Genomic DNA, 60,948 nt, shown 5'->3' with positions numbered 1-60,948 from the left:
GGGGGCTGGGGGTGCAGCCAGAGCCTCTCCCCCCATCCGTCACGGCCGCAGCCCCCAGCTGATCAGATCGCGTCTTCCAGCAGGAATAAGCCTGCTTCTGCCCTGCCTCGGGGGCGCGGGGAAGGTGGCCCAAGCCTGTTTGTTTGGCTGATTAGCAGAAAGCAAAGCCTCCCCCACCGCAGGCGTGGGTGCAAGGAAGCCAGACAGCCTGCGGCCAGGCGTCAGCAGAGCCACCGAAGCAGCTCGGGGCTGGAGACGAGCACAGACAGGGCAGTGCCACGCAGGCACGGGGAGACAGAGCTGCTCGGGGCCGTGCAGAGGGGAGATGCTCCCGGCAGCGCCTCGGCCCCTGGGGCAGGCTCGGGGTCTGCAAAGGGAACGAGCACCGGGGGCTCCAGGCTCGGGGTCTGCAAAGGGAACGAGCACCGGGGGCTCCAGGCTCAGGGTCTGCAAAGGGAACGAGCACCGGGGGCTCCTCGGGCAGACGCTGTGCTCTGGGGGCGAGGGCAGCGAGGCTGCACGGCACCACCGCGCGCCCTACAAACGCTCTCGGTTTCGGGTGCGCGAGCAGGGTCCTTCCCACCACAGCACGGGACGTGCCAGCTGGGCACCCCCGGGGAGGAGAAGGACAAGGTTTTCATCCCCCGGGGACCCGTCCCCCAGGGCAAAGAGGGTTTGGCGGGATGACCCGGCATTTTTGCCATCCATTAACAAGAAAAACAGGAGAGACCCACAGGAGGGCTCCGGGCGGGGGCACGCCAACTGCTGGCACCGCGGCTGCCTCCCATCCCAGCGGCCCGGCACAGCCTCTGCCCCCCTGCCCCGTGCCCCGGGGGGGGGTCCCGCTGCCCTCCCTGCGGATCGGGGCGAGAGGTCACTTCGCCCTCTCCCTCCGTTGGCAACCGAAGCCCCGGCGCCTTTCCACGCTCGTTTCCAGGACAGGGGTCGGGAGCGCTGGTTTTTTTTATGGGAGCCTCGCGGAACAGCTGGGAACGGATGGCAGGAGGCTCGGGGGGGCTTTAAAAGCCGCTTTGCGGTCGCGTAATCCCCGTGGCCCTCTCCCATGGCATTCGGGGTGGTGCGGGAAGGGGCTGTGTGTCCCTCCCAAACCCACCCCTGCCAGTAAATGGCTTTTCAGCAGAGTGGAGGCTTCCCAAACTGAAGGACAAAGAGGAGTTTATCTGCCAGCACCGAACCAGCTGCTGGGGTAAGGCAGCATCTCTCCAAACCGGGGACCACCCAGAGGTACAGATCAGACCCTACGCGAGGCTAAAACTCGGTGCTAAATCTAGGCAGATTCAAAAAAAAAAAAAAATACCTTCAGCAGACCCGAGCACAGCTTCCTGATTCAGTTAGCTGCTGCCGCACTCCTCGCTAGACAGATACCAGCTCCGAGCAGCTCCTCGGTGCAGACTGGCCCTTCACTTCATTAGTTGGTGGGGTTTGTTTTTTTTTTTGTTTTGCCTTTTTTTTTTTTTTCTTAATGATCGGGTCTGGTTTTAGCCGAGTGGGCTGGCTGGCTTAATTCACACAGCTGCCCGGCTCCTGCCTCCAGCACCAGAGCAGAGGGGCTGGGCAGCAGAGAGGAGCCGTGGAGACATGGGGCAGGGGTGCTGAGGCCGTGGTGCTCGGAGGGACCCCCAGGACAGCCACGCTCGGGGGCAGCCCCGGAATTTCCCCCCTCGCTCAGCCCCAGCCTCCCAGCCCTCCCACCTGCCGGGCAGGAGGGATCAGGAGCATCAGGAGGCTGACGCTCGGTGATGCTCAGCACCACGACGGGACGGCACGAGGTGAGGGCAGTGGGGACAACCCTCCTGGAGCGCCCTGCCTTTCAAACACCAGACCTGGAGCTGGGAGGAGGTGGGGAGAAATGGGGGGGGGGGGGAAGCGCTCGGGGCTCTGGGAGAAACGCTGCGAGGCCAGGCGTGAGCGTGCGGGGCGGTGGGGCTGCGGCACGACCCGCCGCCGGCAAGGATCTGCTGAGGGACCCCGGGGACAGACGTGGCAACATCACCCGTGCGGGGGAGAAATTCAAGGAGGCAGCGCTGGAAAAACAGGCGCAGTGGAGGCCGCGGTGTACGGAAACCCTGCAGCTCTGCCGGGGAAGGGCACGGACAGGACATCCCTCCCGGGCACGCAAACCGGCGGGGAGAAAACAACTGTGAAAAGGTCACGAGGCATCAAAGCCCGCTCCTGTGCCACGCCGGGGCTCTGCACTCCCTGCTCCCGGGTGCCGGGGAACATCTCTGCTCTGCCTCCACCTCTCCCGGGGAAGGGCACGGCTGGGGGCACGCACAGGCACTCATCGGGGGGCAGCGGGGGGCCGGCAACCCCCAGGGAGCTGCCCTCGGTGACACAACGGGACCCCAAACCCCAGAGGGCAGCACCCCACGGAGACCCCACCACCCATCGCCCCCGCCGGGCCGTCCTCTCCACGTCCTCTTTCCTTACACGCTTTCACTGGGACATGAATTTCCACATTATTTATTCTAGTGGAAGCTTTTTTCCAGCCTCCGAAAGATTTATGAGGCTGATAATGATTCTGGCTCTTGCTCCAAGACCCCGTGTCTTCAGATCCACCTTTGGAAGTGGATGGCTAAGTGCAAATGAGAACCTCCCAGCCCTTCGTGCTGCAATCAGCAGCCTTGCTCCTGGCTCTTTGTTTCAAGTCACTCTTAATTTCCTGCTTTCTATTTTCTCTTTGATAAATGATGGAAAGATGGGGGGGGGGGGGGGGGGGAAGGGATCGCTATTATTTAATTGCTTTCAAATCTCAAACAAACCAGAGCAGGGGTTATCTCACCCCGAGCTCTCTTGTCGGCCTTCCTCCTCCAGCCGTCGTTACTGGGTAACTGCAGCGGGACAGGCTGTGGCAGTCGCCACCTGTATTGCACGAGTCCCACCTTCCGTGCGGAGCCCCCAGAGCTGTGGCCGATCCTTGCCTCCAGCTGCCCACCTCTCCCAGGACCTGCCTTCCCTTCCCTTCGGCCGCAAGGTGTAAAATCCTGGGGCAGAGACCCTCCTGGCACCCCGAGAAACACGGGGACTTCGCGCACCTCTTGGCGCAGCGAGCTCCAGCGAGGTGACAGCGTGGCCGTCACCCTGCCCCGTCCCTTCCTCCTGGTGTCCCCGGAGAGGCCAGAAGGCGCCGAGCCCTCTGCACCGCCACCAGACCCAAACGTTGGGAACCTTTGGGCACCCTTCAGCACGCCAGCAGCGATCAGAGGAGCAAAGCCCAGCACGGCACGGCCGGGAGGTACTCTAGGAGGGGGCTGCAGCACCCAGAAAGCTGCGGTGGCATCGCGGTGCTGGTAGGGCAGGGCGGGTGCAGCAGGGTGGGTGCAGCATGGGTTGGCAGCACCGGGCAGCACCGAGCAGCACTGGGCATCATCGAGCAGCACCGGGCAGCACCGAGAAGCGTGGGCAGGGAGAGCAGCACCGGGCAGCACCGAGAAGCGTGGGCAGGGAGAGCAGCACCGGGTAGCACCAAACAGCACCGGGCAGCACCGAGCATCATCGAGCATCACCAGGCAGCACCGAGGAGCACCGGGCAGCACCGAGAAGCGTGGGCAGGGAGAGCAGCACCGGGCAGCACCGAGCATCATCGGACATCATCGAGCAGCACGGGGCAGCACCGAGGAGCACCGGGCATCATCGAGCATCACCGGGCAGCACCGGGCAGCACCGAGCAGCACCGGGCAGGGCTGTCCCCGCCCCGGCCCCACGGAGCCGCCCCACGCGGGGCGGGGCGCAGCCGGTGCGCTGGGTCCGGCGGCGGAGCCGCGCCGGGAAAGGCTGCGCGGAGCCGAGCGGTGCGGAGCGGAGCCCAGCGGGGCGCGGTGCGGAGCTGCGGGCGCTGCCGGCGCCTCCCCGGTGCCCGCCGGGCCGGGGCAGGGCTGCGGGGAGCAGGTGAGCGGAGCGGGGCCAGCCCCCCCCCCCCCCCCGGGTGCCCCCTGCACGGTACCGGGAAGGCGGCCGCCCCCCGGCTCAGCGCCCCAAGGCTCAGCACCCCCCTCGGGCTCAGCACCAGCGGCGGGGAGCCGGCGGGCGATGCGCGGTGCCGCGGCTGGGAGCGGAGGGAGCGCGGTGCGGGGCTGGGGCATCCCCGCACCCCGAGCGCAGCCTCCCCGGGGGCTGCCGGGGCTCGGCTTCCCCCTCCCCGGGTTGCGGCGGGGCTGGATCCTCCTCGGCTCCTGCCCAAGGGGAAGGTTTTCCCTCCCCCCCCCCCGCATTGGGCATCAGCCCCACGCCCCCGGGGCGCAGCAGCCGCATTTTGGGGGTCCCGAGGAGTGCGGAGCCGCTGGGGTCAGGAGGAGCCGCGGTGTGCCCCGGGCAGACCCCTCGGTGCCACACGGCTCCGGGGGGAGGAGAGGTGGGGGAGCCGGGCTGGGGAAAGCTGCTCCGGGGAGCGTCTCTCCCTCAGAGCTCGGCAGCGGGATGGGCACATCCTCCCCAGGAATCCCTTCATTTCCACTTATTCCCTCATTTCTAGAATCTTCTCCTTAATCCCCAAAGGGAGGGGAGATGACATCTCGGCTCCTCTGAACCACCTGTGACCGGCAGAGCCATGGATCTGGAATTCGAGCTGCCCAACGCCACCGCCTTCTGGTTCTCCCCGGCTTCCCCGTTCGACAACTTCTCGGTGGAGGCGCCCACCAACGCGTCGCAGAACGCCACCGGCCAGCACTTCGACCTAACCAGCAACGCCATCCTCACCTTCATCTACTTCGTGGTCTGCATCGTCGGGCTGTGCGGCAACACGCTGGTGATATACGTCATCCTCCGCTACGCCAAGATGAAGACCATCACCAACATCTACATCCTGAACCTGGCCATCGCGGACGAGCTCTTCATGCTCGGGCTGCCCTTCCTGGCCATGCAGGTCGCCCTGGTGCACTGGCCCTTTGGCAAAGCCATCTGCAGGGTGGTCATGACGGTGGACGGGATCAACCAGTTCACCAGTATCTTCTGCTTGACGGTTATGAGCGTCGACCGGTACCTGGCTGTTGTCCATCCCATTAAATCTGCCAAGTGGAGGCGGCCCAGGACAGCCAAAATGATCAACGTGGCCGTCTGGGGTGTCTCCCTGCTGGTGATCATGCCCATCATGATTTATGCCGGGGTGCAGCATAACCATGGCAGGAGCAGCTGCACCATCATCTGGCCGGGGGAGTCGGGCGCGTGGTACACGGGCTTCATCATCTACGCCTTCATCCTGGGCTTCCTGGTGCCTCTCACCATCATCTGCCTTTGCTACTTGTTCATCATTATCAAAGTCAAGTCCTCAGGCATCAGAGTGGGCTCCTCCAAGAGGAAAAAGTCCGAGAAGAAAGTCACCAGGATGGTCTCCATTGTGGTCGCTGTCTTCATCTTCTGCTGGCTCCCCTTCTACATCTTCAACGTCTCCTCCGTCTCCGTCCTGATTGTGCCCACGCCCGTCCTCAAGGGCATGTTCGACTTCGTCGTGGTCCTCAGCTATGCCAACAGCTGCGCCAACCCCATCCTTTACGCCTTCTTGTCCGACAACTTCAAGAAGAGCTTTCAGAACGTCCTCTGCCTGGTGAAGGTCGGCGGCATGGACGACGCGGACCGGAGCGACAGCAAGCAGGACAAGTCCAGGCTCAACGAGACCACGGAAACCCAAAGGACCCTGCTCAACGGTGACCTGCAGACGAGCATCTGAGGGGTCGGCGGCGTTGTCCTCCGCTCGCTCTCCTCTCCCCACTTGCTCCCAGCTGCAGCGGGGCAGCGGCACGCAGGGAGTCAGGGGATGGCAGCGCGCACGCCGGAGGGCCGGGTGTCCTCAGCTGGGCTGGCTCCCGAGCTGCTGGCGGGCTGGCTTGTTGGCGCTGGGAAGGATACGGTTCCGAGGAGCTGCCTCGCCAGGAGCACAAAGACAACTTGTAGAAAATCCCCACGTGGCAGTGCGCATTTAAACACCAAAGTGCCACCGTGGGCCGCAGCCATCGCAGGGGCAGCGCCGCTGGCTCCTCTGGCGTTACCCTCGGGGCTGAAGCCAGCTCTGGGTGCTCTGCCCCAGAATGGGTGCTTGCACGTGGACAGACAACGTGGAGCCTGGCCGGGCTGGGCCCTGCATGCACCGGGGGCGACCCAAGGAGGTGCCACCGCCTGTGCCACCGTGTGGATGCGCTGAGAGCCGGCAGGAGCTCCCTGGGCGTGTTCCACTCCTGCAGTCCCCGAGGAGACGAGGACGTTTGGGGTTGTGCTTTGCCCGGCTTATAACTCGCTCAACCACGTTCCCCCGAAGCCTCCCTACTGCTGTTTGACTGCGTCCTTTGCAGAAGGGGTCCTGCCGCGGAGGAGGCACAGCAGGATGGAGGCGGCCGCCCCGAGGGACGCAGCCCTCTCCTGTGCCCCCCGCTGCAGGAGAGCCCCTGCCCTCCTGCCTCCCGTGACGTCACCTTCCCGCAGGTTTTCTCCTCGGATGGAGGATTTCCCCCTTTTCCCTCCTGTAGCCGCTGCCCCTCCTGCCGCCCAGATCCGTTCACATCAGCCTCTGGCTGCGCCACCGGCCCGAAACCGCCACTGTCCCCGGCGAGCCCTGCTCAGGGTGGCTGGGCAGCCACGGCACGGTCCGGTAGGAAATCCTCGGCAGAACACCGGGGGGGTTGGAGTGCCCTGGTGCAGGCTGCTCTTCGTCCTGCTGCTGCTGGCTTCCGTGGCTGGGTGAGACTCGGGGTGGTCCTGCCGCTGCGGTGGCTCCGGGATCGTCCCCACGGCGAGCGAGCAGCACCCAGCGGCTGGGGGCTGGGGACACCGCCCCTGCTCCTCCCAGGCACATCACGAAGGAGGAGGGGGTGACGGAGAAGACGGGCGACGGCAGCAGGTCAGGGGACGCTGGGGGACTCGGCTCAGACCTTCATCCCAACTAAAGGGACCGGCAGAGCAAGCGACACGGAGCTGAAGGAGCCCCTGTGAAAGCCCTGGAGCAGAGTCCCCAGCCTGCCTGCCCCCCCCCGCGGGACGGCTGCGGCTGCTCCTGTCCCCGTGCCCCAGGGCTGACGGCGAGGCTGCGACCGCTGCGAGCCACCCACCTCGCTGCCGGGGTGCACGTCCCGCAGGTAACTGCACGGGGGGGGCAGCAGCTTCCCCAGGGGCTTCCAGCACAAAGCCGCGCGGAGGAGCAGGGCTGCGCGCATCCAGCCCCTCGTCCCTCTCCCGCACCACGGCGCGGGTAAGGGGGGGGCCCTGGGGTGCGGGCGGCAGCGTGAGGGGGCGGCGGGTCTGGTCTGGATGCCTGGGGCAGAGCCAACCTCGGCCCACCACGTGTCCCCCCACGGCAGGGGGACCTGGGATCCAAAACGCTCCGGTCAGACACCAAAACAGCAATTAGAGCCCAGCCCCAGCGGCGCCCAGCGCCTGCTGAGTTTAGCTGCTCAGGAATGTCCTGGAGCAGTGGCTCTGCCCCTGCCCACGCCTGGGGTCAGCACAAAAACCCTGCAGAGCCCAAGCAGGAGGGAAGGTGCTGGGATACCGAGGTACCTGGGAACGCAGCGATTTAGGTGGAAGGGACCATCCAGTCCCGCACCCCCTCCCCTGCCCGTGGGACCCACGTGTCCCCGCACGAGCTCCCGCACTAGCAGGCGCTGAGCCTTCACCTCGCGCTACAAACGAGAAGGGCAGGGGGGCAGGGGGCAAGGAGGAGCATTCCCACCAGGCGCTGCCTGTTTTGGGGTGCCACCTTGCTCGGTGCACACCCCCAGGCCATGCTCCAGGACCGCCAGCTCCAAGTTTTCCTGTGGCTTTGCCCCAGCAGCGAGTCCCCCCCCCGCCCAGAGCATCACCCCCGTCCTGCTGGGCCACCCCACCGCCCCTCACCAGCCCCCAAAACCCCACGGGAGCTCCGTGCTGGGCTCGGTGCCTGCTCCCTGCCACGTCCCCACAGACACCAGCCCCGGCGCAGCAGCAGAGGGACGCCCCACGGGGCACAAAGCAGCGCCTGGTCAGCATTTATTTGCTTTTAAAGCATTTATTTGCTTTTAACCCTTTACCTCCTGCCCCGAGGGACACGCGGCCGAGCACGCAGAGGCGCTGCGTGGGCTCGGTGCTGAGCAGGTGCCGGGGCGCTGGGCTGCTGGCAGCCGCTCGCGTCCCTGCGACGGCTCCATTAGGGCGTGTGGAAACCCACAGCGAGAGCCGGTGACGGCAGCACGCAGGCCGCCTGTGGATGCCGCAGGAATTAAAACGAGCAGCATGTCATACTAAAAATACGGGATCGGGATCGCCGGGCCGGGCGCAGCCGCTGTCAGGATGAGGCTTTAGTGCCAGAGCGGCGGCGACGCGTCCTCTGGGCTCGGGGTGGTCGGTGTCTGGTGGGCGATGAAGGAGTTGGGTGCGTGGCAGGAGCGTGGGGCAGGCCAGGAGGCGGGGAGGGAGGGGGGTTAAAGCCCCTGGTGCTGGCAGCCCCCAGCACACGCCTGCAGCGCTGCTGGCAGCACCCTGGTCCTGCCCACGCGGCCCCTGCCACCAGCACCACGACCCACAGCAGGGCTCCTGGCCACATCTCCTCTGTGTGCTGCAAATACAGCAAGCACGGCTTCCTAGCACAGGAGAGTCCTCGGGAGCCTTGGAAAGGACACGTGCCCCCAGGTGGGACGTGGAGAGGATGCTTCGTGCCCAGGTCAGCTCTGCCCTGGCGCACACACACCCCAGCGGCAGCTCAGAGCTGTGGGAACGGGGCTCGAGCTGCTGCTTGTGTTCAGGTCTGCCCTGCACGAGGGGGCTGGGAGCTGAAATTCCCCAGTTCCCTCCTTGGCACCCAGGGGCCCTCATGGGATGGGGATAACGGGGCAGCGGGCGAGGAGCACGGGACACAGGGAGCTGCCGTGGGCTCCCCAAAGGCCACCCCAGGTGGGCTGCGTGGGGCAGAGCACAAGGAACCTCCTGGCCACTGCTGGGGCCCTGAGGCACCTCCCGGCCACTGCTGGGGCCCCAGGGCTCGAGCAGGGGAAAAGGCAGAGCGAAACAAGCCCGTCTTGGCAGGGAGAGCAGGAGAGGGAGCCACAGGCGCTGCCCAGCACTCGCAGTAAAAGCAGGTGAATAAAAGCTGCCGCTGGGCCGTCACCAGCTAATAAACAGCAGCACCACTGCTGCCGCGAGTAACAAAGTTTTCCTTCTCAGCCACTTGAATTTAGTGGGAACTTGACCTCATATCGGATCTGTTCAGAACAGCCTCGGCAGGGCTGCCAGCGGCGTAATGAGAAATCTCTCCCAGTTCGTTTCAGAGCAGAGAGGTTGATCCTGCGAGTGCCGGAGCAGCCCTGCTGCCCCTTCACGTGCAGACCGTCCCCAGGCAAGCGAGGTTAATTACAGCTCCAGACTTTATCCCAAACTGGAGGTGATGGGAGTCCCCTGTAGTGCCTCTGTGTGTCCTGTGTCCTAGTGTCCTGTAGTGCACCCAGGGGACCAGGGCGCAAAGCCCGGTGCTGTGGCTGTGCTCAGCATCGGCCAGGCCCAAGGCATGCTTGCTGGGACAGATCCTGGCTCCCAGCACCGTGATGGTCGGTTCTCCTCGGTGCTCGCCAGCCAGTGCCTGCTCCGACAGGCAGGGAGAGGCTGCCTTCAGACCTGGAGCCTTCCTTCTGCATCGCTACAGCTCCTGACACCAGCACCAAAGCTGCCTTGGACTTCTTTGCTGGGAACACCGGCAGCACTTGCTCCCCAGACTTGTGCCGGAAAGATTCAGGGTTCAACGCAAGAGACGGTCCTTAGCCCCTGGGGCTGCGGGAGGGGGGCACTGGGGGTCCCCGCAGCGCTGATGGCCCCGGCACTGGGGCGCACGGCCTGGGAGACAGCTTGTGCTTTGCTCCTGAGGTTGTTTCAGCTCTTGCTGTGAATAAGCTGACTTCAAACTGCTCAGGGGGAGCCTGCGTCCTCCCCCCTGACCGCACGCCCTGCCCCGGGCTGCGCACAGGGAGATCACCGGCAAGGCCAGAGCAAAGGGCGCAGCAGACCCCAACCGTGACCCCCCCCCCATCCCTAGGTCTGAAAAGCCAGCTGCTGCTTGTGGCCCTGAGACACCTCTGCCCTTCTCTGCCCGCCTGCGATCCCCAGCTCGTACCTCCTGCTGGATTTCACCCTGCTCCCTCCAGGACTGCAAAAAGCAAGAGCACAAGGACACGGCTCCAGCTGGGATCAGGGGAACCTGCCTCTGTCTGACCACAAGGAGACAAGGGATGCAAGGGCAAGGGATGCCTGGGCACCCAGCAGTCCCAGCCCACGCTGCGCGGTCGGGAGGGAAGGGACGGGTGACTGTACATATGTATATATACCAGACACGCCAGCAAAGGGTTTTGTTATCGCTGATGCCATAGAGACACTCTGCACCCCTGTCCCGCTGTGCGTGCCACAATCAGCATTCAGGAGAGAATCGGACCGAGCCCTTTGGGGTTCCCTGGCTCCCCCGCGGGGCTGGCTGCAGAGGCAGAAGGGCCCACGGAAGCCGCTGCCGTGCTGGGAGGTGACACCAGCAGGAGAAGAGCTTCAGCCCTTGCTAAATGTGGAGCCCTTCCCTGCCAAGCTGGGGCTCCAGCGACGGGGAGCGGTCCCCCCGCAGCGCCGTGCTGCCCACGTCCTGTACATACACCCCGCCGTATCTATATCCGTGCTCTGTGTGGTGTGCGTGGGTCTGGTGTAAGACATTGTGACTGGAACATGATGGAGAGCGTTTCTGCTTTAAGCCTTTCTCTTCCGAGCAATATGCTGTCTCTCAAAGTCTGGATGTGGAGCTGAGCCTTCGCGCTGCCAGTTTCACGGGGAAGGAAACGCTGAGGGGGGGGTGGGAGGGAAGTAAAGGTTTTCCTACGGTTTCTGAATTTCTGTGCATGTGTCAGAGCTGGGCAGGAGCAGCGTAGGTATAGGGGGGCTTGGAATCCTCCCTGGAGGACCAAAGGCACCAGACCTGGAGTCTCACCGAGGGACAGTGCACATGCAATCCCCTCCAGCGGCCCCCCACACCCGTTACGCTCTAACACCCCCAGCAGGAGAGCTGGGTTTGCCCTAAAAGCTCAGGATCACGCCAGGTCAGCACAAACTCAGAGCACCCGAGGTACAGACATGTCTGTCTGTACCGAACACTAAACCCGATGGGTCACAGGTGAAGAATGACGACAAATAACCGCGAGGGCAGGGGGTGGCAGCAACTCGCTGCAAACAGCTGAAAGGCAGAAACTGGTCTTCAAGGTGGCAGCAGCCCTGTGCTGCTTCTGGAGAGATCAGAGAGCAAATCGCCACCACCAGAGATTTAATCTGCCGGAGAAAACAGCACTGGGAGGGGGGTGCGAACGCATTAGCGTGTGTGCTTGGAGACAAGGTGTATTACCAGGGAAACACAGAGATCTTTACTGCAGACGTATAGAAATTGGCTCCACGATAAACTGAAAAGTCCAACTCGCTGCAGCCAGCAGCGCTGACTGGCTGCACAAGCCAGCTTTGCTATCAACATTTTCCATGAAAATAACCCCCTTCAAAACAAGCATGATTTACACACACACCCCATTTGCAGCACAAACACGGTTTCACAGGATTTGGGTAAAAACTAAGCAAAACTATCTGCACCAACAGCCTCTCTGCCAAGACCATGCACTCGCACTCCAGGACACGAGCAGCACCCGTGCACTGGGTGCTCTTCTGACGAGCCCGGTGTGGGCAATCAGCACCGTGCTGCTGCCCTGCCCCTCGAGATCTGTTCCTTGCAGATAGCTGGGACAGGATTTTCCTCCATGGACAAGGATTTCTAAGAAAGCTCTTGCTGTGCCTTCTGCATTAGAGCTGACTGAGTCAGTGTTAGGCGCCAAATGTTGGCTGCAGGGGGCTTTTCTGGTCAGATTTATGTATAACTATAGATACGCACGCAGAAGGACGTGCACAGAGATGTATCTAGGTTACCGTCAGAAAACATTAAATCTTTACAAGAGTGCTGGTACAAGAAAGCCAACGACTGCCCTGGGAAGATTTCGCAACCCGCCCAAAATAATAAAAATAAAATAAAGCGTGTGCTGATTTCATTCTGCCTCCACAGGCCGAAAACGTGAGATGATACCAAGTGCGTGTGCTTCAGGTCGGAGCTACGTAAAGAAGAGAGGCAGGGGGAGGAAAAAAGGTCTGATCAGAGGGGCCCTTCTGCTTCCAACGGGTACATTCCAGCTGAGCCACCTCCACACACACAATTTGACGCAGCGTGATTTTGCCAGACCTATAAGCGACATTTATTAAAACACATTTATTTGAAACTCCAGGCGTGCCGAGCTGGGCCTCAGACCCCCCCTAGCAAGCAGCCTTGCCCTCCTGCTCCCTGGCAGCTGCTCGGGAAGAGCCCAGGGGCTCAACCCGGGCCGTGCCGTGCCGCTGGCTCCACCTAGCGCTGCTCGGGAGCCCCGAGCTCGGGGCTGGGGCCGAGCCCGGTTCTGTGCCCGGGCCTGCCCCGGAGCGCTGCGGGGCCGCCCCGCGCCGGGGCCCGGCCTGCCCGTGAGCCCCCCGGGGCGGCGGGGCCAGGCCCGTACCGCACCCCCGGGCTGAGGGAGCCGGGCCCAAGCCCGAGTTCGAGGTTTGCGGAGCGGGACTGACACCCCCAGGCCGCGGAGCCGAGCCCGTTTCATGCGAAAAACGGAAAAAACCGGACAAAACGCTGCGGTTCTACTACACCCCCCCGGGGCTAGGCCGCGTTGCTATGGCAACCCGTGCCCTGCACAAACATGGCGGCGGCGGCGGCCGACGGAAGCGGGCCCTGCCCGACGCCAAGATGGCGGCGGCCGCGTCACTGCCGCCGGGAGGCGGGGGGGGGGACGGTGATGGCGGCCATGGCGGCGCGGGCGGCGGAGGCCGAGGCGCTGTTCGAGGCCCACACGGCGGCGGAGCTGCGGGCGGCGGAGCGGCGGCTGCGGGCCGGCATCGAGCAGAAGCGCGAGGAGCTGCGGCAGATGGTGGGCGAGCGCTACCGCGACCTCATCGAGGCGGCCGACACCATCGCCGAGATGCGGCTGAGCGCCGAGCGCCTGCTGGGAGCCGTCAGGGGGCTGCAGCGGGGCGGCGCGGCACGGCCCGGCCCTGCTCCGCCGGTGAGGGCACGGGGGGGACCGGGAGGGGGGCGGCGGGGGAGCCGAGCCCGGTCCTCCCCCCCCAGCCCCGGTCCTCCCCCCCCAGCCCCCATTTCTCCCCCTCCTCAGCCCCCCAGGTCATCCTCCCCCCCAGGCCCCCGTCCAACCCCCCCAGCCCCCCTTCTTCCCCCTCTTCTCCCCCCCTCCTCAGTCCCCTGGTCTCCCCCCCCAGCCCCCCCGTCCTCCCCCTCTCCTCAGCCCCCCAGTCTCCCCCCCAGCCCCCTGTCCTCCCCATCCAGCCCCTCTTCTCCCCCCCTCCCCAGCCCCTTGTCCTCCCCCCTCTTCTCCCCCCCCTCCCCAGCCCCCCTTCTTCCCCCTCTTCACTCCCCCCCAGCCCCCCGGTCTCCCCCTCAGCCCCTCTTCCTCCCTCCCCCCCCTCCTCATCCCCTGTCCTCCTCCTCCTCCTCCTCAGCCCCCCCGGTTCTCCCCCTCCAGGCTCCGCCGCGGGTGCCGGAGAAGCTGTACCGAGCTGCGGCACAGCTGAAGCTGCTGCTGGACATCCCCGAGCGGGCTTGGGGCGCCATGGAGGCCGGCCGCTACCTGCCCGCCGCCCGCCTCTACCTGCTGTGCCGCCACCTCCACGGCCTGCTGCAGCTCGACGCCCCCCGCGCCCGCTACAGCCCCGTCCTCGCCCACTTCCCCATCCTGCTGCGGCAGGTGGCCGCCGCCAGCCACTTCAGGTGGGCATCGCCCTCGGGAAGGTTTCCCGACGCCTCAGTGGGATGCAGGAGATGCTCCCCGGCTGTCACTGCCCTGTCACAAAGCCTGTCAAGCCTGCCAGGCAGGAGCTCCTCAGCTGGCTGTGTAGCAGCTGGAGAGCCCTCCTCTGAAATGGAGAGCCATCAGTGTCCTCATGGGCTTGTGGTGGGTTGCAAAGGACCAGCAGGTGTTTGCTGTGAGCACCGTGTGCTCTTTCTGCTCAGGATCACTTAACCAAGCCCAAACGTGTCTGTCAAACACCGAACCGCCTCCCTCCAGCCCTTGGTTACTGCCTGGTTCCTTTCCTTGCCAGATCCACCATCCTGCAGGAGAGCAAGTCCCTGCTCAAGTGTCAGACCGTGTCGGACCAGGCGGTGGCAGAAGCCTTGTGTGCCATCATGCTCCTGGAGGACAGCTCTCCGCGCCAGGCCCTCGCAGACTTCCTCCTGGCCAGGAAGCTGGCGATCCAGCAGCTCCTCAACCAGCCGCACCACGGTCGGTACAACGGGGCTGCCTCCTTTTTGAGGTCAAAAAAGGAACTTCCTCTCCCTCTTGCCCTGCGGTACCCAAGTACCGGAGTGGGTGGCTTAGTCCTGTAGGGCTCGTGATGCTGGGGACGTGCATTTTGCCACAGCGCTGAATTAACAGCTCTCAGGAGCTAAAGTCAAGCTCACCTTTAACCAGGAAGCAGGCGATACATGGGGCTGAGCCCTGTGCCCTCCAGCCCATCTCTGGAGGGTTTCACCAGGCCTTGAAACACAGGGGACTGGTCACACTTGTGTTGAAGGGGCTACCTCCACTGAAAGGCTTTTTTTTTTTTTTGCAGGTGCAGGAATAAAAGCTCAGGTGTGTTCACTGATGGAGCTGCTAACCACCACTCTGTACCAGGCTTATGCACTCTTCTACATGATGCCAGAAGGGATGCCACCAGATCCAGCCCTGCCCTGCGGCTTGCTCTTCTCCACCCTGGAGAGCACCACGGGCCAGCACGCAGCAGGTGAGCACCCGGCCAGCAACAGCTCTGTCTGCAGGCAGGAGGCCCCCCCCTGTGCTGGGCTGACTCCCCCATCCCTTGTGCTTCCAGGGAAAGGCGGGGTCCTGGAGGACGAGGTGAAGCTGAGCAGCTGGTTCAGGTACCTCCCAGAGTCTGTGGTAGAGTTCCAGCCAACCCTGCGGACCCTGGCCCACCCCATCAGCCAGGACTACCTCAGAGACACGCTGCAGAAGTGGATTGCCATGTGAGTGTGACACTGTCCCCCCTGCGCAGGGCTCTCCCAGATATCACAAGGTCTCATTGTCAAGGCAGCAGCACAAAGCAAAGCCAAGCTCACCGACAAAGCAAAACTAGCTCCTGGTAGGCTGCATCTTCTGCTGGCTCCTTGCTCAGCGCTCCCTCTCCCTTGCAATTAAATGGCCAGAAGCAGCACAGCACAGGCTTAATAATCAGGCTGTAGCACTTGGATACAGTACGGCACACAGGCTAACTCAGGGCTGCACAGCAATATTTGTCTAGAGCTACTTTACGCTGCCATAAACACCAGCAAAAAAGCGTCAAGAGTAAATGAGAAGGAAATCCCTTACCTGTCTCCTTGGGCTCTTGGTCCAGCACGTCCTTCCTTCTTGCTGTCCTTGCCCAGAGTGTGTGGGTGCAACCAGATCCCCCTTTATAGAGTTCTCAGCTCCACCCCCTCCCACCCTGAGGGTGCAGACAGCCCGTGCAGCCCCTCAGCAGCCTCGTTACTCGTGCATTGGTATCAGTCCCACCTCGTTATCTCGTGGAGCTGCTGCTGGGCTGGCCAGCTGGTCCCTGCCATCAGCTGCAGCCCCCCCACGGGGAGCACGCTGGCCATGGGATATTTCTCCAGCAACCTTTCCCAGAGCCTCTGCCTGCCAGGGCTGGCTTGCAGTGAGGGGCAATTAGCATGGCCGGGGTGTTCCTGGGGTGCTCCTGGCTTTGACACCCGCTGCAGCCCTTGATTCCCAATGCAGGGCACGTGGCTTCCCTGCTGGGATGCAGGGTGTGGCTGCCTGGCTGAGAATTAGAAATACGCTCGGCCCTGCAAGTGCTTCTGCAGGTCGAGCCTCTTACTGACAGATCAACGATTCCCTCACCTCGACGTAGCACATTTTCTCCTGGGTTCTGTGGGGCTGTGTCCGAGCAAGTCTGAAGCGCAACGTTGCCTGCAGGTGCAGCGATGATATCAGGGCTGGGGTCAGCAACCTGCTGGTCTACGTGAAGAGCTTGAAAGGCCTCGCGGGGATCCGCGATGCGGTCTGGGAGCTGCTCACGAGCGAGTCCGTGAGCCAGAACTGGGACGTGGTGTGCCGTCGCCTTTTGGACAAGCCTGCGTCCTTTTGGGAGGACCTGCTGCGGCAGCTCTTCCTGGACAGGCTGGAGGTGAGTGCTTTGCTGCAGCAGTTCACGAGCAGCCTTGCTCTGTTCCCTCTCTTGTTGTCTCAGACAGGACACTGGTGCTGTTAGCACCAAGTGCTCTGTGACAGGAGGCACGTGGAAAAGCTGTTTTTTTTCCTTATTTTCCAGACGCTGACCAAAGAGGGCTTTGAATCCATCTCGAGCAGCTCCAAACAGCTTCTCGTCTTAGCCCTGCAGGAACTCGAAGTCAAATCCACCGCCTCTGCCCTGAGCAAGCACGTCCAGTTTGAGCACAACGTGGCCTTGTTCCTGTGGTCGGAGAGCTCCAGCGATCTGCCCGCGGACGCCGCCTGGGTCAACGTGGCAAACCGCAGCCAGTTTGCCAAGAGCGGGCTGTCCATGAAGGCCCAGGTGCTCACCCCGTGCGTGCAGAGCTTCTGCTCGGCTCTGGACTTGAAGCTGAAAGCCAGGCTGGACGACCTCCTCTCTTACCTTCCCGCGGAGCCCTCGGCCACCAAGGAGGCTGCTCCCGCCTCGCAGCCTCGCTCAGCCTTTGACCGCTACGCTGACACCGGGCTGGTGGAGGGCTTGCTGCGCGACCGCTGCGTCGCCTGCATCCACCACGTACTGGGCTGCGTGCGAGAAGAGCTCCAGAGCGCCCAGAGCCTGCTGGAGGGACAGGCAGGTGCTCCCAGCGATAGCAGGCTCAATGCTGTCCTCTTCATGGCCAGGCTCTGCCAGTCCCTGAGCGAGCTTTGCCCTCACCTCAAGCAATGTATCCTGGGCCAGTCGGGCGGCGCGGAGACGGCGCTGAAGGAAACCCGCTCCACCAAGAAGCTGGGGAAGGGGAAAGCCCAAGAAGTGAACCCAGTGCAGGCCAAGTGGCAGGAGGTGAAGGCAGAACTCCTGCAGCAGAGCCTGGTTGCTTACCAGATCTGGAGCTCCGCTGTCACCAAAGTAAGGAGCTGCTGCTCATCACAACCACTTTCTGCGGGGGGTTTCGCTCGCTCAGCTCCCTGTGGCTGGCTGCTGAGCTCGCTCTGGGCTCCGTGGTGCTCAGTCAGCCTGTGGGAGATGAGGTGGCGGCAGCTCAGAGGTGGCATCCACTGGGAAACGTTCACCTGGGAGGCTTGGGGGGGCTGTGGGGGGTTGGCTTCTCTGCAGGCAGGAGTGGGCTGCCCGTCCCTCGGTACTGCCACTAGAGCTGTCCTGTGACTGGGTGCTTTTGTGTTTTTTGCTGTAGGTTCTGGTTCAGTGCTTTACCCACACGTTGCTGCTAGATACAGCTGGCTCTGTCTTGGCTACAGCCACCAACTGGGATGAGATTGAAATTCAGGAGGAGACCGAGTCTGGAAACAGCGTAACATCAAAGATCCGGCTGCCTATGCAGGTATGAGGAACATCCTCTTGGTAAATGCAGAGAAATGATCTGCTGGGAGGAGAAAAGTGCTGGTTTCCAAACCCACTGCTTTGTCGAATGGTGCTGACCTGCCCCGAAGTTTTCCTGGTGCTCTGAGCACGGGGCAATCACCCTCTGGTGCTGTTGTTTGCTCTGCAATACTCATCTAAGGACAGAGGTCAGAGGAAGGAAATTAGGTAGTTGTTGCTGCGTGTTGAAATGATTAAGATTGGCCCAGATCCTATAAAGCTGAGTGAAAGGAGGAGTTATGCCTGGTTTACACATAGGGGCCCACAAGAGAGAGACTCCATGGAAATTGGGTGCACTGAAGGACGGGACTGCAACAGGGGGGCTGCAAAGCCTGAGGGCTCAGGTCAAAACCTCTGGGAAAAGTAGTTGGGAGATTTTCTGCGATAACCAAAAGCCTGGTGTGGCAGTAGGTTTAAAACCCATGAAAGTTTAAATCCCGCTACAGGGGCAGGTCGGTCTCAGTGGCAGAGCTCTGTGGTTGCTGAGGAAGTAGGAAGCTCCTAAGAACTGAAATGGCGTCATGCTGCTGATAGAGCTAACGAAGCTTACAGCCCCCGTGACCAATAACGCTGTTTTGTTAAATAGCCGTCCTGGTACGTCCAGGGCCTCCTCTTCAGCCTGTGCCAAGAGGTGAACCGGGTCGGGGGCCACACTCTGCCGAAAGTCACTTTGCAGGAGCTGCTGAAGACCTGCATGGCAGAAGTGCTTGCTGCTTACGAAAAGCTCGTGGAGGAGAAGCAGGAGAAGGTACGTGAGTAGGATCAGTCCTTGCTCCAGCTGGCGTGGGATGCGAGGGTCGCTGGGCAGTTGGCAATATGTGCGCTCCCATCCCTTGGAAAAGGAAACACGCACCTGGGAGAACTAGGAGTGGTGACTGTGCTCTTCCCTTGCCTCCCCAAAAATGAGGCAAAAAGGGATCTGACAGCAGAGTGTGCTCAGAGCGGTTCAGTTGTGCTGGTTGTTTCTTGGGGCTGATGATTTAAAACGTTTACCCCGACGCAGTCCTTTGTCAGCCGTGTTGCAGTGCGAGCGAAGAGCCCTTTTCCTATTTGCAGAAAGCAGGCGCCTTCCCCATGACCCAGAACAGAGCTCTGCAGTTGCTCTACGATCTGCGGTACCTGAATATCATCTTGACAGCGAAGAGTGAGGAAGCAAAGACCAGCAGGATCAAGCATGACTCCAGGTGCAGCGTAATTCTGGGGCTCAGCTATTAGCAGTCGGTTGACCACCCCATTGATGCTGGCAGCCATCCTTGTGTCCCAGCCCTCGCTAAGATGTGGGCACTGACAGATCTCCTCTGCTCGTAGGATCGAGAAGGTGACCGACTTCCTGGAGGGGCACATCGACCCGTTTGACTTGGACGTTTTTACTCCGCACTTAAACGGCAACCTCAATCGCCTGGTTCAGCGAACATCTGTAAGTGCAGGAAAAGGAACGCACACCCCAGGAAGCAGCGCTGCAAAACACACTCTGAAGGGCAGCTGTGGTGGCGCTGTAAACTGCTTAACGTCCAAAGATAACCACTGGCACTTGCTCAGGAAGGGGAAGGGTATTTAATGCCAGCCGGCGATAAGAGGAGCTCGCTGAGCTGGCTGAGCGGCACGTAATCATGCGTGGAGTTGGCTGAACTTTATCTCACAGGATTCACTGGAGCCTGTGCAATGCTAATTGGGTTAAGCAGTGCTGAAACAGGCCTAGAGCTCAACTAGGGTAACAGCGAGCAGTGCCAATTAAAAGCAGGGGCTCTAAGGGGGAAGGGGAGACGCTTTGTAGTGAAACTTAAACCAAGCACAAGTGTTGTGCAGCACCAGCAGACTCAGTAGCCGTGTACTGTTGTGTGGTCAGCTCTGCGGATGCCCCCAAATGCCAACAGCTCCTTCATGCCTTCTAGGTTCTCTTCGGCTTGCTGACCGGGACAGAGAACCAGTACACGAGCAGAAGCAGCGCTCTCAGCTCCCAGGAGCTCCACAATATCTTGCCCTTAGCATCCAGCCAGATAAGGTAAGTCGCTTGGCTCTCTTCTGTGCATTCCCCCATCTCTTCAGGAAGCAATTCCAGAACTGCTGCTTCCCTGTGACCGACTGCATTTCTTACTTCCGTCTCTTTTAAGATTTGGACTTCTGCCGCTGAGTATGTCAAGCTCGCGAAAGGCCAAGTCTGGGACCAGGAACACAGAAAGAGTTCAGGTTGGTAGAACAGAGCCGCGTTAACTTTTTGCCAGTGCACCAACACTAGGGCTTGCAGAGAAAGAAGAAAGTAACCAGAGAGTTAATATTTAACCTGATTTTTATTTTGTGTAAAATGAGGACCATTACGGCAACACAGCATGAGACGGTTTGGATTTCCCCTTGACCCTGAAAAAAAAAAACAAACCCTGATGGCCCCTGGATACTTTGGGGGCTTGCTGCTCTGCGGTAAAACATAGGCAATAACTACCACGAAAATGCAGTGAAGACTTGCACAGATGAGTCATTTTGAGATCAATTCTTAAACAACTTAATTTATTTAAGGATAGCTGCAAGAAACGTTGAAGGATACTATCTAATTATTTGAACTCCCTTCCAGTGCGATGCTGACCTTTAACTCCTGACGAAGCCTGGCTTGGGTATTTAAGCCTGTGTGAACAGAGTGGCTTGCTTCTCTTGCAAAGGCTCTGCATTGTCTTGCTTCCGAGTTTTATTAGTAGACAACCACGATGTTGCTACGTTTCCTCCAGTTTAAAGCATTTGCTTAGCTGGAACTCTCTGTGCTGAGGATTGAGAGCCAAGGAATACCTCACTGCTACAGGAAGCAGGAATTGGTGACTTTTTCGTTAGCCACAAACAATCCAATAATCCATCAACGATAACGTGTCTTCAACTGGGATGGAAGAGTAAAGACGTTTTTATCAGAGCAGAGTGTTACTTGAAATGCTAGCCTTTACTCTGCAACACTCACTCTCCATTATTCAGAAGAATTAAGAACCAGACATAGTAGCAGAGTTGTTTAAAAGCCCAAAGCTTCACAGTAAGGGTATTCTTTACCTCTTACACCTCAGCTGTAGTAGCGTGCAGAGTGCGCCGTGACGTTTGTCTCGCTTCTACCACTCCCCTGCTGTGGCAGCAGCATTGGCTGTGGTGGCACGTGTATATTTGCATTAGCCCCACTTCACAGAATTGCGTGTTCCTTTTATGATAAAGCAGAGGTTGAAGTCCAGTTACTCAAGAACAACTCTGCACAGGCAACAGCTGTGCTTTTATCATTATTACCCCCTTGCTCTAAGAGCAGCAGCCCTCTCTTTGCTGCACAGAATGATCATCTTGGAGCACTGGATGACATCTGAAAAGTTAGCTTGCTAACAGCAGCAAAAAGCTGTGCATCTGCCACTCAGACCTGCCTCTGCTTGTCACTAACCACCAGGAGTGGAAACAGTTACGTTGTGGTTCAGGCTCAAGTTGTCTGGGAGCAGCTGTTCCGCTGTAGTCTGCGCCTCCTTGCAGCTACTGTAGACGAGGGTAGGGAATAAGTCGAAGGTGTGCTGTAATAGTTTCTGACTCTGGTTTTTAAAACAAACAGGTTCCGCCTCCTGCACTCACAAGAGCAGAAGACGAGGCATCGCGCCCTGGCTCCTTGTTCAGGCAGCTTGTAACCGAGGAGGAAGACACAGCTGCGCCTTCTCTCTTCAAGCTGGGATGGCTTTCTGGCATGACCAAGTGATTCAATAAAAAAAATAATCAGAAGTTTGTCTGTATATTCATCTTCACTGAGAAGGCTCTGCCCTCAGCAGGGGCTGGTGACACCTCCGCTGGTGCTGCCAGAAGAGAAGAACTTTGCCGTTCTTAGCCAGATGATAGCAAAGCCGCGTGAACCAGGCACAGGTCAGGAAAGTCCTTGTACTTTGCATGCTGGAACGGCGCTCTAGCTACTCCTGCGCTTTCTATTCCTTAGGAGTTAAATTAAAGAAATAAAACTACACAGTATAACAAAAAAAAAACCACAAACATTTCACAGCTAGAAATTGGTATCAAAGCAATGTAAGTTTGCTCTTTCCTCCAAAAGCTCCTCCCCAGGCTATTCTCAGCAGATACCTCTCTACAAACCCAGCAGGCACCTGGTATTTTGGCTACAGCTGCCTAAGCTTTCCTGGTTCTAGTTTCACAATTTCTTTTCAATACTGCAACAGTAAAGATCAAGCAAAATAGAGCTCGTCATGCACCAAACCGGGCTGAGAGCTTACAGCTGGATCAGTCTTAATGGATTCCAGTGACAGCACCTATTACTGTTCTGTTACTTCTAAATGCTCAAAAAATATTTTTGCCAAATATTTTTTTACTAGTTTATTGAAATTAAAAAAAGACTTATAAAACTGAAGATGAATGTTCGAAAGAATTTTACATAAAGCAACAAACTGCTAACAAACAGATTAGGCAGTCAATGGAATTGGACATTATGCAATCCTATAACACAGATGTGGATTCCTCGGTCTCCTCTGGACATGTACTTTATAACCACCCCAAAAAGAATCCTATAAAAATTGCTTCAAAGCCCCTTTTGCATTGCAATAGTGCAGCAAACCACAAGTAAACAATTTCCTGTTAACCTGTTATTTCAAATATAGACTGAAAAGGCAACAGGCATTTTGTGCAATTCCATTTTAACAAACTTGAAGTTGAAATATCAAATCTACACAGTGCTGTCCCTTCACAGAAGGCAAGGAACTGCTGGTTCATCATGTAGGAGGGCGTCCCCGGCTCTGTAAGCTGTGAAAGTGTGCCTCCTTCAGGATCTGGTTGATGTGGAAGTAAGGACCTTGACTTAGTGCAGACTGCTCATGGAAGGACTGAGAGGAGACAGGACTGGATCCTGCAATTATCGGGTTTAGGCTGGTTTCTGGACCGCTTGCTCTGTCAGGGCTGTTGATGCTACTGCTACTACAGCTGCTGCTGCTGCTGCTGCCGCTATCGCTGCTGGAGGACTGAGACAAAGAGAACATTAACAGCAAAACAACATTTTTCTCTCCTGTCCACGACGAAATACCTTAGTCAAGCAAACACTCTTTGCAGTAAGCCCCTCCCTTCCAGATTTCCGGGCCTGTATTCAGCCCGATGGCCAAAAGAAAACCCACCAAGTGCTTTCTCGGCATTCAGAGCTGCGGTTATTGCCCACGCACGGTAAGCGTTCCAGAGCTGAAGGGATGAGCGAGCCTTCACCCGGAGGTTCGCTGACCTCCAGCACGCCGGATTGCGAACTTTCCGTTTCAGGCCCATCAGCTCTGCCCCCATGACCCACGTTTTAGCACTAGTGAAATTTGCCAAACTCATCCGAGAACTGGAAAATAAAGAATATTCCTACTGAGCCGCACGGGTCAGTAAAGGCAGGCAGGGCGTAAGGAAAAAAAAGCTGTACCACCTTCACATCTGTCACTTCTGGTTTAGCAGATGTTTTAGGTAAGCACCATGCAAAGCATTTTTCTACAGGTCAGTTTTTCTAAGAAGTGATCTGAAGCATCCAAAGCAACAGGCTGTTAAGGACATACGCAACACGATTCCCGTTTTAGGTCTTTGAACACTTCCACGTGCACACATACTCTTCTCCCAGTTAAGTACTGGGACTGCAATGTCAGCCGTAGCTTTCCGTAACAATTTACTTGACACAACAGTGGAAAAATGATGGCCATTAAATACTTCCACACAGAGAAGAGAACTTTAGCTGCCATAGAGGACAGGGCTCATTTGTTAGCATTAGGATAAGCACGCTTTATGGTAATGACTGAAGAGCATTAGCCATCATTTTCAGTGTTTCAAAGACATAAAACTGTTTTATACCATTTTAAGGGCTGATAATGAAAGGTTTCTGTTAGTTACAGCTGAAATATTTTAATAGTGTGTGATAGGCTGCTCGGGGGAAAAAAATGCAAAGATTCAGGTGCTCAAGAGTCAGAGAACTACTTTGCCATCCCGTGAGATGTAAATTCAAACAAGCAGCCAGCATCAGTGACAGCAGCTAGGAAAGCCCACTTTTTAAAGCAGTGAGTTAAAACCACAGAAGCCAAAGCTTGGTGGCCACAGCAGAGGAAGGCAAATTTAAAGAAGTCAAGAGCAATTTAACAGTCAGCACCACATCCAGGAGGCCTCGCTTTGGAGGAGATGTAAAGAACGGTGCAAGCTGCACCTGAGCGAGGCCCGGGAAGCCACTGCACAAATGTTTGAAGCGGACCACAACGCCACCCGGAAGCCCCGTGGCACTGACTCCGCAGCTGGTCGTTACAGTTCAACCGCGTTGAGTTTGTTTTGCTAAGCACCGAAAATGCTTCAGTTCTGGTGCAGTACAGCAAGCGAGGCACCAGCACCGAGGCTGCACCCGTGCTGGCGTGTTAGGTTCTAGCAAGGAGAAAACAACAACAAAAAAAAAACAACAAAAAACACGTGAAGTCATTCTTAAGGAAGCAGCAGATGTAACTACGCGAGCAACGAGCTCCTCTGTCTACTGCTGCTAACGCCGGAGAGGGAGAGGACACCAGAAGGACAGAGAGGAGCTGCGAAATGGTGCTTGCTAGCCCACCTCATTTCGCACAGAAGCACAGAGAACTGAAATGCAATGCTGTTACGCTTAACCAGTCACAGCAGCCTTGGAGAGAAACCCACCGCACAGGACACTTTGTTTCCTTTTAGTCTGTGTTCCTTACTGTTTTTCGTTACAGCCACCTTCTGAAAATCAAGGTAAAGATCAAAATGAGAAGCTAGTATTTGTTACTTACTACTGAAGCATCACATCTTAACAGAACAAACATTTTAGAGCTGTTAGTAATGATTATTTTATGCATGTCTGATTTTATTTTGATTTTTTAAGCAGAGACTGTGTCCTGGGACGTGCTTCCTACATCTAAGGCTGTTGGTAGATCCGTCAGACCCTCTTTATTTCCATTTCTCTAATGCAAAAATTCACTAGCACGTGAAGCCCGTTATTGCCCAAACCATGTCATGGACCTACCATTTCCCCAGGCTGTGGTGCACATTCTGTTACGCATTTGGACTACAATTAGACAAAAAAAGAAGCCTTAAAGTCATCATGTCAGCAACGACAAGCATCTACACAATGAAACAAAGCAAAAGGGCTAAAGAAAGCGGCCCTACGCAAGTTTACGAGCGCCATAAGTAACAAAAGGGCACCTCATGGTTTACCTGACTCACCAGCCCCTCTTAGCATTGCAGGTACAGAATTTTAACCTGGACATTTGTGGGAAAACTATTTAACTGCATTCACCTGCTGATCTGTGAGGAAGCGTCTTGATCACTAATGACAGGAGCTTAAGAAAGAGCTCAGGTCCTGCTGCTCTCGAGATGAGTTTAACAAAGAAATAACCGGGGTTCAGTTAGGATTTAGACCAGCCCTTCCTCACCGGGGTAACGTCCGTAGAGGGGCGTAGCTGCAGTGCTACACAAAAACTCTGATCCGAGAGAAGCGGCCGCTACCCCGCCTCAGCAGCCTCCACCGAGGGAAGAGCGGCGCTTCTAGGCTCTGCGGAATCCTGCCATCAGGCAGCCTAACAAAGAGGAATCGCAAGAAATGAGGTTTTGCAGAGGAAAGTTATTTGGGAAGGAAAAGAGTTAGCCAGAACACCTCAGACTCCCTTCCCTCCCAGGGAAAAGCAGAGCAAAGAGCTTTCCACTGGTGGTTTCCCCAGGCTGCAGCGCCTCCGAGGACCCCCAGGCTCTGCCCACCTTACGGGCAGGCTAGCAGATGACAGGAGCAGGAAGAGATTTCGCTAAATTTACAGGTGAGTACCCGCGGGGACCAGAAAGCCACCCTCCTGGTAAGTGGAGAAGATGGAGGAGAGGCTGACAGGGAACGAAACGCGGCGGCAGGCGCTCTGCTTGGCTAATGTTTAACATCCGCTGCCGTCGCGCGTAAGTCCACGGGCCGAACTGTGAAGCAGACGTTTCCCGTGGCTGTCACCTAGGAGCAGTTTGTTCCAGGAACTGCAGGAATTGCATGTCGTCGTAACAATTTCCCAAGAAGCAGGGCTGATGGGTATCAGAGAGAATCTCAGCTCCCCTCCTGCAGAAGTCAGCTGAAGTCAAAGAGGCTGCCTGCCCTGGACGAAGGACAATAAGGTGGGAGAAAACTGCAAATCCTTTTCCATCAGGCCTAGCTCACACGCACAGCACGACTGGAAGTGAGGGACTGAGGGGCAACCTGCACACGAACTGCCACTAAAACAAAAAATTCCCTTCGCCTTACACATTGCTGCCAGCTATGAAGAGTAAGACAGAAAACGGAAAGAGACCCTGCCATAAGCCGAGGTCGGTTTCAGTGGTGTCTGCCTGATTTTCATACTGAGGTTACGTTCCCAAGCCAACCACGCTCTGTAAGAAGAAAACCGTCACCTTTCAGCTGAAGGGAGGCAAAATGTTTAACAAAATGTAGGTTTAACAAAATGCAGGTGCACCTGTGCCCTCAGAGTAAAAGCAATTCTCCCTGCACATATCCTTTGGAGTTACAAATTGCTCTCCCCCAATACTCACTTTCTCTCCTAGTTTCTCTCCTACAGCTCGCTGGGATTTTTAACGGGCAAGAGCTCCCTTTGTAGGCTGCAAAGTAATAGGAAACTGCGTACAAGTATTACAAATGGCCAACAGCCTCAAAGTGCCATCATTCAAAGGCACTTGTGTACTATAAGCACAAGAATCTCTCCGCTCGGCCCAGGAAGTCCTCAAAGAAATGTTGGAATAATACCAGTTTGATCCCGCAGCTTCAATTTCTGGCCATGCTCCGCTCAGGGACTCAACATCGCAAGAAAAGGAGCAAAATACAAAAAAAGTTCTGTCCACCAGTAGGTGACACTGCGAATGTTGTTCCCTCGAGGAAGGGAACGCTTATTTTGGTAACGCTGCCCAGCAGGCGCATTCCTCCACTGCAGCAGCGACAGCACGGAGTTCTCCCTGCCTGCACGTCGGGGTTTAATGTGTTAAAACACACTTTCACAGCGCGAGGGCATGCGTGAAGCAGGAGTCCTCATGTTAGCTCCAGCAGTTTAACTCCGCTCTTGTCGGTGGCGGGGCAGGCAGCTCACACCATGCTGTTGGCTTGCAGCACCCCAAACGAAACGGGAGATAAGGCCAGAGCCAAGGTCCCCCGCTCTCGCGGGGCCACCACAAGGCTATTCCCATTTCGGCGTTTTAGCAGCTTTGCCCAGTCAAACGTCCAAAGCGTTCACATGACAAGCGAAGGCGCTTCTGCCACTCACCATCGCGGGTTCTCCTGATAGTCTTAATTTCATTCCTCCCACTTCAATCCCTCGTTCCACACTAAATTCTTCCTCCTCCCGCCACAAAGCTCGTTTAGCCATTAACTACTCTACACCGAGGAGGTGTTTAACCTGTTGGACAAGCGATTCAGCGTCAGGCGGCGAGCAGCTACTCATGGCCCTACCCGTTATACCCAAGGAGCAGAAAGAACCTCATCCCAGCGAGCCTCACTGCCCGAAAAACAGCCGCGCAGGTAACAGGGAAGTCTTTGGTCACGGCGACTTTCTTTGGGACAAACACCCCAGCGTGGTGGAGCGTTCCCACACGACGTCACCGTCACGTCACCGCTTGTAAAAAAAAGTGCGCTGGGTAAAAGCCTCCCTCACAAAAGGAACGGGAGGGGGGTGCAGAGCCTCGTATCCTTTTAAAGCGCACATTTGAAGGCGTTCCCGTATGATAACAGATACGTTGCTCGGTTACACAACACGTTTTGTGCAGTCAAAGCACGGTTCGCGGCTCAACACGACGGCAGCGCCGTGGGATTACTCACCGCAGCCCGTCTCCGGAGTGAGAGGGCTGCACGAAAAACAAGGCTGTTTTAAAAAAAAAAATAAATTAAATCTCGTTAACTTCCAGAGACACAAACGAGGAGGCAGCCCCCGCACTGCATGCGGGCCCTTCTCCGTGAAGGTTTTGCAACAGAACTACATCGCTAGCTAGAAATGCGCACAGTGAGCATTCGGATGATTAATACAGGCAACAATTCAGGAAATCTGGTGGCAGTTTGGAAATCTGCTTTTTTTTTTAAAAAAAAAAAATCTCAGATGCTAGCGAATCACACGATCCTCGAACACCTGCCACGTGAGCCATGAGATAACAGGAGGCAGTTTATCCCACACCCAGAAAGAAATCAGAGCAAATACAAGTGGAAACAGAGAGTCGGAGGTCAAGCGTTTCAGCTGCAAATGAGCAAGTCAACTGCCAGGCTCTTCCAGAGCATTTTTTTTTTTTTTAAATCATGGAAGCGCTGCTGCTTGCAAGGGGCACTTTGTGCATCACACCCGTTGAAATGCTTTTTGCCTTTCCACCACAAATAAACGTGTTACTAAAAACACAAAGTTGGAAGGGCGGGCAGCCAGGCAAAGAGACCGCAGGCACCTGTAACCCACCCCAAGTCATCTGCTTGGTTCTCGATACGCTGCACCTCATTTCAGACAGCAAACGTGGGGTTTTTTTTTGGTATCTTCATTTGGGATTTAGGCATCGGTATTTGAAATACATCAACAGAAACTTTCTGGTGTAGTTTCGGTGGAAAACGTGACAGTTTCCAAACCACGTTTTACAGATTTCAGTCTCTAAACGCCTAACAGAGCTGGCCTCGTACACAAAGCAAAAAAAAAAATGGGTTTTCATTAACTACTCTCTCTGAAAACAATTTCAAAGAATACTCCAACCATTATGTAAATTCAGCATGAAAGGAAACCAAACCTGCCCGAGAAGGCTCTCACCTCAGTGTCCCACGAGTCCTGAAGGACGGTGTTCCTGGTGTTGCGCTTTGTCTGGGGAACGTGGCTGTCATCTTCATTGCCGTTGCGCCTCCTCTTCCTGAGGAAAGATCAGGGAGAAAGAAGAAAAACACATTAACAGTCGACCGATCTACCGCATATTTTGCCCTCTAAGGGTGATTCTACATAAAAGCAAGAAAACTTGGTAAATTCGTAAGGATCGCGTTTCAATCTCTGGCCTGCTGTGAACTCATATCCCCTTTGTAACCGTTGTGTACGGAGAAGAGAGGAAATTATCGCCCCTCTCACGAAGTAGCCAGGCTGATGCTTTCGCACCAGCTTCTGGGACAGGGACCTGCCGTTAAGACCTTTCTAGATCTTTCTTTCTAAATCTATCTTTCTAAACAAACCCTTGACGGTTCTCAGCCTTGCAGCGCTCCTGGGCTTCCTACAAATCTAAAAATAAGCTGGGGGCTGCGAACACCACCTGACGGGCCGGGGAGAGCGGCGGGGAGGGCGCGGCAGCGACCGTGTTTCCCATAAATACCCGGTTACGCTCATCTTCTTTATTTTCGTCTACAATTAACGCCTCTGACGATTTTCTTCAGCATCTCGGTTTGACACCGCTTGAACCCAGGCCCTAGCGGTGTTATTTCCAATGCCGGGAGCAAATTTTGCTCCCAAGCTGCCGCAGAACCCCCCCGGGAGGCAAAGCCCCCCCCCCCCCCCGCCTTGTGACATCAGCCCCGCCTCACAGCGCAGAAGCCTGGAACCCCCCCGGGCCGCCGTCCCCCGGCAGCAGCACGCGGTTTTTTTAATTATTTTTATTATTATTATTATTATTATTCATTGTTTTTCTTTGTTTGTTTCCCTCCCCCCCCGTACCAACCCCACAGCTCCGTCAGGCCCTCAGCGCGCACAGCACCGGGGCTCCCGGTGGCGAACCCAAACGGCCCCGGGGCCGGGCACAACCGGGCCGGTCCCGGCTGGGCCCTGCACCACCGGGCTCAGCCTTCAGCCCCCGGCCTCCTCCTCCTCCTCCTCTCCCTCCCCGGGGCCGGCCGCCCCCTCCCCCTCCGCCTCTCACCCCCCGCGGCCTGCACCGAGCTCAACCCCCGGCCGCCCACAACCAGGCCCCAGCGCCCGGCCCGGCCGCACCGAGCCCCGGCACCACCCCCCCCGGGCCTTACCGGCCCCCCCCCCGGCCCACCTCTGCCTCGCCCCGCGCTCGCTGGGCAGCGGCTGCCGGCAGCTCATGGCGGGCAGCGCCCGGTGCCTGCCCCGCCGCCCGGCCCCGCTCTCCGCTTCCGGCCTCCCCGCCCCGCTGCGCATGCGCGCCGCCCGCACCGCCCCCGCCCTTGCCCCCCCTCCCTCCCCTTCCTCCGCCGCGCAACGTCACTGCGCAGGCGCGCCGCGCGCCGCTGAGGTCCCCAAGCGGCCCCGGTGCTCCGCCGGTAGGGGTGGCCGCGGAGGTGCCTGACGGGAAAGCGGCCCGGTGCCGGGAATGGCGGAGGGGCCGGGAGGGCCGCAGCGGTGCCCGTACTGTCAGAGGAACTTCCGGAGGCTCCGCGCGCACCTCCCGCACTGCAAGGCCGCGCCGGGCCTGCGGGGGGAAGCGGCGGCCGGGACCGGGACCGGGACCGGGACCGAGGCGGAGGTGGCCCGGAGCCTCGATCTCCGCCCCGAGGAGGCCGCGGCCGCCGCCGCGAAGCTGCGCCGAGGGCCGAAAGTCGCCATCGAGAAGCACCGCGCCGTGGTGCTCCGGGAGCGGCCCGGGCCCGGTCCCGGTCCCGGGGCAAGGCCCAGCCCCGGCCCGCAGGGAGCCGCTCCCGGAGCCGCTGGCCCGGAGGCTGCCGGGCGCGGAGCTCCCGGCCCCGGTGGCTGCAGCGCGGGTGAAGCACGCGGAGCCGGCCGCAGACCGAGCCCCGGTGAGCTCCTCCCGCAGCGGGGAGCGGCGAGGACCGGGCCAGGAGAGGGGCAGAGGCACGGGGAAGGCGCCGCGGGGCACGGAGCCCCCCGGTCGGCTTCGCACAGCGAGAGCCTCCGTCTGTCAGCGGAGCGGCCCGGAGGTCGCGGGGAAGGGACGGCCAAAAATGAGCTAACCGGAGCACCGGAGCCCGGTGGCAGCGAGCGGCAGATGGCCGGCGTTACCGGGCCCCTCCTGAACGCGCGGCGGGACGCCCCGTTCCTGCCCCGCGCCTCCCAGCGCCAGCCCATCTGCCTCTCCCGGGGCTCTGGCAGGAGCGCGCGGGCAGGTGCCGTGGGTTTGGAGTGGTTTCCAGAGCTGCGGCCTAATTATCAGGCTCTGAGCGCGTTTGCGGAGAGGCCTTTCCAGGGAGAGCCGGGGGTCGCGACGAAGACACCGGAGGGCAATTTCTCCGAAGGGCAGCGAGGTAACGTAAGAAACGCACGGCGCTGCTGCTGCTGTGCTGTCAGGCTAAACTGTCAGACGTAAACGGGAATAGGAAGCGCTGAGCTGCTGGGTTCGGACCTGAAAGAGTCCAAGGACGTTACCTGTGCAACCTTCCCAGCCTGGAAAACCAGCAGTTTAAGATGGGCTCGTGCGTGTTTGGGCTGGTGGAGCCAGCTGGCTTTGTGGGGGAGAGAATCGCTCTTCTTTTCTGAGCACTCTCAAAGTCAGCTCACCAGGAACAGCGCTGTACAGCAGCTCAGCGCTCACCGCCCGGTCCAGCGAACACGGTCACATCCCGCGTTGGCCTCGTTTCCCTCCCTTTGACCGCTCTGACCTCTCGTTTCACAGGGCCCCTCGCAGAAAGGCGCCTGATGGATGTCAGGCTGGGGGAGCTGCCCACGTGGCTGGCCACCCGTGACTTCTCTCCCCGGGGGCTGCTTGGAGGAGTGCAGAAAGGTGAGGCTAAATTGCCAGCTCGTGGGGCAGAATTGTCCCACTTACCCGATTTATCTGCTAACGTGCTGCTGCAGCCTGGTCCAGGGGGCCAGTCTATAAAGAAATAAATCAGTCGATCCAACCATCTGGCTTTGGGGAGCGATGTGGAAACCAGTGAAATTTGTGTGACCGGTATGTGGTTTGACCCCTGCATTTTTATTCCAACAGCATGGAACAGTTACTGCAACAAATACATCAACGTGAAGAAGGGTGGAGCAGCTGGGGTCTCCATGCTCCTGGCTGGATACTGCATCCTCAGCTATGGCTGGAGCTATCAGCATATCAGTAAGACGTCCTTCTTGATGTCTTAGTTACTTATTGATGTCTTATTTCACTAGTTCCCCCTTTTGCAGCGGTTGGTAAGTCTGCTACTCATGTTGTTTCAAGCTCTGAAGTCATTTAAATATGTCACAGTTAAAACTAATACCAGAGCTCAGGGAACAGTGTTCTGATTTGGCTTAGGTAGGCAGAGGAATGTAGTTAATGAAGGTGCTGGTAACAGTTACTGATTTACAGCTTCTCCCTGGAGAGAGCCAGAAACAGTTGGGAGCGCTCTTTAAATCTGCACGGAGCAGAGGGAGATGTTCCAGCGCTGGACACAACCCGTTCCCTGGATTTCCTCAGAAATGACACAAGGGATTTAAGTGGTGGTTAGGTAGTTTCCCCACCAGGGCTTGCTCCCATAAACAGAGACAGCTGTAGTCAGACTCCTGCTCACCCCTGCTGGGCAGCGTACTGTGTCACGCGGTCCCTGAGCATAGTAGCATCGTGCTAACACTTTTTTCTCTCTTCCCTTCCCCCTCTGTTTTGCTAGAGTGTAATCGCTGGCGTAAGTACCACTGAAGAAGCTGGAACAGCAACCAGGGAACAATCACAACCATTTGACGGAGTCAGCACAAGCTCTCTGGACCAGCGTCCCAACAGGGATTGAACCCAGCAGAGGCCCCCTTCCTGTCAGAGACAGCTCGTAAATCCTTGCTGCTGAGGGGGTGCTTTTCAGCTACCCTCCGGCAGGCAGAGGGGTGATGCTGACAGCCTGCAGTCACTGCTCTGCGGGTCAGGCAGCGTTCAGTACTGAAGGACAAAGCGTTAGGGCGGCTCCTCAGGGGTCTGCAGGAGAGCTCCTGTACTTTGCTTTGCAGCAGCTTGGGTCTGTTGCTGGATAGGTCAGGGACAGGACAGTTCCCTGACATAGGCGGTTAGCATAGATTGATCTACACATGTTACAGTGTTTTGGCAATAAATTATATGATTGATTGTGGCAGAGGGGGATAATCATTCCCTTAAGTTAGCAGAGCTGTGCCCAGCGCTGCCCATCTTTTACTTACCCCTCTCCACAACAAGATTGTTTGCTTTGCTACCAGCCCCAGGAGAAGGGTGGTCCCCGCAGAGCTGTTCCACAAAGGGGCCCCAGCCCCTGCTTCACCACCAGCACAGCACCCCTGGGACTGCCTGGGCACCAAAACAGCCACAGGAAGGATCTCTGCGAAGGCTTTAAAGCAGCAGCACTGAGAACGCGGTGCCCTATTTCTGGCGGAAGAAAATCCATTGGATTAGCTGTTGTGCCCAAAGGGCAAACTGACATCAGACAAACGAGGACAGTTATGAGAGTGCTAGTTGTAGCCTGCCGTCACCGAACATGTCTGGAAAAGCAGCATTGGTCATGTTACAGGCATGAAAGTTAAAAAAAAGGCAACAAAAATATGAACTCTTTATTCCAAGCTAGGTGCAGAAGTATTGTGTCAGAGGTGTTTCACCAAGAACTCCCCTTACCAGCAATAAAAGCCTTTGTGCATTTTCCTTTCCTGCTCAGCCCTGTGTGTTCTCAACCGTGGTGTTTCTCGCCCCCCTTCACAGGGGATCAGCACACCCACACCCTCCTCCGCCCAGGACTCTGGCAGAAGCTGTTCCCACACCCCTCAAACCTGTGGGTTGGTAATTTCCTCGTGCCCCCTCCCCGCTGCCCCCATCCAAACGCAGCTGCACAGGAGGGAGCAGGCAGTGACCACCGGGGGAATGGAGAAGTGCAATTCCAGCTGCATTAAGGACGCTGTGATTCCTCCTTTGCTCCTTGTGCAGAGCTGTGAGCGAGTGCTGAGCAAAACCGACTGGCTTTTCTAGTCCAGCAGCTGTCCTAGTGGGAGTCTCTCTGGCTCCGTCGTGCTGTGTATCGCCCTGTGGCCTCCTTCCCCTCTCCTTGCAGGAGCACTCAAGTCATTTTCCCAGCAGGATTTCCAGCTGATTCTTCCTACACTTGCCAGTGTAGTGACCTTTCTGTCCGCACTGGGGAGGGAACAAGGAGAGACAGCCGTCAAGCTTGTGCTAGATCAGCTCTGGGCTGTTTTATCACGTGCTTTTGTCCCAGCATTTCCAAGGAGCCTCAGCTGGCACAGCTCTTGCCTACAAGCAGCAGCCCAAGACCTCTCACTGTAACAAACCCCTGCCCCACAGAGACAAGGGGTCACTGCTCTCCAGGGCTACTCTGCTGCGTGCCAAGCACTTAAAGAAGTTTCTTCACCCCAGCATCACTTGGGGTTTGATTATTCCAGCCCTCCTTCCCAGCCAGGTGCTACCCCAGCTGCCTGGGATTGCTGTCAGCCACCTTAGACAAGGGGATCCCCTGTCTGGGGACAGGCTCACAGGCCAAAAAGCCCAGCCCAGGGAGAGAACACACCCTGATTCAACACACCCTGATTCAACAAGCCACTTTCAGAGCCCCCGCACCTCATGCTGCCGCCCACCGTAGCGCTTCACCATCCCACAAAGGTGGGATCACCGCACCCAGGGCTCCCAGCCCCAAAACCACCCACCTTGAAGCAGGTGCCTGGTTCTAGCAGCCACTGCAGGCTGGGGGGGACGCTGCTGGTGGCCCCGGGCTGCGCAGCGCCAGCGGCCGGCAGCGGGGGTTCCGCAGGTGGCGCGTCCTCAGGGCTGCTCTCCCTGCCAGCAGCGGGTGCCCGCCACGCCAGCTCCCGAGGACACTCGGCTCCCTGGGGGGACACGAGGCAGTCGGACACCGCAGTCCCCTGGCTCCTACAAGAGCACTGGAGCAGGGACACAGACGAGAGGGCTTCAGCTCGAGGGGGATCCCCGCGGGACCCTCCCTGCGTCACCTTGGCTGGATCTGCGCTGCGGGTCGTCAGCCCGGCCTTGAGGCTGGAGGGACAAGGACAGGCAGTTACCCCCAGGACGTGGCAAGTGGCAGCCCCTGGCCCCCCCATGTCTCCCGCAGCCTCCCAGTGCTGTCCCAGGGGCCCAAACCGCTGGGTGCAGGTGTCCCCACAGGGACTTGGGGCTGTCACCAGCTCAGGTCGGAAGTAAGGAGAGACTAGAGGGGTTCATTTAGATGCAGCCTCAATGCATCCTCATCCTTGATCCAGATACCACAAGGGCCACAGCCTTGGGGGCGGGGACCGTCCCCTGGCTGTCCCCGAGCCGTCCCAGGCCGGCCATACGCTGAGCTCCCCGCCATCCCACGCCGTACGTACTGCGTGAATCTGCATTTGGGTCCTTCTGGGCAGAAGCCGACGAGGTAGTTGGCACACATCACCCTCCGCGTGTGTTTGTACTTGCACAAGGGTCCTGCCGCACACGGGAGAGCCTCCCGTCAGCAGGGACACGGCACCGCGCCCAAACCTCTGCTGGGCACCCCCAGCCCACCCACCCACCCACCCCAGTTCACCCAGCTCCGGCTCCATCCCTTCGGGGGAGGCAGGGCCAGCAGCAGGGTGCAGGTTCCTACCCCCAGTGGTGGGGAACACGGGCAGCCCCCGCTCACCCCGGCGCATGTCCCATTTCTCAGGGCCTCACCGTGCCTGCAGAAGCCTCGGTCGTACCAGGGACAGGCCCCGTTGTCCGCTGCAGCGTCGACGTGCAGGAAGGGACAGTCCTTGTTGCTGCACTCCCCTGTGGGAGCAAAGGGGGGAGAAGGTGGGACAAGGCTCCCCCAAGCCAAATGGGGGGAAAAAAAAGCACAAAAAGACGGCAGGCTGGGACAAACCCAGGTGCCGTGGGGTGCACAGGCTTGGCCTGGGGGCTTGCGTCCCCATGCCAAGTGGCAGTGGCGCTTCTCCCCGCAGACAGGAGGTGGCATCAGGCGACAGCTCGAGGCCAGGCCAGAAGGACGCGGGGTGGGCTGGGGGACACAACCCCAGGACCCCCAGTCCGGCACTTACCGAACTTGGAGTGGAAGTAGCACTCGGGCATCTTGGTCACGTCGTAGGCGTGCAGGAAGCCGCAGCCGTCGCCCTTCTTGCACAGCCCACGCAGCCAGTGCTTGCACACCACCGCCCGCTCCACGCCCGCGTGCCGGAACGGGCACTGCGTGCCTGCGGCCCCCGGACACCGACGGGGGGTCACCGACGGGCCTGTCCCAGGCACCGGGCACCCAGACCCTCCCCAGCCCTCCCCTGGGTGCAGCGGGGCTGGCGGCGCTGCTCCGAAGGGTTTTGGTGGTGGGCTCTGAGCAGAGTTCGGCCTTCGTGCCCCAAACTGCCCGCCTGGTGGGTATAGGGCCATGGAGAAGGCTACGGGGGAGGTGACAGAGCAGAAGGGGGCACAATCTCCCTAATGTCCCCAAAGTCTTGCAAATTGGCACTGGTCCCATCCCCAGCCCTTCCCGACGCTCACCGCTGGTGCACAGCCCCCGGGTGAAGAGCTCGCAGACAGCCCCCCCAGCTCTGCGGGGAAAGCAGGGCAGAGAGAGCCTCACCCGCAGGCCCCAGCACCGGGACCCCCGTGTTATCGGGGGGAGGAGGGCACCCCAGCTCCCTCGCAGGGCTGGGCCGGAGGCATCCCCAGGGGAGCAGTGCTTGGGGCCACCCGAGGGGGACCCAGGCACTGCGGTGGGTGCAGCAGAGCAGGGAGCTCCAGCTGGGGCTCCCCTTACCCCTCCTGCAGCCCTGCCGCCCCCCCAGGGCTGCCCCAGGACCCTGTCCCCCGACTTACTGGACATACCCGAGAAGGGCAGGAGCTGGGCTCCCCTCTGCTGCTCCACATCAGCCTCCAAGTCAAACCTGAGCCTCTCCACGCCCGCCACCAGCTCCTGCATGGCCCCAGCTCCAGCCAGAGGCACCCCCAGCCCAGCCTCCCAAAGGAGCACGGTCACAGCGCCCAGCCTGGGCCCCAGCAGCGCTCAGAAACCTCCCTTCCTCCTCCTCCTCCTCCTCCTCCTCCTTCCTCCTCCTTCCTCCTCCTCCCCAACGCAGGGCAAACCCAGCCCAGGCAGGAGCCCGGCGCCCTCCATTTAGAGGGAGAAGCCGCCCGCATCTGCTCTCAATTTGCAGCCGGGATTGCCTGGTGCCGCAGCCCAGCTGCGGGGAGCTCAGCCCCAGGCCCCAGCCGCTCGCAGCCCGTGATTGCCTCGGTGCTGACATCTGCTTCTTCTCCGCCCGGATCTGCGCCCAGAGCAGCTGGCCGGCGGCCCCCGACCCTCAGTGGGGTCCACTGGGGCCGACCATGGGGGCTAACCCCTCACCCCGGGGGCTAACCCCTCACCCTGGGCTTTCTGCTCAGCAGCGAGCCCCAAACCAGAGCTGAAGGTGGCCTGCACGCTGTCATCGAGAGCAAGGGATGGATCCTGCGGGTTTTTTGTTGCACCCCGAGTGCTCTGAGCGTTGCTGGGTGATGCAGAGCAGCACCGGCCCCCGTCCCGCTTTGCAGTGCCCGCAGGACACAGCCACGTCCCCAGGCTCCCAGTGGGGACACCCAGCTCACACCTCGCACCCCCAGGGGAACCCCTTCAGCCCCCCCTCACCCCCCGGGGGCCAGGCTGCAGCAGCACGTGTGGGACACGGCCCCGTTGCGGGGCCACATCCTGGGGGGACACCCCGAGCAGCACCCCCCGGTGCCAGGCGTCACCCCACACCCCGGCCCTCCTCCTCCATCACGCACGTCCCCATCATGCGCCCGGAGCGACAGGGCCTGACACATCGGGGACGGAGACCTGCTCCCATTCTGTCACCAGCGATAAACGCACTGGACCAGTGCCGCCCGCCTGCCGAGCGCCGTCGGCGGGGCCGCGGCCTCGCACCATGCACATCCCCCCCCCAGCACCGCTGGTTGTGCCGGCCGCGTCCCCACCGGCCGGACGCTTGCTGGCATGGCCGAGGTGCCGGTGTTACTCCCCGCTAGCCCTAGCCCCGTGGTGCTGGCCCTGCACCGGGGCTGCTGCCCCGTCCCAGTGAGCGGGGCCGTGTCCCGCGGTGCGGCGCCCGCTTTCTGCCCCGTCGGCTCGTGGCAGCGCGGCGCTGCCGAGCGGGAGGCTGGAACCGACAGGCATCACGGCGATGGCGATGGCTGCGTGATGGCGGCATGGCCGCCCCGCGGCTCCCCCTCTGCACAGCACCCTCCGGGAAGGGGCGCAGACCCCAGAGACCTTCCCGCTCGCTGCTTCACGTCGGAGCATCGGTAAGGGACAGCAGGAGCCGGCTTCCCCCGGACCTCCCAGCGGGCAGGGACCAGCACCCGTCGGCTCAGGAGGGATGCTCAGGGCAGGGTGCAGGCACCCCAGCACCGTGGAGCAGGATGAGGGGATCACACAGGCGCCGGGAGCGGGGCAGAGGCACCCCGGTGAGCTCAGAGCAGCCGCTGGCCGGGCGGCCAGCTGCAGCTGCTGTTGTTCTCCCCAGCCCGGACAATAGCCCAATGTCCCACGCCGCGGGGCATTGTATCGGCCCTGGCTCACGCACAGGACCCCATTGTGTCCCCGCTGCAGCACAGTGCCTGCTCCCACCAGCGGCACCCGCCTGTCCCCACAGGGCGATCCCTTGGGCAGGTCCCGGGGAGCCCAAGTGCTCCGGGGCTGCTGACCCCATCCGTACCAGCGGGACCGGGCAGGGAAGGCAGCCCTCGTGCTGGCAGAGCCCTGCTCACGCACAGAAATCCTGCCGTGGGACGGGGACACCCCCTGAGCTGGATTCAGCGCCTCCATCCACCCACACAAGGGCTGGCAGGGGCCGCGGCAGCTCTGCAGGGCTCAGAGCAGGGAAGTTTCCTCACCACCACCTTTCCTCCCTCCCTGGCTCGAATCGGGCAGGCTGCGGGAGGAGAGAGGCGGCTTGGCACTGCCGCCCCTTGGCAGGAGCCGGCCTGGCCGGAGGGGCACAGCCCGGAGCCAGATCCGGCCGGCAGGAGCTCACCGCTTCCCCCGCTGCGATGGGCAGATAAAGCACGGCCACGGGCACCGAGAGGAGGCCGGGCTGGCGCAGCTCCCGCGGGGCCAGGGCTGCAGCGAGGACGGAGGAGGCAGGACAGGGTCCGGGGGTGGCAGCGGCACGGAGAAACCCCATCCCTGCAGCAAACCTCGTGCAGAACGCAACCCCACCACCCCCCTCCAGGAACTCAGGCCACTGCTGTCACTACAATTTCCTTTTATTCTTTGCATTTTTACATACAAGGTATAAAACCCTCCTCTTCCACCCGCCTGCACCAGCCAGACCGGCCCCAGGGCTGCGGCCACCAGCACGAGGGCTCAGCCCGACCCGGGGGTCCTGGGCACCCCTCCCGTGGGGACAGGCCCCCGCTGGTGTCCCCAGCACAACTGGGAGCATCTGGGGCTGCGCGCGGAGGGTGGCTGGCCACAGAAACGCTGGGATGGATCCATCCATCGGACAGATGGGGAGCGAGCCCCCACCGCAGCACGAGGCCGGAGGCTCTCAGACTGCACAAAGTCCCGAAGAAACCCGGGAGCTGGAGCTGCCTGCGGGCCTGGAGCCCTCCGCATGGTGCAGAGCTCCGAGCTCCAGAGCCAAGTCCTTCCTCGTAGGAAATCTCCCCTCCGTTAAAAAAAGAACAAAAGCAGGAGTAAAGAAAGTTAGGTACAAATCAGAGAGCAGTAAAAACTGTACGGCAGGAAAAAAAAAATATACATACATTACTAGAGGGGCTACAACTTCGAAGCCTCATCTTGTTTGATCCTATTGCTTTACATAGGCGGGGGGGTGGGGAAAAAAAAGCGCTAGCATCCAAAGTCCAACAGAAAGAACCAAGATCGAGTCCGCTTCCCTCTCCCGGGCCGTGCTGGAGTTTTCCTGGGGGCGGAGAGCCAGCGGGGAGCCCCGGGAGCGAGCGCTGTCCTGCCGCTGCACATACACCCCGGGACGGGCACCGGGACGGGCACCGGCCCGCCGGGAGGGGAGAGGGAAGGGGCGAGGAGTGAAGTCTTCCCCGGTGCTGTCGATTCCAGCATCGGGTTCTCCGGCCCCGTGTCCAAGCAACCGCAAATGAGAACCAGACCCCTTGGCTCGGCCGCCCGCCTTATACCCTGATCTCGTCGTCGTCTTCGTCGGCGAACGAGAACTCCTTGTCGGGGCGCTTCGGGGGGCCCCTCTGGCTCTGTGCCCCCGGGAGGGGGCTGCGCTCCTCCGGCCCCGAGGCGCAGCTGGACGCCGAACTGCTGTCCCTGGGGCCACGGCCACCGGCGCTGCGGGACGGGCTCTGGCTCTGCGAGGCCACCGGGGAGCCGGGCAGGGCGGCTCCCACCTCCTCGCGGCTCTCCTCCGCGTCGGGGTCTTCGTCCTGCTCCCACTGCTCCTTATCCATGATGCTCAGGACGTCCCCGAGCATGGAGGGCCCCAGGTCGATGTGGAAGGACATGATGGACTCGGCGTGCTTCATGCCCGCCCCGCTCTTGGCCACCACGACGGGCAGCTCCGTGATGTCCCCGAAGTCGCGCTCATCCAAGCTGGGGCTCAGTGGCCCGGCGGCCGCCCCGTTGAGGCGCTGCTGCTCTTCGGGGCTCATCTCCTCCGGCATCTTCTTGACGGGGCTGGAGGAGAGGCTCTTGGGCAGCTGCCCCGCGCTCCTGTCCACCTCCTTCTCGTTGAGCTGGGGCAGGGACACGGCGTTCTTCACAAAGAGCGCCGAGTCCCGCAGCGAGCCCAGCATGTCCCGCCGGTCACCCCGCGTCACCGACTGCGAGCGCTTGCTGCTGCGGAAGCGGCGGGACAGGAGGCTGGGTTTGGAGGCTCCCGGCTCCTCGCCGGCCTCTGGCCCGGGCTCCCCGGCCTTGCTGGTGAGGAAGGAGGTGTCCCCGAAGGCGTCCCCGGCCCGGCCCACGTGCATGGTGTGCCGAAAGTCCCCCAGCGGCGCGCTGATCATCTCGGCCGTCAGGTCGGCCCGCGAGCGCCGCTTGGAGTGGGCCGAGTTGGAGACGAGCTGCTTGAGGATGGGCATGGTCCCGGCGGGGTGGCCGAGGGGATGTCACACGCCCCGCAGGCCCGGCCGGTGCTCACGTCTGCTGCTCCGTGTCTGGGCTCCCCGCCGGCGTCACGGACGGGTCACTCCTAGGGGACAAGAGAGGGACACGGTCAGGCCTCGAGGACACCGATGGGCGCAGATCTGCTGACACCAGCCCTCACCCTGCCAGGCTGCAAAACACAGCCCCGTGCCCGCAAACGGCTCTGGTACCCTGGGGAAAAGCATCTGCCGCTCCACACAGGGCGGTGCCACACGGGGGACAGGTCCCCAGGCCCCCCACATCCCGCTCTGTCCCCACGGCGGTGCCAGTCCCCAGCCACAGAGCAGACGCAGAAGGGCTGCAGGAGAAAGACGGGGGCACAGGGATGCAGCAGGACGGTCCCCGAGCCACGCGAGCACGACGCCGCGGCCCCACAGCATCCCCTTGCCCTGTCCCACGGTGACCCACGAGTGGGGACACCCGGTGCTGCGGCCCCACTTGCGCCCAGGTCTCCCTTCCCCTCCCGGGCCGAACAAAAGCGCTTTGTGGCTGCTTTGGAGACAGAGCCGGAACAGCAAACGTGGCCCGGCCACAGGGACCCTCCGCAGCTCTGCGTCGCAGCAGGGATGGGGACAGCAGCGCCACATCCCACCCTGCAACCCCGCACAGCCCTCCTACTCTCCCTGCTCCCCCGAAAAGCACGAGCTGACTCTCACAGGAGCCGGATCCGCAGCGGCACGCCGAGCGATCCCGCTGCGCCTCGGGGACAGACACAAAGAGGGGCACCGAGGGCACCCGCTGCCCCCTCCCCGCGCAGCCCCAGCCCCCCGGAGAGGGGCACGGCAGCGCTCGAGCCTCTGGGAGCCGCGCGCCGAGAAGATGCCTGGGACTTTTTTTTTTTTTTTTTAATTGAAAGAAAGCAGGGAGGAGCAGCCGCCAGGAGGAATTGGAAACAGACGGCAGGAAGTGTGTGAGGAGGGCGTAGAGCCCCCGGGAGGCACCGCCGGGCCAGCGGCGTGCCGAGGGGAGCAGCACGGGGAGCGGGGATGGCTCCCGCATCCTCACGCACCTGGCAGCGCGGGGACATGGGGACACAGCCTCGGTGCTGCCCCCGAGCACCCCAAAGCCCCCCAGCGCCACTCCTCGCTGCCCCCCCCGGTGCTGAGCCCACACGCGTGCCAGGTTCCTGTGCCCACCCTCGCTGCCCCGTCCCATGCACGGCCACCTCATCGTCACCGCTGTGACTCAGGGGTGACAACTCAGAGCAGAGATGACAAAGGGCCTCTCCGTTCCTCTTTCCCACAGCCCGGCAGCAGGACGGCCACCTCCGTCCCCGGTGCCGCCAGCCGCCCCATCCAGCCCAGCCCCGGTAGCCCCTGCAGGAGGGGGGGACAAGGACAGCGACCACGTCACCGCGTCCCGGCTTCCCGTGGCGTCAGGCAGCCCCAGGTGGTCCGGGGAGGGGCTGCCGGGGAGGAAGAGCTCGGGGAGGAAGAGCTCGCAGCCGCCTGCTTCCTCCCCTCGGGCATCGCCGGCGACACCACGGCCCCTTGACGCTCACGGGGAAGGGGACGACGTCTGGAAGCGTGGCCCCCTGCACGACCCAGCTACGTACCCGCTCGGCCAGGCGCCCCCACGGCCGCAGCACCTGCCCCCCAGCACGTCCCAGGGCTGCCCCCGCGACGCCCGGTTTTCCCCTGCCACGCAGCCCAGCCGGTCCCGTGTGGGCAGGACGGACTCTGACCCCACGCGGGTGCAAAGTCCCAGTGCCCAGCCCCTTTCTTGCCCAGCCCCACTGCGCCCAGCCCCTGCTCGGGGCCACCACGCTCCACAGCGGCTCCTGAGGCCACGATGGCCCCGGGGGGGGGGCTTGAAGGGGACACCCCCGGAGCACGGCAGGGTGCAAGCAGGGCGCAGCAGCCGCTCTGCCGCATCCCATCGCCTTCTTGCCCGGCGCAACCACCTCAAACCACGCGCTGGCAGGCTCCTTCCTCCCCTTCCCTCCCCGCATTTGTACGCGGAGGCAGCTCGCTGGGCTGCCAGCGTCTCGCACAGGCCGAGCGCGCGTGTGCGTGGCACAGACGTTTCCCCTCGGCAAGGGTCTCCTTTCAGGCCAGCATTCCTGCAGCCTTTGGTTTTACATAAAACAAACACTCCCGGCAAGCTCCCCAGCTGGGCCAGGCAACTGTGCTGCTGATTTAGGCCATCTGGGGACTGTCCCTCCCTTGTATTTAGATTTCGGGGCCAAGTTCAGCATTTGCGAGATACTTTGCAAGCCTCGGTGAAGGGGCCACCGGGAGGTTCGAGCGTTACCGGCGCGGCCTCCCCGGCCAGAAGCTCTCCATCACCGTCAGCCTCCGAACAAGCTGTGTCCTCCCTCGAGGCTCCTGCCCACGAACCCTTTTCGTGGCGGCCGAGGTCTCCCTCGGTGCTTCGCCCCCAGCCTCTCCAAAGGGTGACGGGGGAGCAGACGCCTCCGCCGGCTCCATCCTGCCCCGGGGGAGCGGGACACAGAGCCCTTTTCTCCTGCTCCCGCTCAGGGCGAGGAGCAGATCCTGTGACATCCACGCTGCAGACGCTTTCACAAAGGAAACCGGAGCAGCTTTGCCCGGCTACCTTGGGGGAAGGCTGCTGCACGACCCGAGAGGCTGCGCGGCGGGGCAGGCAGCGCTGCCCACTTCTGGGCACCGTGGACGGCCGCGAGTCCTAGCAGGGCATTGGGGAGGGGGATAGTTTGAAGGTTTTCCCTTCAAACCTGCAAGTTGGAAGGGAAAAGGGGTAAAGCAAAGTGGTAGGTTGTGCCCTGCTTCATATCCCTGCCTTCTCACCCTTTTGCGACCATGAGGTCCAAAGGGCGAGAGCCTCAGGTCCCCGATTTTCCCTGCAAACGGGCGGCTTCCAGCAGCACCCCCACCCCGTCTCACCATCACCTCCTGGGGACTGTGGGGGGCACGAAAGAGGACGGTGTGCGGGCATACACTGGGGAAACACCGCTCCAGCCCAGCTCCCACGCAGCCTGCCTCCGGCTCAGCCCGCTCACGAGCTGGGAGAGCCCTCCCGGCCGGCCCGGCCGGCTCCAAACCAGCCTTGGCTGCGCCGACGCCACGGGCAGCACCCTGCAGCCCAGAGATCAGAGGATGCTCCCTGGCCCGCCGGGAGCTGGGGCAGCCCCAGACCGGTCCGGGCCCCCCCGCACAGCCCCGGGGCAGGGAGGAAACGCTCAGCCCAGCTCCCCGGGGCTCCGGCCCCCCGCCCCAGGCGGCCGTCTTGCGCAGCCCTTTGATGTCGCTGCCTGGCAGGCGGCTGCCAGAGACGCTTCGCAGCTCACGCCCTGCCACCTCCGGTCCCAGGGGGGGGACCAGCCCGCTGTCACACCCTGGCGTCGGGCTCCCCGTCGAGCCTCGCCACGGCCTGGGGGCAGACGGTCCTGCTGGCGCGGGACGAGGAGGCGCCCGGTGACTGCTTCTGCTCCGGCAGGGGTGACGGGTCTGGTCCTGTCCGCCGGCACCGCCACGGTTTGGCCGTGGGATGCACGGAGGAGGCCCCAGCGCCACTGGAAGCGGAAAGGCGGCCGGCAGCAAGAGTCAGAGCCCGGGCCAGCTCGCCGGGCTGGGAGGAGAAGCTCGGCTCTGGCTGGAGCTATCTGCACACAGATCAGAGCTGACCCAGGGAAGGCGCTGCCCCAGCGCCAGCACGCCGGTGCCAAAAGCGGAGCAGCGATTCCCCCGGGGAGCGCTGACGACCGAGAGCTATCCAGAGTTCAGCGAGTAACTATTGGCAGGACGCGCCAGAACACGCCGAGCACCATAAATCCTCCTGCCGTGGGGCCACGAACCAGCCCGCGGCTGCGGAGGGGACGTTTCCGGGGGGAGAGGTTATCTCCTCGCTGGCCTCGCTCCGTCTCTCGCAGCGGGGGCTGGCGGGGGTCCGACAGGATACCGGGGCTGAGCAGACCTCCCGGCCTCCTCCAGGCTCCGAATTCCTGCGGTTTCGCTGGGCTGGACGGGAAGTAAACAGGCAGGGCTTCCCACGGCTCGCCCCGGCACCCTACCTGCTGGCAGGCACCCCGCAGCCGGCCAGCTCGGGGCCCCACGGCTGCTGCCTGCGCTCAAACAAAAAACCCAGGGAACAAAGGGAGAGACGGCCGCGGTCAGCACAACGCTGCCGGCACCCGGGCTGCTCGGCGGTGCCACGGCGGGGGGGGGGCCCCGCCACCGTCGCCTCGTGCCGCGGCACAGAGGTGTGACGGCTGCCCCGTGCTCTGGGGGTTAGGGCCAGCCTCGCTCTCCCCACCCAGCAGCACCCGAAGTCACTGAACTCGTGCTCAGCCTCAGCTGGATTCGCTCCACGGTCTCCGAGGGAGCGGCGGCCAAAACAGCTCTGTTTACCGGGCGTCCCGCTGGGGAGCGAGCCCTGGCTCAGGGTGCAGAGACCCGCGCACTGCCGGCTCGCTCCCTGCCTCGGTCGCTCTCCCCACCAGCTGGCGATCCCGGCCCCCCACCCCCCTTTAACAGCCTCCCCGATCTATAGGTTCGGCGCTTGGAAACATCCGTAGGGCGTGCTGCGACTGCTGGGGTCACGCCAGGGCGGCGCGGGCTGCGCCCAGCTCCCGGCGAGCAGCTCCCCCCAACCTGCCCGGCTCCGGTGGCACCGGTGCCACGCCGTGGCGGGCTCACGAGCCCCATGTCTGTGCCCACAGAGCCCCGAGGTGCCGGCACACGTTCCCCGGGGACGCGGAGCTCGGTCGAGGGCAGGCCGGGAAGCCGTGCCCCCGTGCCAGGAAGAGGAGCTGGACGGGGATTTCGGGCGGCTCTGACTCAGCACCCGCCTTCGCCCGGTCCTGGCGAGCCCAAGGGGTGCTGCTGGAGCTGCTCCAGGTCGGGGAGCACCGAGCCAACCGCGACGGGCCGCGGGGCTGCGCTCAGGACCCCGACCCGCGGGGACCCCGCAGCCGGTGCCGCGCACCCCCCGGGGCCGGAGCCGCGCACCCCCGGGCGGGGCGAGCCGGTGCCCCGGGCTGGGCAAACCCGGGCCGGAGGCTCCGCATCCTGTTAACTCCTTCGGCGGCGCCGCTCCCGGCCCGGTGCCGGACCTGGGCTGGGGACAGCCCCGGGGACCCCACCCGCGGCAGCTCCGCACCCCCCCCCCCGGAGCCGACCCCCCTCCGGGAACCGGGGGCACCGGGGAGCTGCCGGCGCCGCGCCCCCCCCTCGTCCCCAGCCGCTCGCGGAGCCCCGTGAGGGCTGCGCCCCCCTCCCGGAACCCCCTCCCCACACCGGGGCCGGCCCCGGGAGCGCCCCAACTGCCCCAGCCCTAGCCCGGAACGGGCCCGCCCGGTGCCAGCCCCGCTCCCGCCGCGTCTCGTCCCTATCCCGGACAATAGCCAGGGCCCGGCGAGCTCCTCCCGGGCCGAGCCGTGCCGTGCCAAACCCAGCCGGGCCGTGCCGGGCCGTGCCGGGCCGGGATCCGACCCCCCCCCCCCTTACCTGGGCGGTGGTGCCCCGTTCCCAGCCCATGGCCGAGCCGTGCCGTGCCCCCCGATGCCGAGCCGAGCCGAGCCGAGCCGAGCCGTGCCGCGCCCCCCCCTCCACTACCGCCGCCACGGGCATGATGTCATCGCCCCGCCAGGGCCAATAGGGCGGCGCCACGTCATGGGGCAGGTTCCCACCCCCCCCCTCCATTCAAGCCCGAGGGGGCCGGGGGGGGGCAGCCCTGGGGCGGGGCGCGCCCCATTTTTTTTGGGGGGGGGTAACGGGGGTCCCGGGTTGCGCTCCCCCACGATGGGGACCCAGGGGTGCGCAGGGACCCAGGGCTCTTCCCCCCCCCCCCGGGTGGGGGGGGTCCGAAGGGTGGGCGCCCCCAGGCCCGGCAGTGGGTGGGGGCTGCCTGCACCCCCCCGCGTAGAGACCGGGGTTGGGGAGCTGGATGCGAGCGGCTCCGATTAATTAAGGGAGTTAATTAAGCTGGACTGAGCGGCCAAGGGGCTCAGCATCGGGGAGCAGCCGTGACCCCCCCACACTCACCCCACACTGCCCCCAGCTCCCCCCCTGTCCCCGGGCAGCCCCAGACCCCCCCCCCCCGGTGGTCCCAGGCCTGGTGCAGGGGGGGTGGCCGTGGGGACCCCCAGGCTGGGGGGAGGAGGGGGAGGCAGCTCAGGGGTGCGAGGGGTGGGGGCACCCTGGTGGGCCGAGAGCAGGGGCTGGGGGGAGAGCTTTGTGGGAGAGCAGGGGCGGGAGGCGCGAGATTATCCCGCATCTGCCTAATGCAGCATTTCGTGCATATTCCCAAGCGTCTGGCGCCTCTGGGTGCAGCCGGGCTGCCGCGTAAAGGGGCGGCGAGCGGGAGCCTTGGCTCCAGGTGCCCGACGTGCCCTGGGAGGGGGCGGCTCGGGTGCCGGGGCACGAGGGTGCCGGGGCACAGAAGGTGTTGGTGTCACCGCTGCGAGGAGAAACCCGCGTGCAAGGCGGCTCCGTGCCCCGCCGTCCTGCTGCGTTGGCTCGGCGGCACCAACCTGACATCCGCGGCTGGGTCCGGGCAGTGCCTGGCGCTGCGATGGCCCCCCCCCGGCACGGCTGCTGTCCCCCACGGGAACGGCGTGGGGCCACGGCCACGGCCCCGGCGCTGCTGCAGGCAGGGGTGCTGAGCAGCGCTGTGCAGCCCGGGGCTGGCACGCGGGAGTTGGAAGCGCAGCGCTGGCAACGGCACGGAGGCTCCGCTGCGCTCAGCGCCGCGGCCAAACCGTGGTGGGCACAGCCCCTGGGTGCTCAGCACCGCTGCTCGAGCCCCCTCCTGCTCCTGCAGGCTCCTTCCCGGGCCGTGCTGCTGCTGCCTCGGTTCACATCGCTGCCATTTCCATAGCCGGTTTGGTTGCCAAATTTTATTTTCCCTGCTTTGCATATGGGAAACCGAGGCAGGACACAGAGCGCTGTGCCTGCAGTCCAGCACCCTGGGGGCCACCCCTGGATGTGCATTTTTTTGGGGTCGGGGGTAGATGTGGGAGAGGAGGCTCCATCCCAGAGCTCTCCCCGCTTGCCCCGAGCCGCCCCACGCCTCGTTATCTGATCAGTGCTACCAGGCCAGCCCATGTCAGATGTAGGCCTTGCGTGGCCGGCGCCGGGTGCCTCACCTGACGCTGTCACGGGAGCGCAGCGCCGGCTGAGACAGCGCAGTCAGGAGGAATTAAAATCAGCCGGCTGGCGGGGAGACAGCGCTGCCGGGGACGGCTCCCGTGGGCTGGCGGTGCTGCGGCTGGGAAGAGCAGGCACCCACTCAACTCGAAAAACTGCCTGCCAGAGCCGGCCCCTGCTCCTCTCCGCACCAGCTCCGGCCCTGCAGAGCCCCGGGGCTGGATGAGGCCCCGGGGAGGTGGCTGCGGGGTCGGGGTGCTCGGAGCCTCGGGAGCGAGTGGCTGGGTGGCTACGACCCCCCCCCCCCCCGAACCCATCGCTGGTTCTTTTTAGTGCTTCTCAGCAGCTTTTGAAAGCAGAGTTAAAGAAAAAAATGAATAAATAAATAAATAAATAAATTGTTAAGCGCTTTGAAAAGCCAGGGAAAATGTGCCTGGGTTTCCCAGCAGCCCCGTCCCCTCCTCCCCGGCCAGCGAGCCAGCGCCTGCCAGCTTTGGCTGCTGCTGTTGCTGGCTTGGCCGCACAGGAGATGCTGCTGAGAACGCCGGGCGGTTTCCCCCAAGCCCTGGAGCTGCAGTGGGGTGTGGGGATCACCGGGCAGGCAGCCAGGGTGCTGGGAGTGGGGCACAGCCCCCCAGCCCCCCCAAATCCCCCCCAGCTCCAGGGCTTGTGTCGGCGCTGGCCATGGTCAGAAACCTCCCCAACAGCCCCCAGCACCCCACAGCCAGCAGCTCGCGCCAGAAATACGGGATTTCGCCCCTTCCCCGTGCCATTCACCTGGGGTTGTGCGGTTATCCATCCCCCCGGCGCACCCCGGCACGACTGCGCCGCCCGCTCACCGCCGGCGCCTCGGCACCCGCAGGTGCCCAGGCGAGCGCCGGGGCAGGGTGCGTGCAGGTCGGAGCCTGCCACGGGCAGGATTTCTCCTCCGTTCCCAGAAAGCACGCTTCCCCTGGCCCCAGTGCGCTGGGATCGAGCTCGCACAACCCCAACGCCCTTCCAGGAACCCCGGTGCCACCGCAGCCGGCAGAGGCCGTGCCCTGGAACGGCTTTTCAGGGGGTGCACGGCGTGGTGGTGCTGAGCACCCACGGCTGCAGGCAGGGTGCGCAGACCTGGGTCCGTCCTCTCTCTGCTCTCCCGTCCCTCTGCACCGGCGTGGGGCCGGTGCCATCCCCGTGGCATCAGCTCCACGCGGCAGAGCATCGTGGCCACGCTGCGCAGGGGGTGGTGGGGCTCTGAGGGCGCGCTGAGCCCCGTCCCATCACCAGCCACGCAGGAGGGAGCTGTCCCTGTCCCCACAGCCCGAGGCAAGGGAAAGGTGGAGGGACTCAGCTCGGCCCCGGGAGCTGGCAGGGAACCGGAGGAATCGGGAGGAAAAGGAGAGCCCAGGCTGCAGGCAGTTTCTCTTCCACCTCGCCGAGCATTTCCCTCAGCTCTAATTACACCTCCCTTCAGCTTAACCCGGAGAATAAAATGTTACCGCTTGGGCTATACCGACGTCACTTCAGCTAAAATAAATAAATAAAAATGAATCACGAAATTCAGCCTCGGCTTACGGGTCACAGCCCCGTTTCTGGCACAGGAACACCTCCCCATCGCGTCCCTGCCCCGGGGGCAGCGAGCGGGTGCCACTCCGGAGCCACACGGCCAAGGTTCGGGGTTTCGGCTTCTGCCCTCTGTCCCCCTTGGCTGGCCCAGCCCCGATAAGCGCGCGGTGCTCGCCCTTGGCAGACCGCAGGCCCCAGCCGAGTGCAAGCCGGGGATTGCATCAAGGCCAGCGCGGTGCCGACGGCTCGTCCTCGCTGGAGCAGCCACCTGGGTCGCTTCTGTGCCACGGGGAAACCGAGGCAGCGCAGGGGGACGAGAGGTGCCGCTACCGCCGCTGGCGCCCAGCCCACCTCTGCAGTGCCTGCACCGTGCTTTGGCCCCCGCTGCGCAGCTCCCGCCCAGCCCCGGGAGGCTCCCCAAGGAGCTGCGGGCTCTGCCGCTTCCTCGGGGCCGCATCCTGCACTCGGGGGGAACCGCTAACGGCGAGGGCTCGCCCCGGCTTCGCCACCGCCGTGCCACAGGGCCCCCGGGCTCTCCGGCCGCAGCCGCACCGGCAGCTTCGGAAGCCCACCCAGCGCCGACGCCTGCACCGAGCGGGGTGTCAGCACCCTGGGCTGCGGGCTCCGCTCCGTGCCAGCTCCAAAGCAGGACGGTGTCACCTGCCAGCAGTGCCCTCTGCACCCTGCTGGCTCCGGGGACAGGGACGAGGCAAAAAGCTGCGGTGGGGACGAGCTCCCGCACGTGGCTGTGGCTTGGGAGCGATGCCAACACAGCTCACCCCCGTGCCCCATTTCTCCTGGCCCGGGGGGGGTCCTCCCTCAGCCCCTCTGCTCCCGACCCCCATCGCGTGCTGCCGGAGGGGTGACAAGCAATTAAACCCAAGCGTGTCACCCTGATTTCCACCCCCCCAGGCCCCCGGCCAGCCTGGTGGCAGGGGCTGGCTGCAAGAAACAGCGGGGCAGGCGCTGCTGCTTGCAGCGGGGCCCCCTCCCTCCACCCGGCCCCTTTTCCCCCCGGGCACCGACCCCGCTGCTCTGGGACGGGAACGCGCAGCGGTACGGCCGCTGCGGGACAGACGGACACGTCCCACCAGCTCCTTCGCTGCCGCAGCAGGGTGACAGAGGGGAGACGGGGTCATCCTCAGGCTCTTTATTGGCATCTCCCTCGGCTCGCCCCGGGCGCCGCGGCCCCGCCGGCTGGTGCCCGGCTCGCCGGTAGGCACTGCGGGTGTTTTGCTATGCAGAGACCACAGAAACCCCCCCCCTCCACGGCCCTGGAGCCCCCCCGGGCATCGCCGCCCCCGCGTGCCCCTCGTGCTCGCAGGCCTCCGCTCCAAAGAGAATTAAAATAAAAAACAGCCCCAAAGCCCCAGGAAGGCAGGGGGGTGGCCACGGTCACTGCACCACCCCTGCCGAGTCCTCTCCAGAGCCCCTGCGTGGCCCCGGGGTGCAAATCAGAGGGGACGTCAGCACCACTTGCACCTCTCGGGGCTCTCCTGGGGTTTACTCCTGGGGGGGCCGTGTTGAAGAGAGGAATTAATTATCCGCACGGTTCCCGGCGCAGTGGCTGCCCCCTTCCCCAAAGGGTCCGGGCTGGGGGCTTCAGCTCCAGAGGCTTTCAAGAAGCAGAGCCCCTCTCCCCCTGCAGTCATCCTCTGTGTCACTGCCCGGCCCCGCGTCCCTGGGGGACCCCGAGCAGAGGGGCGGGGGTTTGGCACAGCGAGGGCCCCGCGCCCCCCCCCCCAGCTCCCAGGGCGCAGAGCTGCCAGCCCCGAGCCCTGCCGAGGAGTCTGTAACGCAGAAAGCTTTGGCCAAAAGACGAGCTGGGGCTTTGCTCCCCAGCCCAGCAAAGTCACTTGGCGTCCTGCTCCAAGTTCTGCCGAGAAAAGGAAAAAGCCCAAGCTCGTGCCTGTCCCGCGGCAGCCGGGGCTTTGCCCCCTGCGAGCCCCAGCGCCGCCAGCCCTGGGGCCCTCAGCGTCCCCCTCCTCTTCTCCCCCTCCTCCTCTTCTCGTCGCTTTTTTCTTGATTCCTTGGGGCTTTTTTTTTTTTGTATTTTTTTTTCGTATTTTTTTTTTCTTGCTCCTTTCTTTTTCGCTTCTCTTTAAATATCAAACGAAAGAGGAAAATCCGGCGATGGGGGCTCTGGAGCCAGGGGCCAGGCTGCTGGGCGGGCGGTAGAGGGTGCCGGGCTGGCTGGGGGGGTTGCCGGGGGTCTGGGGGGTGGGAGTCCTGCTGGCTTTGGGCCGGAAGAGGCTGCCCTGCTGCGTGGAGGTGCTGGTGGAGAGGGGCGCGTGGTCGGGCTCCCCGGAGTCGCTCTCGGTGTAGCTGTACGCCTGCGCCCGCGAGATGCCCTTCTGCTGCCGCCGCCACGAGTTGTAGTAGGTGGGGTCGCTGATGTAGTGGTTGACGAAGGAGTGGGCTTTCTGGTGGCCTGGGTCCACCTCGTACTCGCTGTCGCTGCCCTAAGGGACGGGGGAAGAGGTGAGCGTGGGGCAGAGGGCACAGCCCGCCCAGCCCCAGAAATGGGGAGAGCTTTCCCGGCACCAGCAGCCCCAAGGGTCTTGGGGGCTGCGACGGCTGCGGCACCGTTGGGGTGTTGCTGCCTTTTTGCTAAAGCAGAATAAAGCCTCCACACAAAAATAAAGCGGAATAAAGCCTCCACACAAAAATAAAGCAAAATAAAGCCTCCACACAAAAATAAAGCGCAATAAAACCTCCACACAAAAGGGTTGCGTGGCCCTGGGGCCCCCAGGGTGGTGGGGACCGGGGGTGGTGGGGGTGTAAGGGTTTTTAGGGTTAGGGCTTTAGGGTTTTTAGGGTTGTAAGGGTTTTTAGGGTTAGGGTTGTGAGGGTGGTGGGGACGAGGGTGCTGGCGGGCGGCCCCCCTGCCTCCCCGCTCGCGGTAATTGGATTCAGCTTCTCCTGGCCGCGCACAAAGGGCCCATTGAGGGGCGGCGGGGAGGCAGCACCGCGCCAGCTTTCAGCTCTCGCCTGCTCTCCACAGCTCCTCAAAAGACACTCGATCCCCGCTAAGGCAGGAGGGAGCGGGATCCCGCTGCACCATGGCGGAAAAAAAGCTGGCGCGGGCGGAGGAAGGGGGGGGGGGGGGCTCGGGGCCAGCCCCCCTCCTGCTCGGGGACAGGGCTGTGCCGCGGGAACCCCCAGGACCTTGCCCCAAGCTTCAGCCTCCGCTTTTCAGCTGCTTCCCGGCATCCGGCCCCGAGGGGCGATGCTCCGTGGCCTCCCCAGGGGCTGGCTCCTGCCCGGCCAGGGCTGCCCGTTGCTCGGGGAGGACACAAAGGTGCCATTTTGTGGGGCTGGCAGAGCTGACGCCGTTGCCACCAGCGACCGGGCAAGCAGGACAGTCCCCAAGCCCGCTGCCCTCAGGGAGGAGGGGGGGCCCCGTGCCATCCCCTGCGGTGCCCAGGGGCCGGGGGCTGTGCCAGCTTCCTGCTGGAGCCGTGCCACGAGGCCACGGGGAAGCGCCGCGTAAATGCAGGATGGGGCACGGGACTGGCAGCGCCGATGCCAAACGCACACCGGGACCCGCGTGGTGCCGGGCAGAGAGCGGGGTGAGGGCTCCCAGAAGCATCCCCCTCCTGCCCCCAGCCCCTCCGCCCCCATTTCCCCATCCCGTCCACGTACGCAGCCCCAGAGGGGGGTTACCTGAGAGTCGGAGACCTCGGAGGGCTTCTCGGTCAGGCTGCTGCTCTCGGCGGGGATCAGGTCGTTGTACTTGGTCACGTCCTCGTCCGAGTAGTGCAGGCTGCCGGGGCTGGGCCGCGGCGGGGACCTCGGGGACAGGCGGACGCTCAGCGCAGGACCACCTCGGGGCCGTGCCAGACCCCAGCACCCCCAAAGGGCAGGCTCAGGGACACCGCCACGGCGTGGCCGGGGGCAGCCCAAGACCCCCTCCAGGATGCTGCCCGTGGGTGAGCGCCCACCGTAGGGACGGGCACGATGGCTGAAAATGCCCTCCCACCCGGGGAGGGGGGCTGCGGCGGGGGGTCCCTACCGGGTGTAGATGCCGTTCTTCCTGCAGAAGGAGTTCTTGACGGAGAGGCGCCGGTTGTTGAGCTCCAGGGCGGGGAAGCTGCCTTCGTCCAGGCTCACCATCTCGCCGTGGCTCAGGGCGTTCGCCTTGGAGCCGTTCCCTGCGGGACAGGGGCTCAGCCTCCCAACACCTCCCCGAGCCCCCCCCCTTGAGGGTGATGCAGCGCCGGGTGCTCTGACCCCAGCCCCTGTGCCGACTCCTCGGGGGGGTGGGAGGGCAGCAGGAGGGGGCAGTGCCAGCCCCGGTGCTGGGGACACCCACGAGCCGCGGGTCCTGCAGCGGCCCCGTGCCCGGTGCCACCAGCCCGCCTTGGCTCCCACCCTGACCTGCCTCATCGCCGCCAGCTCCCGGCTCAACGGCTCTGTTTGCTTAACGAGGAGCTCTGGATTTTCCCCACAATTTGAGCCCTTGATACAGCTAAGAAAACAGAGCCGTGTTTGACTAATCCCGGTGACCTCTGCCGAGCCCCTGCGCTGCCCTGCCTCCGCAGCTGACAGCGGGACGAGTCATTTATTTAATCTCTATAGCTTCCAGTGCTCTCCGGGAAGCCTGCTGCATCCTTCTGGAATGTCACCGGGTCTCGGGAGGAGGCAGCTCCAAGGACACGGGCTGGGCACTGCCCTGGGCTCTCAATGACCCATTTGGACCCCAAAAGCAGGCAGGGATGCCCTGGAGAGACTGATGGCATCAGGGCTCTGCACCCCCAGCTGGCACCCCATGGGTCCAAGGATGCCCAGCATGCTGCCTCCCCATCCCATGGGCATTTCGTTCCTCCTGCATCCCAGGCAGCTCCCCCCGAGGTCCCCGGTGGGCGCCCACCCCCGTCCCCACCCCAGGAGGGCAGACCCCCGGCGCTCACCCGAGTCCGACTTCTTGGCGTACTTCTTGCTCTGCCCGCGGATGATGAGCACGAAGACGAGCAGGAGGATGAAGATGAGCCCCACGAGGGCGATGACCACCAGGAACCACCACTCCTCGTAGAAGGGGTTGGTTTTCTGGGCTGGGGCACAGAGCAGGAAGGATCAGAGGGGGGCAGGCGGGGGGGGCAAAGAAGTATGGAGGGGGAGACCCCAAGGGATTTTGTGGGAGCTGGGTCCGTGCGAGGGAGCTGGTTAGGTGGGGACGGCAGGAGGAGATGGCACCCCCCCCCGGGACACCCCCACAGCTACCTGAGACCGAGGGGGACGGCGTGCTGGGGGTCCCGTAGCCGTAGTCATTCACAGCAATGACACGAAAATCGTAGCTGACCCCCTGCTTGAGGATGTCCATGCTGAAGGTGTAGGAGGTCACTTCCTTGGGAATGTCCTTGATGAGGATGTCCCAGAGCCCCTCGTCTGCAGGAGGGAAGGGGCTCGGGGTGGCACCAGCCTTGCGGGACTCCCCAGCGCGAGGGGCTGCCCTCCCCTTGAACCCAGGCAGGGGACGTGCCCCTTCCCAGCCCCTCTCCCGTTTTTCTCCCCCCGGCTCGTGCTGGGAGCGTGCCCTCTGCCACCTGCCCGGCTCCATCTGGCGCCGAGCCCTCGCCGCAGCATCATTAAAAAGCCGTAGCGAGGCGCGGGGCTGATTTATCACCTCCCTGCTCGTGACCCAGGGCGAGGCGGCTCCCCAGGGACCGCGGGCAGCGGCACCGACGCCCCGTTAGCCATCAATCGGGTTGTCGGTGCTGGGGGCCGCAGCGGGAGAAGTCATTAAGGCAGGTTGCAGGAGAAAGCGTGGCCGTGCCCGCGGGCTCCTGCTGGGGGGGACGGGGGCTCCTGTCCCCCCCCAGTGTGGGACACCTCGGTGCCCCCTTGCCTGGCCCAGGGGACGTCGGCACCTCCGTAACCGTGAAACGAGCAGCATCGACCAGAGCGGCTCAGCAGCTCGCTGGCCCCTTTCCATCAGTCCTTTTGTCAGCACCCTTGGGGCAGGCACGTGGCCAGCGCCGGGTCCCGATCCCTAACGTGGCCCCCACCACGCAGCCAGGTGCTCCCTGCCTCAGTTTCCCCCAAACCATCACACCCCTGGCGGCGACGCGGGGCTGCGGTACCTGAAGGCCGAGCCTCGATGACGTATCTGGTGATGGGGCCTTGGCCCGGGTCCCCGCTCGACCAGTGGATGGTGATGGCCGAGCCGTAGCGGGAGATGAAGGGCTCACCGGGGGGGCCGGGGGCACCTGGGGACCCAGAGCAGAGCTGGTGGCACGGGGACACATCCCGCACGGGACCCGCGCAGTCCCGGTGGCGAGGAACAGCACCGGGGGGCTGTCCCCAGCCACATCTCCTCCCTCACCCCAAATCCCTCAGGCCCCCCCCCTACCTTCCCCAGGCCCCGTGGTGATGTTCGCTTCGATGTCCGGCCCGTAGGCGAAAGTTTTAGCCCGGATCCGGAATCGGTACGTGACTCCCTCGGCCAGGTCCTTCACCTTCATCCACAGCGGGCTGTTCCCCTTCACGTCCACCGTCACGATCTTACTGACACCTGCAGGGACCGAGGCTGAGCCGGGCCCCCCCCCGCGCGCCCCCAGCAGCCCCCGCCGTGCCCTCACCGTCCACGGGCATGCAGGGCTCGTAGACCAGCCTGTAGCCCTCCAGGACGCCGTTGGGCAGCGGCGGCGGCTCCCAGGACACGTTCACCGAGGTGGTGGTCAGCTCGCTGAAACGGATGGAGCCGGGGGCGCTGGGGGCTGCAAGGGAACGGGGCGGGGGGACAGGGGATAGCTCAGTGCTGATGGGGACCCCCCCCTGGCACCGCGCCGGCCCCTCTCCCCGCCGGGGGGGCCCCGTGCCGTGTCCCCACCTGCCTGCTGCGTCCGGCCCTTGACGGGGGGGCTGCGGGGCCCGTCTCCTGCAGCGTTGAAGGCGGCGATGCTGACCCAGTAGGAGGTGTACCCCGTCAGGTTCTTCAGCTTCACCCCGGTCTCGGGCAGGAAGAGCGTCTTCACCCGCGCGCTCTCGTTCTGCCGCTGGGCCTCCCAGAAGTGGATCTGCAGGAGGACGTCGAGGCGCCGAGGGCTGGGCGCAGCGTGGAGCCTGCCCGATTCGTCCCCTTTCCACACCCCTCCAGGTCCTTTGCGATGCTCAGACACCCCGTGAAGTCCTGCCCGGGCTCCTAAGCCCCTGTCCTGGGGGGTCTGGGGGCTCTGGGCGTGCTGGAGGGAAAGCAGCAGCCTCCCCTCGGCCGCGCGCCCTGCCTGCAGCTCACGCACGCACTGATTTTTTCGGGTGCTCCTTTGGGGACCCGGGAATTGGAGGCGATGACCCTTGGGGGTCCCTCCCAACTCGGATATTTCGTGATGCTGTGCTTCTGGCGCAGGACGGACCCCGGGGATCCGCGGTGGGGGGGTGGGTGGGTGGGGGGGTGGGTGGCAGCACCCGGGGCTGCAGAGCGCGGCCGCGGCCCCGCACCGGGCGCATCCGAGGGCCGACGGCGCCCTCTGGTGCCCCGCTGCGCTCCGCAGCGCCCCGCGCCCCTTCCCGGTGGCGCTCCTGACATCTCCCGGGGCACCCAGCACCTCCCTGGGCACCCAGCACCTTCCCAGGGCTCCCCCCAACAGCACCCGCACAGCATCTCCCCAGGGAGCCCAGCATGCCCCCGTAGCACCCTGCACCTTCCCAGGGCACCCATCACCACCCCAGGGCACCCAGCACCACCCCAGGGCACCCAGCTCAGTGCCAGCTGCCCGGTGGCGGGGCTCAGTACCTTGTAGCCCTGGATGTCCCCGTTCTGGCTCTCGGCGGGTGGTGGCTCCCAGGTGACATCCAGCTGGGTGGCCGTGGCCGCCTTCACCGCCACGTTCTGCGGCGCGCCGGTGGGCACTGCGCCGAGGGAGGGGACAGCGTCACTGCCCGGCTGCGGCCAGGGAGGGGGAGAGACCCCCCAGATGTAGGGGATGCACGGGCACGTCAGGGGTGTGCAGAGGGGATGGGGGGGCCACGGGGCCGCTGTGTGGTGACACGGGGGAGCACGGGGCACCCCAGGGCATTTGAGCGCCCCGGCAAGACACGGGCGTGCCCGCAGACTCACCCGCTTCACCCACAAAAACCTCCTGGGGGGGGCTGGGGGGACCCTCGCCCACGGCGTTGTACACGCTCATGCGGATCTCGTAGCGCCGGTGCTTGCTCAGGTCTGGGGGAGAGAGAAGGGAAGGGATGAGCGGGGTCCCACCACCTGCGGGGGGCCCCTCGCTGAGGAAGAGGAGGGTGTCCCCGGGGAGCAGCAGGAGCGAACGGAGGCGTCCCCTGGGCACAGGGCGCGAGGATTCACCCCAAAGCGTGGGCAGGCAGAGGGGGGAGACACAGGGGGGTGGCGGGGGGGGGGGGGGGGGGGAAGGCACGAGGAGCGGTGACTTACTGTCCAGCTCGTACTGGGTGAGGGACACCTCGCTGAGGTTGTGCACGGCGTAGACGGCTGGCGGCACGGCGCGGGGAGAGCAGGCAGCGTTAGTCGTGGCACAGCGGGGGGGGCTCCCTCCTCCCAGCACCCACCCCAGCACAGCTGCCCACCCCGGGGTGGGCCAGGGGCACCCCACAAGGAGCTCGTCACCCTTGGGTGCCGATGGGGCTGTCACAGCACTGAGGAGCCTTTTTGTTCCCCGGCCCCATCCTTTGTGTGGCACGAGTGGGGTCTGGGCAGCGGGGTCTCCACATGGGACCAACCGACTGCTCCCGAGAGCAGCAGCGGGGCAAGGTCCGGTCTTGGGTGCTGCCCTTGTCCCTGACATCCCTGCTGTCCCCAGAGTGGCCGTGACCCCATCCCCTTCAGGGTCTGAGGATGGCAGCACGTGCAGACACGGCAGGGACGTCACACGGCCCCCCCGGCGTTAGGTGCGCACACGTGGACACCCGTGCTGCAGGCACAGAGGGAGCTGAGCACAGCAGGACCGAGCCAGCACCAGCGCAGACGAGTGCGTTAGGGACCGACAGACTCGGTGACACAAAGGGGTCGGTGACACAAAGGGGACGGTGACAACTCCGCGGGGCACCGCTCGGCCTCCATGGCTCCGGGCTGGCACCTGGCAGAGGCGGTGGGGCGCAGGACGCCGGCGTGAGTGCAGGATGCAGGACGCCGGTGTGAGCGCAGGATGCAGGACGCTGCCCTGCCCTGCACCCCCCCCGCCATGCCACCCCCCAGCCACGTGTCCCCACGTCCCACAGGGCTGCAGGCACTCACGGGTGAGCTCTGCCCACGTGGCGCCAGGGTTGCCGATGCCGCGCAGGGTGAAGCCGCGCAGGCTGTCGTACAGCAGCTCGCGGTAGCGGAGGCGGAAGCCCAGCAGGATCCCGTTGATCTTGTCCTCGGCTGGGGGCTGCCGGGAGAGGGCAGGGAGGGGCTGCTCGGACCTGGGGCACCCCGAGATTGCTGCCCCCCGGCTTCTGCAGGGTGGTCTGTGCCAGCACAGCCCCAATCCGGAGCCTTGGAGAGCCCCAGGGACCTGGCTGGCACGGCCACCCCTCGGTGCCACCTCCCACGGGGCAGGTCCGTGACACCCCCCACCGGGGGGGCACAGGGGACAGTACCTGCCAGCGGATGAGCACCGATGTGGTGGTGTGCGGGGTGACGGAGAGGATGGTGGGGGCTTCCTCGGGGGCTGCGGGGTAGAAGCGGGTGGTGAGGCTCCGGAGATGCCCAGGGCACCGGACACCGGTCCCAGGCGGGAAGCCACGGCACCGTCCCCGGCCCCCCTGGGCACGGACCCGCCTGCAGGGTGGTGAGCGACTCCGACTCCTCGCTGTACTCGCTGTCCCCGATGTCGTTCGTCGCCTTCACGCGGAACTTGTAGGAGGTGAAGGGCTTCAGCCTGCACGGGAGCAGAGCAGGGCGGGGACAGTGAGGCAGGCGGGCAGCCCCACAGATCCCCCCCCCTAGGAGAGGGGACGCAGCAGGGGACACCACAACCCAGGAGCAAGTACTTCCCATCGGATGGGGAAACCGAGGCACGGGGCGAGCGCCCAAAGCAGCGCCCATCTCCCGGGATCCCCATCACGACACGGCCTCGTTCGGGGCCAGCCCGTGCCTCACCTGTCCACGACGAAGGCAGTGGCGTTGTGGCTGACGGCGGCGGGGTGCAGCGCCCACTGGCCATCGGGCAGCTCGCGGGTCTGCACCGTGTAGAAGCGGACGGGGGAGAGCCCGTCGCTGCCCGGCTCCCAGGAGAGCAGCACGCTGCGGGCACGCACGTCCTCCTGCCGGGCCAGGGGCTTGCTGGGGGGCTGCGGGCGATCTGCGAGAGGCACGGGGCTGGGATTGCTGCGGGCACCCCCCAGGCACGCCCCGTTCCCCCCCCCCCTCATGGAGAGCTGGACCCCTCGTACCTCTCTTCTCCGTGGTCACCACGAGGGCTTCGGCCGCCTCGCCCCAGCCCTTGCGGGTCTGCGCAGCGATGCGGAAGAGGTAGGTGGACTCGGGCTGCAGGCCCGTGGCCGTGTACTGCCGGGTGCTGGCGCCCAGCACCTCGACGGCCGCCGCGTTGGCCGCCGTGGTGTTGAGGCGGTGGGTGAGCTGGTAGGCTGCGGGGAAGGGAGCGGCACCGTGGGGCTGTGCCCGCCGTCAGCCCCTCTCCGTGCACCCCTCCTTCCTCCCTGACCTGCCCAGGGGCAGCGGGGGGGGAGTTATCCCAGCCTTGGGGGCTCCGAGGTGCTTGGGGATGGCCAGGAGCTGGTCCCTGCCCCGCCACCTTGATCCCTGCTCCCACGGGACATCTGCACCCCCCTGCAGAGCACCGCAGCATGCACAGGACAGCTCCCCACCTACCCAGGATGATGCCGTTGGGTGCCGCGGGCGGCTGCCAGATGAGCTGCACTGAGGTCGTCCTCACTTCGGGGAACAGGATCCCCACAGGGGGGCCGGGCACTGGAGGGGGAGAGATGGGGATCACCGTGAGGAGCACGAGGGAGGGCACAGCACAAACGGGGCCCGTCCCCCACTGCTGGGAATTGCATCCCTGGGAAAAGGGATTGCCCCACGGGATGGGATGGGATGGCCTTTGGCACCGCAGGGACCCCTCGTCCCATTCGTGTCTTTCTGCTCGTCCAGGCGCTGGCACCCACCGTCATCAAGCGTCCTCTCGAGGACGGGGGGCCGGCTGGGCACGCCGTCGCCGATCCTGGTGAAGGCCAGCACGCGGATCTCGTACAGCATGAACTTGCCCAGCCCCGTCAGCTGGGCGCTGCGGGACGCGTTGCCCTCCGCCAGCCAGAACTGAGCGCGCGCCTCCGAGTCCTTCTCCTTGTACATCACCTGCAACAGACCCTACATGACGCGGCCGGACCGCAGCCCCCAGCACCCCCGGGCCGGAGCGGCGTGGCACGGACCGGCACGGGCTCTCGGAGGTGGCACAACCCGGGCGAGCCGCGGCTCCTGGGGCAGGCAGAGCCGCAGCGCCGGGGCTGCCGGAGCTGCTCACCTTGTAGCCCAGGATGAGGCCGTTGCAGTCCGCCTCGGGGATGTTGCTCCATCGCACCAGCATGCTGCTGGAGGTGGTGGCCAGTGCCGACACGTTGCTGGGACCAGAGGAAGGCACTGGAGGGGGACAGGAGCGGGGGACAGGAGCGGGGGTCAGCATCAGGGCTGGCCAAGGCGTGCGCCCAGCACTGCAGGGGGCTGGCAGTACCTGACTCCCGCGTGCGCCCCAGCACCAGGTGGCTCCAGGGCCCCGAGCCGATGGCGTTGAAGGCTTGGACCTGCACGCGGTACTCGGTCCACTCCTCCAGGTCCTCGATGGTGTACTCCCGCTCCACGCGGTCGTGGACGACGTGCAGCGCCGCCCGCCCTTGCCCGTCCGAGCGCGCGTAGCGGATGCGGTA

The 60,948-nt window shown here is 62.9% G+C and overlaps 7 protein-coding genes across 22 annotated transcripts in view; 3 read left to right on the top strand and 4 right to left on the bottom strand.

Annotated features, from left to right (window-relative positions):
- Positions 1-1,033: 1,033 nt before the first annotated feature.
- Positions 1,034-10,699, top strand: SSTR2 (somatostatin receptor 2). 7 transcript variants are annotated; one of them, XM_080561090.1, is made up of 4 exons: positions 1,320-1,790; positions 2,836-3,909; positions 4,493-7,195; positions 9,142-10,699. In XM_080561090.1, exon 3 carries the CDS (start codon positions 4,568-4,570, stop codon positions 5,681-5,683), a length of 1,116 nt encoding a protein of 371 aa, XP_080417216.1. In that variant the 5' UTR covers positions 1,320-1,790; positions 2,836-3,909; positions 4,493-4,567; the 3' UTR covers positions 5,684-7,195; positions 9,142-10,699. The 7 variants fall into 7 exon arrangements, with proteins under 7 accessions (XP_080417217.1, XP_080417216.1, XP_080417219.1 ...); XM_080561091.1 differs by lacking the exons at positions 1,320-1,790; positions 2,836-3,909 and adding an exon at positions 1,034-1,207; XM_080561093.1 differs by lacking the exon at positions 2,836-3,909.
- Positions 10,700-12,350: 1,651 nt separating this feature from the next.
- On the top strand, positions 12,351-21,336 carry COG1 (component of oligomeric golgi complex 1). 4 transcript variants are annotated; one of them, XM_080561079.1, is made up of 15 exons: positions 12,371-13,076; positions 13,551-13,795; positions 14,128-14,309; positions 14,641-14,811; positions 14,899-15,052; positions 16,002-16,212; positions 16,357-17,145; positions 17,432-17,578; positions 18,203-18,364; positions 18,673-18,800; positions 18,925-19,033; positions 19,509-19,618; positions 19,728-19,803; positions 20,183-20,222; positions 21,173-21,336. In XM_080561079.1, the coding sequence occupies exons 1-14, from the start codon at positions 12,714-12,716 to the stop codon at positions 20,198-20,200; spliced, it is 2,865 nt and encodes a 954-aa protein (XP_080417205.1). In that variant the 5' UTR covers positions 12,371-12,713; the 3' UTR covers positions 20,201-20,222; positions 21,173-21,336. The 4 variants fall into 4 exon arrangements, with proteins under 4 accessions (XP_080417206.1, XP_080417205.1, XP_080417204.1 ...); XM_080561078.1 differs by having other exon boundaries at positions 12,372-13,076; positions 20,183-21,336; XM_080561077.1 differs by lacking the exon at positions 20,183-20,222 and having other exon boundaries at positions 12,377-13,076.
- Positions 19,886-29,714, bottom strand: VCF1 (VCP nuclear cofactor family member 1). 4 transcript variants are annotated; one of them, XM_080561105.1, is made up of 5 exons: positions 29,560-29,714; positions 28,353-28,449; positions 24,587-24,628; positions 24,241-24,303; positions 19,886-22,571 (listed from the first exon to the last, which is right to left on the bottom strand). In XM_080561105.1, exons 1-5 carry the CDS (start codon positions 29,679-29,681, stop codon positions 22,326-22,328), a joined length of 570 nt encoding a protein of 189 aa, XP_080417231.1. In that variant the 5' UTR covers positions 29,682-29,714; the 3' UTR covers positions 19,886-22,325. The 4 variants fall into 4 exon arrangements, with proteins under 4 accessions (XP_080417231.1, XP_080417229.1, XP_080417228.1 ...); XM_080561103.1 differs by lacking the exon at positions 24,241-24,303; XM_080561102.1 differs by lacking the exon at positions 24,587-24,628.
- Positions 29,715-29,735: 21 nt separating this feature from the next.
- On the top strand, positions 29,736-33,069 carry MTNAP1 (mitochondrial nucleoid associated protein 1). The gene is made up of 4 exons (XM_080561089.1): positions 29,736-30,742; positions 31,111-31,218; positions 31,426-31,542; positions 32,072-33,069. Exons 1-4 carry the CDS (start codon positions 29,854-29,856, stop codon positions 32,098-32,100), a joined length of 1,143 nt encoding a protein of 380 aa, XP_080417215.1. The 5' UTR covers positions 29,736-29,853; the 3' UTR covers positions 32,101-33,069.
- On the bottom strand, positions 32,946-36,418 carry CPSF4L (cleavage and polyadenylation specific factor 4 like). 3 transcript variants are annotated; one of them, XM_080561100.1, is made up of 7 exons: positions 36,205-36,418; positions 35,433-35,585; positions 35,068-35,163; positions 34,746-34,839; positions 34,371-34,413; positions 34,068-34,247; positions 32,946-33,540 (listed from the first exon to the last, which is right to left on the bottom strand). In XM_080561100.1, exons 1-7 carry the CDS (start codon positions 36,305-36,307, stop codon positions 33,472-33,474), a joined length of 738 nt encoding a protein of 245 aa, XP_080417226.1. In that variant the 5' UTR covers positions 36,308-36,418; the 3' UTR covers positions 32,946-33,471. The 3 variants fall into 3 exon arrangements, with proteins under 3 accessions (XP_080417226.1, XP_080417224.1, XP_080417225.1); XM_080561098.1 differs by having other exon boundaries at positions 34,068-34,413; XM_080561099.1 differs by having other exon boundaries at positions 34,068-34,413; positions 36,214-36,418.
- A 2,192-nt stretch (positions 36,419-38,610) lies between these two features.
- CDC42EP4 (CDC42 effector protein 4) lies at positions 38,611-40,431 on the bottom strand (the record flags this gene model as incomplete). Its single annotated transcript, XM_080561097.1, has 1 exon — positions 38,611-40,431. One exon carries the CDS (start codon positions 40,429-40,431, stop codon positions 39,514-39,516), a length of 918 nt encoding a protein of 305 aa, XP_080417223.1. The 3' UTR covers positions 38,611-39,513.
- A 9,817-nt stretch (positions 40,432-50,248) lies between these two features.
- The window catches only part of SDK2 (sidekick cell adhesion molecule 2), a 48,166-nt gene continuing 37,466 nt past the window's right edge, over positions 50,249-60,948 (bottom strand). For both annotated transcript variants that reach the window (XM_080561030.1, XM_080561029.1), the window contains exons 25-45: positions 60,756-60,948; positions 60,549-60,664; positions 60,193-60,382; positions 59,897-59,995; positions 59,458-59,652; positions 59,165-59,366; positions 58,840-58,943; positions 58,663-58,733; positions 58,316-58,451; positions 57,497-57,553; positions 57,170-57,271; positions 56,846-56,961; positions 55,943-56,129; positions 55,692-55,829; positions 55,463-55,624; positions 55,194-55,319; positions 54,334-54,498; positions 54,024-54,164; positions 53,126-53,264; positions 52,777-52,903; positions 50,249-51,572 (exon numbers count right to left, since the gene is read on the bottom strand). The exon at positions 60,756-60,948 is cut by the window's right edge and continues 45 nt beyond it. In XM_080561030.1, coding sequence (XP_080417156.1) covers positions 51,219-51,572; positions 52,777-52,903; positions 53,126-53,264; positions 54,024-54,164; positions 54,334-54,498; positions 55,194-55,319; positions 55,463-55,624; positions 55,692-55,829; positions 55,943-56,129; positions 56,846-56,961; positions 57,170-57,271; positions 57,497-57,553; positions 58,316-58,451; positions 58,663-58,733; positions 58,840-58,943; positions 59,165-59,366; positions 59,458-59,652; positions 59,897-59,995; positions 60,193-60,382; positions 60,549-60,664; positions 60,756-60,948 — 3,120 coding nt within the window. In that variant the 3' untranslated portion in view covers positions 50,249-51,218. The remainder of the gene's footprint in view (positions 51,573-52,776; positions 52,904-53,125; positions 53,265-54,023; positions 54,165-54,333; positions 54,499-55,193; positions 55,320-55,462; positions 55,625-55,691; positions 55,830-55,942; positions 56,130-56,845; positions 56,962-57,169; positions 57,272-57,496; positions 57,554-58,315; positions 58,452-58,662; positions 58,734-58,839; positions 58,944-59,164; positions 59,367-59,457; positions 59,653-59,896; positions 59,996-60,192; positions 60,383-60,548; positions 60,665-60,755) is intronic.

Source organism: Anser brachyrhynchus, assembly GCF_964034855.1.
Source record: "Anser brachyrhynchus genome assembly, chromosome: 18".
Taxonomy (NCBI): Eukaryota; Metazoa; Chordata; class Aves; order Anseriformes; family Anatidae; genus Anser; species Anser brachyrhynchus.
Note: the sequence above shows the minus strand (reverse complement) of the source record. Positions and strands in the feature narration are given on the sequence as shown.

Excerpts from the sequence above, each read along its gene's own strand:
- SSTR2 (XM_080561091.1), top strand. The coding sequence starts at position 4,568 with ATGGATCTGGAATTCGAGCTGCCCAACGCCACCGCCTTCTGGTTCTCC.
- COG1 (XM_080561077.1), top strand. The coding sequence starts at position 12,714 with ATGGCGGCGGCGGCGGCCGACGGAAGCGGGCCCTGCCCGACGCCAAGA. Across the intron at positions 14,812-14,898 it reads CACGGGCCAGCACGCAGCAG|GGAAAGGCGGGGTCCTGGAG; the intron begins GTGAGCACCCGG and ends TTGTGCTTCCAG. Across the intron at positions 17,146-17,431 it reads GGAGCTCCGCTGTCACCAAA|GTTCTGGTTCAGTGCTTTAC; the intron begins GTAAGGAGCTGC and ends TTTTTGCTGTAG.
- VCF1 (XM_080561105.1), bottom strand. The coding sequence starts at position 29,681 with ATGCGCAGCGGGGCGGGGAGGCCGGAAGCGGAGAGCGGGGCCGGGCGG. Across the intron at positions 24,629-28,352 it reads AGGACTCGTGGGACACTGAG|TCCAAATGCGTAACAGAATG; the intron begins GTGAGAGCCTTC and ends GTCTAATTGTAG. Across the intron at positions 24,304-24,586 it reads CACCACAGCCTGGGGAAATG|AAGGTGGCTGTAACGAAAAA; the intron begins GTAGGTCCATGA and ends CTTGATTTTCAG.
- MTNAP1 (XM_080561089.1), top strand. The coding sequence starts at position 29,854 with ATGGCGGAGGGGCCGGGAGGGCCGCAGCGGTGCCCGTACTGTCAGAGG. Across the intron at positions 31,219-31,425 it reads GCTTGGAGGAGTGCAGAAAG|CATGGAACAGTTACTGCAAC; the intron begins GTGAGGCTAAAT and ends TTATTCCAACAG. Across the intron at positions 31,543-32,071 it reads CTGGAGCTATCAGCATATCA|AGTGTAATCGCTGGCGTAAG; the intron begins GTAAGACGTCCT and ends CTGTTTTGCTAG.
- CPSF4L (XM_080561098.1), bottom strand. The coding sequence starts at position 36,307 with ATGCAGGAGCTGGTGGCGGGCGTGGAGAGGCTCAGGTTTGACTTGGAG. Across the intron at positions 35,586-36,204 it reads GCCCTTCTCGGGTATGTCCA|GCACGCAGTGCCCGTTCCGG; the intron begins GTAAGTCGGGGG and ends CGGGGGCCGCAG. Across the intron at positions 34,840-35,067 it reads CCGAGGCTTCTGCAGGCACG|GACCCTTGTGCAAGTACAAA; the intron begins GTGAGGCCCTGA and ends CGTGTGCGGCAG.